This window comes from Silene latifolia, chromosome 1 (genome assembly GCF_048544455.1).
Source record: "Silene latifolia isolate original U9 population chromosome 1, ASM4854445v1, whole genome shotgun sequence".
Taxonomy (NCBI): domain Eukaryota; kingdom Viridiplantae; phylum Streptophyta; class Magnoliopsida; order Caryophyllales; family Caryophyllaceae; genus Silene; species Silene latifolia.
In genome coordinates, this window is record NC_133526.1 from 65,622,376 (window position 1) to 65,694,464 (window position 72,089).

At 39.3% G+C, this 72,089-nt stretch overlaps 1 protein-coding gene and 1 non-coding gene across 2 annotated transcripts; both read right to left on the bottom strand.

The window, feature by feature from the left end:
* Positions 1-13,991: 13,991 nt before the first annotated feature.
* Positions 13,992-38,067, bottom strand: LOC141648329 (uncharacterized). Its single transcript, XM_074456889.1, has 3 exons — positions 37,515-38,067; positions 34,465-35,444; positions 13,992-14,117 (listed from the first exon to the last, which is right to left on the bottom strand). The coding sequence occupies exons 2-3, from the start codon at positions 35,428-35,430 to the stop codon at positions 13,992-13,994; spliced, it is 1,092 nt and encodes a 363-aa protein (XP_074312990.1). The 5' UTR covers positions 35,431-35,444; positions 37,515-38,067.
* Positions 38,068-60,248: 22,181 nt separating this feature from the next.
* LOC141621649 (small nucleolar RNA R71) lies at positions 60,249-60,355 on the bottom strand. Its single transcript, XR_012532540.1, has one exon. It is a non-coding gene; the product is annotated as a small nucleolar RNA R71 (small nucleolar RNA).
* Between the last annotated feature and the right edge of the window lie 11,734 nt (positions 60,356-72,089).

Consider the following 72,089-nt stretch of genomic DNA (forward strand, 5'->3'; position numbering starts at 1 on the left):
TACAAAATCACACGAAAGGGAAGAAATACACGAAACAAGGGAAATAGTAGCATAAACTACTTAATTGAGCTCTGAAATGCGTGTGAAATGAGGTGCAAAACATCATATATTAGACACGCATCAATTTTCATAAAAATTTAAAAAATCCTGTTAAAAATTCGAAAAATTCAAAAATTTCACGTTTATTTTAGCATATAGGTCGAGTCGGAACGATAGATTTCAATGATGAAATTGCACTATAATTTGTCCTTTTGCTTAAGCCTTGCATAAATTAATATCTTCAGCTTTTTCTTCTGCATATCTACGAGTTAATGTTTAAATTTAGCAGAACAAATAGACTTGACCTGATGTTTTGGCAAACTACTTATAATTTCTAAGATTTAGAGCCGTATAAACTGGTGTCATTTGTGACCAGTTTCATGTAGGTTTGTGAGTAGTTACTCCATGCATAACATGTATCATCAATTTGCACATATATGAAATTCAAATTGCTTTTTGCCTACATACATTCGGGTTAGTGGTTGGTGTCACATGCAGTGAGGTGCTTACATTCCCCTTTCTTTCATTTTTACCCATTTAACTCCACATTAGCCAAATTTGCCTGTTGACCCTTAACTACATCCAAATTTAGCCTGCCTTGTTAAGCTAGTTAGTGTATGTTTTGCGGTATATAATTTATTGTGCCATGTTTGGCTTGTATCTGATAATTTGGAGTTGGTAATTTATGAAGAAAAGAAGGATGAGAAAAGAAAATTGAAAAAAAAAAGTTTAAAAGAAAAGAAACTTGAAAAAAGAAAAAAAAAAAAGAAACAAAGAAACCGTGGAAAAGAAAAGAAAAAGAAAGAAAAAAAAAAGGAAGTTTGGTTGATGAGACGGTTTCGCTCCTATACTTTATTTATATCTTATGAGGAGTATGATTTGGTTGAGTGAGTTGTTTGTGCCAAAATAAAGGCACTTGTGCTTAGTTTTGAGATGGATTAAGAATCGGATGTTGTCACTTGGTTTGATTAGGTTGCTAGCTTGACTATTACCCTCACATATCCAAAATGTTTTGCCTTTTCTTACCCACTGCCTCACTTTCCCATATTTTTGTAAGCCCTCAGCTGTGACGGACCTTGTTTGGTTGGAATGTATGTACGGTAGTTAGAATTGTATATGATATTAGTTGCATGCATGTTTATGTGGGTCGTAGTTTAGGTGAGCGACTATTTTTCTTCTTCTCTTACAATTCATATGCTTACCCTTTGCTTCATGAGAGAAGAGTGACCCGTGAGAGTCCATCATTAAAGGTCTTGCAAGGTCGACGGTTCAGCTTTATTATAAACATCCTATAACTCGTTTGCATCTGACTGTTTTGCTATGAGTGTTAGTTTGCTGCATTAAATTGGTTTAAGTGGACAATTTGCAGCTAGCTCTGAGTTTTCTTTTCTGTTCCATTAGTTTCGCATATAGTTTGCTTGGGGACAAGCAAAGGTTTGGTTTGGGGAAGTTTGATGCGTGCATATTATATAGACTTTTTGTACTTCATTTGCACGCATCTCCATGCATATTTAGTGGTGTTTAGCTACAAATGTCCGCCGAATTGTCTACTTTGGTTTCTCTTGTCTTATTTGCAGGTATGAACCGTATAGGAGCATAATCAAGCATAATACATGTCCCTATGCATGCATTTAGGATATGAGTTGAGTCGGAGTTTGGAGACTACTATTTTGAGATGCGTAAAGAAGTAAGATAGCTAGGCGAGCAAAGGAAGAACTTCAATTTACTAGTGCCTACTTTGGAGAGCCATATCTCGAGTTCTACAATAGATTTTCAGGTGATTCCAAATGGTGATGAAAGCTTGTCCTCTTAGCTTTCCAACGCCACAAGAAACGCCCTGTTTGCCCAAGTAACGAAGAAATGGTAGCCGTTTGAAGTTCAGTGTGCGAAGTAGGAATTATGCGCTAGAAACTACTCGATCGAGTAGATAGTGTTCGATCGAGTAGTTTAAAGTCCTCGATCGAATAGCTTTTTTTAGATAGTGTTTGATCGTGTAGGTTTTCTACTCGATCGAGGGGTTTTGCTATATTTTACTCGATCGAGAGGTTTTAAACCACTCGATCGAGTACTTTTCTTTTTGCCGCAAGGTTTTATTGTCGTTTAGGTTAATAATTTACTTTTCGATAAATAGGAAAGACGTCATTAGGTCTAAACTCTCTTCTCTTCTCTCCTTTTTGCTCCCTTTTCTCTGTTGGACGCTGCTTCTCCCTATTTTTCCGGATCTTAAGTTGTAATTCTCCCTTTACTCTCTTTACTCACTTTAATTCTCTTTAATTTGCAATGTTTGTTTCTTCTTCATCTCTTGTTCTTGCTTTGTTCATTATTATGCATAGCTAAATCTCGTGCTAGGATTTAGGGGATTCGATGATTTATTGTTAGTTGCTAATTAGGTTACAGATCTTTCTTTGTTATCATGTCTTTGTTGTTAATCACTGCAATTAACTGTAAATAGCTACTTGAATCGATGCACTTAGCTAGTTAACCTTGGTAAGCCTTGACCTAGACCGGAAGGTTGGAAGGGGTGAGACCTGCAGTGAACATTAGGATGCTTTAGTGAGGGCGGAAGCTTAGCTAATAGTATTTTAGGGTGAATTGAGACCGGAAGGAGATATTCACTGCCCCCTAGACTGATACACCCGACCGATCTGTGACCTTAGCTGCAATTAACCAATATTCATCGATGACTCGACAATCCTAGTTCTCTTCCTTTATTGTTAATCTCTCTTACTCTTTTCTCACTTTAATCTCCTTTAGTTTTAGTTCAAACAACTTAAACCCCCAACCGTGACTATAGACAGACAAGGATTAACGAGTAGATAGTGACCGCCTCCCTGTGGAGATCGACCCTACTTACCGCTGACTTCTGTTAGTAGTATCTAGGTATTTATTTTTGGTACCTGACGACGGTATCAACCGTGATTTATTAACTATTTGCGTCGACTCAAATAGGTAAGAACAGTTAAATGTAGCGATTAACAACATAGATAAATTTCGCATTAAACCTAACCACTTAATTCACAATTCCATTAAAATCATGGCTCCCCTATGTCTTAGCAAAGAGGAATTAGCTACGCATAATTATCGAACAAGCAACAACATTACAATAGCAATAAAGATTTAGCATGATGGCAATAGACAAAGAGAGATTAACAATAGCAATTGAAGATTAAAGGAGAGAAGATAGTAAAGATTAATAAAAGACTAAGATTAAGAAAAGAGTAATAATACCGATTACAAGTAGCCAACTCCAAGTTAGGGTTCTAAAAGAAGAGTATTGAGAATAGAGAAGAGAGTATCGAAGTGAAAAGAGGAGAAGGAAGAGCTGGTCGTCATCCTTCTAACCTAGCTTATATCTAATTACAAAGCCCAACTCGAAATTAGGCAAAAACACGCATAGAATGCAAAGTCTCTCGATCGAGTGAAATGAAACCACTCGATCGAGGACAAATCTTGTAATTCCTCTCGATCGAATGAAACTGGAGTTCGATCGAGTACTCCTTATATCAGCCATTTCGATCGAGTAACAGAACTACTCGATCGAGTGATTCGTGATGGATAAAGCATTCGATCGACCAATTAGTGTAGCCAAACTGGTCGATCGAGCTATATTAGCTCGTATAGACGCCTTGGCACCTTCCGAGATCAGTTCACGCATCTCTAAGTGATGGATTTCGGGCTCCGATTCCTTATTCTGCAAAAATGCATGCAGATGGGACAAGTTTAGGCTCGATTTTGCTCCTTTCTGGTCCGTACCTGCAATTTACACAAGACAAACCAAAGTAGACTATTCGGGGGCATTTGTAGCTAAACGCCACATAAATAGCATAGAAATACGTGTAAAAATGAGGTAAAAACTTTATATAAAATACACGCATCATGGGTCATTCTGAGATACAAATCAGAGTATGCAGAATGGTCTTAGCAGCATTCTGGTATGCTCTGTGGATTGAAAGGAATGCCTGTAGCTTTGATAGGCACTTAGCAAGGCCTGAGAAGCTTGTGCAAGAAATCAAGAGGATAATACATGCTCGAGTTAAATTGAAGATTGTAGGGGCAGTCAAGCGAAGTGACAAAGCATGGTTAACAAAGTTAGATATCTTAATGTAATGAGATTGGTAGAACCCTATATGATCATAAGGGATTTAATATGCATAAATGTACTTTGATCAAGTTTGTTTAATAAAAACGCTCACAGGTGACCAAAACAAAAAGAGAGAAAATTGTAAGTTTAACTTAATATGTCACTCCTTCGGCAAACCGGTGGTCGGAGTTATATAATTGTGAGTTTAAATAAAATTTAGTTGCTTAATGGTTTTTTTGTGTATGTCGAGGATCTATGAGAAGGAGGTACAAGAAGGAAAATTGAAGCCTCAAGGAAGTGATGACATTCTTGCTAGGGCAATCGGCAAAGCAGAGGATCCAGGTCCTGTGAGAGGGGTATCGGCGCATGTTAGTATCACTAAGTATTTTGGGAAAACTACTCGAAGGATGATGAGTGGTGATGATTCCAAGAAGGTCATCTATAAATAATGTATTTGAACCAACGTAATTTATAACTATATATGCTGACATTAATTTCTACTACACAACTACAGAAAATAGCCAGGGTGATGCTGAGAATGTTGGAAACTGGGGAAAAGCAATCAGAAAAAGAGTTGGATATGGTTAAAGAAGTCATAAAGGAAGTAGAGGAGGAGGAGGAGGAGGAGGAGGAGGAGGAGGAGGAAGAGGAGGAGGAGGAAAAAGAGGTAATAATATTTATGTCTTATATACAATGCGTTATATAATTTGGAAAATCAGTACGTGTTATATGGACAAGTGTTAATTTACATAAGGAAGCCGAGGATCGATATCAAGCAGTTGAAGTGGAAGAGGAGGCCAGGAAGGCCGTGACACAAGATGAGATTGAGGAAGTTGATGATCAGACGTTCTTCTCAACACCGAAAAAGGTAATAGCTGCTAGTTTATAATTATTCCTCTCAGTACACGTTTTTTACTTATGAAATTTATTAAAGGTAGTGAATGTATGTGTACTAATTGATTAAAGCTGTCGTGAAGGGCGATTGTAAGGTGGCTTGTCGTCTGTTCTATTTACAGGGGAAACATAAAATTGTTGTTGCTAAGGGATACGTGTTCGCTTACGACCGGCTTCAACAAGTTAAGGTTCATGGTATACCCCTTCGTGACAAATGCAGTAAAGTGGAAGTGTCCCAATAATATAAAGACGAGTATGGTGAAGTAAAAGTATCATTTCCTAATGAGCAGGTCACTTATTTGAAAGAAACCCTAAGTTCTTATGTGCAATGGCCTAACAACCTCATCATTGTTGTCACCCCGAGGTACCTATACCCAGACGTTAATTATAACTTGTTCATTAAATATATTAGGGTACGAATATTAACATATCGTAAGTAGTTTAATCTTTACATTTGCAGAAGTTAAGCAAAGTCATGGCGGCAGCTAAAGCAATTACTACTACGTCAACGGAAAAGTCACCGAAAGGACTACGTCTTCCCCAAAAACAAAACCACTGGACATACAATATAAGCCAGCTACGAAAGTTGTTGCAGTCAAGCCTGCTTATGATTCTTATTATGAATCGTGTGAATATAAGAAAAACATGAAAACTACGTCGCTGAAGGTTTTGCACAACCTGGCTGTAAAGAAGTCAGCTAGAGGGGATGTAGTCATGATTAACATTGAAGAGGAAATTATGGGCCTAACTGATATAGCCGTACTGAACCCGAAGCAACTGATGGAATTTGTCGACCTTGATAATTTAGATGTTGTTCACATTTTAATTTGAATGAAGTAAGTTTTATTAATAAAACTATTTAGTCATTTCCATTTACGAATAATGATGTATGTTTAATTATCAATTACAATAACATTCTTCGTTTCATGTGGCGTAATAGGTACCTGAATAATCAGTTCGCTGAGTGGAAGGTCCCAATTCACGCCTACGGATTCTTGAGTCCTGAGGCGTTCTCTGTGCACAGAATTTCATACGAAGAACAAATCAATAGTATCGCTCGTCAGTTGATGTCGACCAAAAAATTATGGCTAGCCCCCTACAATGAGAATATGTATGTATAGTACGTGATTATTGTAATTAATCACGGTTTTATAAATTTATTATTAACATGCTTACATGCGTGTAAATGAACTAACAGTTCAATGTCCCAAATTGAATAGGAAGCATTGGGTGCTACTGGCAATCTAAGTGGAAACAACAACAGTGTTTTGGATTGACTCTCGCGAAGGCAAATCCTCTGACAGCTGTGTAAGAATAATAACTGAGTAAGTTTACAACCTTCAATTAATTCATTTGTTATTGTATGACTTGAGCCATATATATGCAAATAATAATGGCATGTGTGTATATTTATGAATTAGTGTTTTTGAAGCAAAAAAAAAAAAAAAAAAGATTATGTCCACTTGCCAACACTGTTCCCAATTTTATCACGCCATTATTAAGTGTATTCTTAAGAATTACTCGTATCATTTAATTTATGTTTATACGAGAGGTTGATTATCTAATTCAGCTGATTTGTGTGTGATTTATATAATAGTCTCCTAAAGCACCAGACGACAAACAATGCGCCTTTTACGTTTGTCAGTCCATGTGGGAAGTTATCAACGGAAAACTTTCGACCATTCCGATACGGGTTAGTGTGATTTAAAAACTATTTCAGACGTAAATTGAGTTCAATTTTGTATACTTCCATGTATTATATGTATTTTGATAATGTATATTTTGGATTGTAGTTTCCACTAATACTCAACAAAGCCCCAGAATATTCGCCAGAGGACATCACCCAGTTGAGAAAGATGTGGCCAGTTATGTTTTTTCATTAGCGGAGTCTCAATAGTATGCTCATGCTTTGTGTACGTGTGTGTATATATAGAGCCATTGTGTATTGGCTTCTTTTGTTTTTTTGAGGAAGTTGTGTTTTGGCTTTTGATCATCCCGTTTGTACTATTTTCAAACTGGGTTTAATTGATCACGGGGTGTAATATTTTGATGCAAGATTGAATTTTTGTAGTGCACAGCTGCTGGAAAGCTATTTTTCAGCAGCAACTGAAAAAATAGCATTTCAGGAGCTGCTACCAACGCTTCTGAAAAAATAACATTTCAGCAACTTCTAGAACAAGCTAAAATAATTTTTAAAAAAAAAAATCAAAAATGATAACGGTTAAAAACAACTCGTTGCAAACAATTATTTGACAACAGTTTTATTTAGATAAATAACCGTTGACATCTTTTCCCTCCCATTCAAACTGCCAAAAATATAAGATAACGAACGATAACCGTTGTCGAGTTCAAAACTTTTACAACGGTTTATAAGCAGAACCATTGTCAAAGTTTCATCAATAAAAATAGATAACGGTTACATACCGTTGTCAACAGATAAATATAACAACGGTTTTACATGCAATAAAGCCGTTGTTAAATTTTGACATTCAATTAAATAAGATAATGAAATGAACTGTTATCATATATAATATTTAACAACGGTTTTGGAATGATAAGACGTTGTCAATAGTAAAATACGACAACGGATTTGAAACCGTTATTAAGATTTAATAACAGTTTCCTAAAAGATTTTATAAAGGTTCTTGATGTTATATAACTGTCGCGCCTTATTTGTACAACCGTGGTATATATTTACCATTATTGAAGGACTTATTTGGCGTAGTGCATGTTCTTTTAACACACCAAGTAAACTTTCCAATTGACATTCATCAAGTTTTTCATTGACAATCACGGGTTTGGTTTTAGACTCATCAAGGTAAGCATACTTTAAATTTGGGGGAAGGGGTTTTAAAGATGGGGTTTGTACCTCAATTTCTACCTTTGATGGTGCATTGGGAATACTTTCCACCTCTATTACGCTTTCCACCTCTATTAGATTTTCTACCCTCATTGCTTGTTCCACCTTGATGGGTTGTGATGATTCTTTGAGAATGCCATTTATCCTCATGGATTTATCATAGGTGAGCACTTTGTTGGCTAGAGCGGCTTCAAGGAGATCTACTTCCAATGCCTAATATTTACCGTTGGCCTCACTTGCTTCCAAGGCCTCCAATGCTTCTAAAGGGTCTTTGATGAGAGTAGAACCCACATGGTCCTCTACACAACAATCTATAAGGTCCATCTTGCAATGTAAACTAAGAGAAAAAGTTGAGAAGTACCTTGAGGAAATATTTTTCCCCAAGGCAAAGAAAGACACAACTAAAAATAATGATTGATAACAATTCAATCGAACACCGTCCCCGGCAACAACGCCATTTTGATGAACGTGTCGTTGTACGCTCTCAAACAATATTTATAGTCTCCAAAAACTACTCTTAGTAGAGCGGTAAGTAAAGGTCGGATCCCAAGGGACGGGTATTGGATTAAGCTATCAAAAGCAAGTAGTTATGCCTTAAAATCACAATTTGGTTTGGGTTGAGATTGTTACCTAAACTACTCAACAAAGGAAATGTAAACAAATGGAAAACAAAGCAAGATAAGTGAATGGCGCTATAAACAATTGATTAAAGGAACTATGTCAGGGGTTCATGGGGGAATCATGATGAGATCACATAAATAAGTTTCATAGATGCAAGCAATTTATTGTTATAGTGGAATCGAGTTAGTTTATATCTTACAATTCCTAGGAAGGTTTGAGTCTCGGAGCCTATTCGGTCAAGACTTTACAACACCTACAACGACTTAATTCTCCCTATTTAACTATATGCATGGTCTAACAAGCCTTGAGTTAGTTTATGTCTTACAAGTCTTGTTGAAAGGATAAGAGATTCATGCTAAGTTGTCAATCAAGCATTTCATCAAGCATAACATGTGCATAATTTGAAACTGCAACAAGCATGGATTCATATGGACTTATTAATTAAAGATCTACCCCATGATTAACTCCCTTAATCCCCCACTAACCCTATTTAGGGAACTACTCACTCATTATCATGGAAATCATGTTAACAATGGTGTCAATCATCTTAACAAGCATAAGCATGATTGAAGAGTAAAGCAATAAACAAGGATTACACAAAGAGTAAAGAAATTATACCAAACTTATGATGAACAAATGGAAAGGAGAGAATAATAGAAGAAAACTTGATTGATGATGAAGAGTTGTCAATTCTCCAATAAACCCAAATAATCTTCAATTACCCAACTAGATCTAAGAATTCTTGAGCAATAATTAAGGAAGGATTAAAATATAATTCAGCTAATTGATGTCTAATCTACTCTAATGACTTGATGCTAGTCTCCTATTACAAGAGAGTATTTATACTAAGTACAAGTATTAGGTTAACTAAGGGCTTAAATTACGATTAAGCCCCTTAAATGAGGTCCGACGCCTTGCAAGTCCTTGCACTGGACGCTCGACCTCCCCTTGATGGACGCCCACCCTGTATTGAAAAACGCACGTCCTGCTTTGGGAACGCTCGGGCAGATCTTGGGGACGCCCGTCCTTCTTCTGGGACGCCCGTCCTGAAGGGCAACTTTGTTCTTTCTTCCTTTAGTTGTCCCTGATGCGTGTCTAATATATGATGTTTTGCACCTCATTTCACACGCATTTCAGAGCTCAATTAAGTAGTTTATGCTACTATTTCCCTTGTTTCGTGTATTTCTTCCTTTTCGTGTGATTTTGTAAGAATGTGAAGAATATGGCGGAAAATGGACCAAATCTGCCCCGGAGTGTTTAGCATAGGATTTGACATGAAGTATTGACTCGAGGAATGAACTTGGTGTGCGTTTCAAGGCCTAAAGATAGCAAAAGCATGGGTGCGTACGAGTTTAACAAGCAAAGAAGCACTTCAAGATATTGCAGCCTGCTTCAGATGGCAATATCTCGAGTTCTAGAGCAGAGAATCGAGTGATTCCAATTGGAGGTGAAAGCTTATCCTCTTAGCTTTCGAACGCCGTGTAGAACTCCTGATTTGACCAAGTAACGAAGAAATGGCATCTGTTTTAAGATCGGGGCGCGCTGCAGGAATCGTCAGAATGCAATTCTGTACAACACTCTTGGTCGATCGACTGGTACAAGTGGTCGATCGACCACCCCACGAGCTGATGCGCAAGTTAAAAGATCGAGAATTCAAAAGCCCATTGTGATTAGGTTTAGGAATAAAGGTTACGCAGGATTATTCCTATATAACATAACCTTAGTTTTCAGAATAACCATCCAGTTTTTTATCAAGTTTTTAATATACAATTCGATAGTCATTAGTTTAGATTATTTTCCATCAATAAAGCTTTCTTTACATTCGGTTTCGATCTTTCCTCTTCAAATCTCCCTACGGTATTTTCTGTTCCTTCGTTTAATACTCGCTGTTTTAAGTCATTCGTAGTATAGAATTGTTAGGTTAGATTTCCGAAAGCCAATTATCGTTTTATGTTAATTGTTTATTTAATTAATCTAAGCATGAATTCGTTAGCTTTATTTGATAATATTATTGCTGTTTTTATCACAAGTATGAGTAGCTAAATCACCATTGCTAGGATGTAGGGGAGCTATAGCGTAGATGGCATAAATTATAGGCGATTTCGATTCACGGTATGGTCGATCGACCGGTACCCATGGTCGATCGACTGGTTACGCGTATGGTTTTGCTTTGTTTGTTTCGTTAAGTGCTTTATCTTTCAATGAGACCGAGAGGAGACTTGATAGATGCTTAAACTTGACCATCCCGTAGATCGAGAGATAGGAATGGACAATAATTAACGAATTAAAACAACTAAATTGCTAAGATCGAGAGATAACGTGATTTAGTTTGCATTAGGAATCATTAATCAAGAACGAGAGTTAGTATTAATAAGACTTAGGGAATAGTAGCATAGGCCGAGAGGTAGCTACTATTTAACACGGACCGAGAGGACTTGTTTTCCTCATCCTTTGCGACCGTATTTCGAAGTTACCTAGGATTATGTGCCATCGCAGCTATAGTGAACCGACCGTCTTAGCATTTCTTTTATCATAGTTTACATCTTTTGCAACTTTTATTTATTTATTTAATTTTTGTTATTAGTTTTAGAATTTATTCACATCAAAACCCCCACAACTGTTACCCGATAGACTGAAATATTAAGCAACTATTATCTCCCTACCTCCCTGCGGATCGACCCTTACTACCGCTTTCTAGTTGTAGTTCGGAATTTATAAATATTATTTTTGATACTCACTTCGACAGCTATCAGTCCCCTAACTCGTAGGGATCCTTCAAGGGTCGTGGGGGTCTTTCCTCATTGCCCATTTACTTGTTCTATCAACTTAGGCCTTTAGTATCGGTCTCCTCCTTGTTTCTTGGTCGTTAGATGCGATCAATTTAGCTCCGTTTTTGCTCCATACACACAAGGTTAGCGCTCCTTCCTTACCAAGGGCACAAAACCTCATAGAATATGCAAAATAGGAGGCTTAAGATAGAAACGACCCTAATACATGCTAGAAAGCATAGGAACGGAGCTAGTTAAGGGACTAAGTGTGCGTAAATTCGAGTCACATCAATGAGATAGAAGAAATTGCTCGAGAAAACTTTCACCTCAAAAATGAACTTAAAGCAATAGGCAGTGTCACGGTTACTTCTGAAGCATATGATGAAGTAAAAAGAGTAAAAAAATTAAACAAAGAATTGTCCAAAGAACTAGAGTGTCTTAAATCGACTCCCAATGATATTTCTGATCTTGAAAATGTCTACACTACTCTGATTATGAAGATGTCCATGATAACCAAGGAACGTGATGAACTTCTAAAAGAACAATCTATGATCAAAGGTGTGATTGATGACTTAGTTGATGAGGTAGAGGAACTTAAAGCAACCGTGTCTCAGACTGTTACTTCTGACAATACAAAGGAAAACTCAAATGAACTAGTCACTAACCTAACAAATGAGAATGAGTGTCTTAAAGTCAACATAGATGTTTACAAAAGGGAGATTAGAATGCTTCATGAAAAGTTTATCAAACTTCAAAATGAATCCCCCGAATGTAGTTCTTCTAAATCCAAGATTGTTCACCTAGATAGATGCATCTCAAGTCTTAAGCTTAATATTCAACAAAAATATTAGACTTTCATGGAGCTAAAATCCGAATATGTTATAATTAAAAGGAGTTAGAATGTTCTAAAGGGAAGAACAAGTATCTCACTTTTAAAGTCGACGAACTAAGCAAGGAAGTTGTTGAGGCTAAGAATGTATCGAAAAAATGGGAAGGAAGTCAAAACGTCTTAAATTTCTTCACAAATCAGTCTGAGAGATGTGATGGAGTTGCCGTCTCGGTTTTAAATGGACCAGTCAGACAGACTGTTACATGCAAAAGCCGGATCCAATTAAAACCGATTTTTGAAGAAGGAAATATTATGGTCTTCCCGAATACATCATTTGCAACTATTATGGTAAAACCGTCAAGTCATCAATGCTTGCAAAAAGAGACATAATGACATCAACAAGAATATTAAAGTCGTAAAACAAATGTGGATTAGAAAGGATATTTTGAGAAATGTAGATGGTAAGAAGGAGCCCAAATTATTTTGGGTTCCTAACCTCAAAGTCTAATCTTGTGGTATTGCTAGAAGAGAGGCAGCCATAATTGGTACTTGAATATGGGATGTTCTGGTAATATGATGGGAGATAGAAGCCAATTCTTCTCACTAGAAGCTTACGATGGTGGCAAGGTAACGTTTGGCGACGACAAGAAAGGTGAAATAATAGGCATGGGGAAGGTTTTTAAGTCATCGTTACTTTGTGTCGACAATGTGCGGCTTGTCAAAGGTTTGAATCATAATCTCCATAGCATCTCTCAACTATGTGATAAAGGTAATATTGTGGAGTTTAGCGCTAATTTGTGTCGAATAATTGAAGCCACAACTCATGAAATTATTCTCGAAGGAAGACGTGTATTTAACCGACTTAAACATGTTATCCGGTCATACATTATCATGCATGAGTGTAATGAAAAATGATCCCTGGTTGTGGCACAAAAGGTTTGGACATATTAGTGCTAAAACTCTTAATACTCTTAAAACACTTGACTTAGTTGAAGGCTTTCCTAACATGAAGTTTGATTTTGATAAATTATGTGATGAATGTGCAAGATTTAAACATGTTAGAAGCTATTTTAAACCCAAAAGAATTGTTAGTACTCTACGTCCATTACAACTTTTGCACATCGACTTATGTGGACCAATGAGAACTAGGAGTAGAGGTGGTAGTCATTATGTGTGTGTCATTGTTGATGATTATTCTTGGTTTGTTTCGGCACTTTTCTTAAGTTCCAAGGATGAGGTATTTGATGCGTTTTTAATTTGGTTAAAAAAGATTCAAAATAAACTTGATTTCAAACTTGTTTCCATTAGAATGGATCATGGAACCGAATTTGAAAACTCATCATTTAATGCTTATTTTTATGACAATGGTGTAGATCATTACTTTTCGGCTCCTAGAACTCCACAACAAAATGGAGTGGTTAAACGAATGAATAGGACCCTTGAAAGTATGGCTAGAATGATGTTGTTATGTAGTAAATTGCCTGGGAACTTTTGGGCCGAAGCGGTAAACACCGCTTTCTACATTCATAATCGAGTCATGATAAGGAGTATAATCAATAAAACACCCTATGAAATACTACGTGGAAGAAAGCCCAATATTTAATATTTTAGATTCTTTGGGAGCAAATGCTTTGTTCACAACAATGGTAAAGATAACTTGGGAAAATTCGATCCACGTGGCGATGAAGCGATTTTTATTGGCTATTCCGACCATAGCAAGGCCTATAAAGTTTACATTAAACGAATCATGCAAATTGAGGAATGTTTCCATGTCATATTTAATAAATTAAGTATTCTTGTACAGGTACAAAATCAGGATGAAGATGATGAAGATGACGAATTGGAGATTAGTCTTGTGTGAAATGATTTTGTGTTTGAGGATGAGGAACCTCCAAATAATTAGGCCATGCAACAGTCACAAGGATTGTTACCTACTGATATAAGCAACAACTCAGGGGGAACAAACAGTGATACTATTACTGCTGGTTCTTCCTCCCAATCAGTAACTGTAATACCTCGTAGTTTCTAAGGCGTTCAATCGACCGAGTAGATCAAGTGGACTGAGTATAACCAATACTAGACTTAGTGGAGTTGTTATAATATCCGCCTATAGAAGGGTCGTCTTGAAACCGTCATAAATTGAGATCTAGACATGATATTGATGTGATTCTAATTGGAGATGATATCTTATCCTCTTACGATTCCAACGATCGGTCACACTCCCAAAATGAGTAAGAAACGAGTGAGATATGACTGTTGTACGATAAAAGGTCATTGTTGAGAAATGCGCCGCACTCGGCCGAGTGAGGTTCACTCGACCGAGTGGACTCGGCACTCGATCAAGTGAGTGACACTTGACCGAGTGGACTCGCGGCGCTGAATCAGAACACGGGATAAGGAAATCTTATCCCTTATCCCTTATCTTCATCCATTCTATCTTCTTCCTTCTTACTCCAAATGCTCTCCCTTCTCTCTAAAACCTCCATAAATACTATTACATGGGATTCAAGCTTCTTTTCATGGAATTTTCATACTTTCCCTTGCTTCCTCAACATTTGTAAGTTAAGATCTACCCTTCTTTAATTAGTCTTAACCCTAATTTTTGGTGGTTTTCACTTGGGTTAATTATTTAGCAATTAGTACGTGTTTATGGGTAATTAGAGGGTAATAATAAGAGGTTTTGTATTGTATTATAGATTAGGATGTATTATGATAGTTATTATGTGATTATTGTAGGATGAGACTGTTTTATGAGATGGATTCTTGTTGTCTTGGATTAGCTTATGGAGTATGCTAAAAGGTAGGTTTATCCTACTCAGTTTCATTGTCGTATTTATTTATTAAATGAGTCTTTTGGTCATTTAATTGCATAGTGTGAGTCGTATTGCATGTTGGTTGTCATGACGACTCGACGAGTCGGGATTTGAGGAAATGGTATCCATGGCATGTTTGGCATGTCATGGTGTATATGGTCTGTCATGCGTTTCATATTGTGACGTTTGTGATTGTATATGTTTGAGGTTTTGTTGTTATTGATTATTTTGGAGACGTAAGTTGGTTGGGAGACCGTCTTGCGCTTAATTCGCTTTTTGGAGCTTCCCACTCCAAGAGGGATGTGCACATTAATGGCTTGAGTTACGGAGGGACTCGTGTGGTTGAGAGACGACGTCTGGCAGGGGATCCGGTTGGCTTCCGGACCCGGTACGTCTGGGCGTTTCCCGGTACCTGTTTGTGATTGTTCGTATGTCTGGGCGTGTCCCGGTACCAGTGTGAGTATCGGTATGTCTGGGCCTGTCCCGGTACCAGGGTGGTTGTCAGTATGTCTGGACATGTCCCGGTACCGTGGTGGTGGTTGTTGGTGGTGGTTCATTCATATCATAGTCATGTTTTATGTTCACACATTCGAGTCGTGTCACACTTTATTTATTTAATGAAACTGACGTTTGTGTGTCTATGCATTGTCATCTATCTCTTTTGGGGTGGCCTGTGTCGATCCATATGATATCCTTTGGTTATATGGGGAGCAGGTTAAGTCCAGGTTGTTTGGATAACACGTGGAAGACGGGACGAGCTTGATGATATCAGGAGACGAGTATAGTTGGCAAGAAGAACATAGATGCCACGAGTTGTATTTTATTTATTCATTTGCGTGCGTTTATGTAATTCATTAAACATTATATTAATAAAATATTCTTTAATTGAAGTTTTGAAACACTACCGCGAGAAACCGAGATGGTAACGCTTCAATTATTTTTGCCTGATAATTGGGGTGTTACAAAGTGGTATTAGAGCGACGATTTTGGAACCTAAACAAATGAACCAAAATGAATCTAGGAGTGTCTAATAAAATAAACCCGACTTGAGTGCAATAGGAGGTCGGTTTTGGGTGAGAAGGATCCCTCATTCCAAAACTAGATCCTATTGTTTCGGTTGGTCACTACGTGGTTGGTTATGAGTCGGGAAATGTGAAGTGACATGTTGTGTGATTACATGTGTGCTATGTTAAATTGTCAAGTCCTCACATGACGTAGTTTTGTATGTGTTGATACGAGTTAATAGACTTCTTGCATGATATAATTTTTCATATGGTGAATGATAACATGTGATAGTGGAAATGATGAAATTTAAATGTTTACTTTAGTAAGATATATGTGATATGAGTAGCGATTTATTTTTTTTTTTTGTGAAATGCTTTCCTTTGTATGATTGTAGCGTGTTTAAATATGATGAGTTTGAAACCGTAAATTGCATAGTTGATAGGATTCTTACATTATGTAGTTATTCATTTGGTACATGTTTGAATTTCATTAGTGCTATAGTTAGAAGGTGCTTAGTAATGTTTGTTAGTAGATTAGTCATTAGTATAAAATGGTATTTGTTAGTAGGGAATTTTAAACCATAGAGGGGCACCGAACCGAGTGCGAGCTAGTACCCGGCCGAGTACAAGTCACTCGACCGAGTGAACCATTTCACTTGACCGAGTGGACCATTTTCCAAAAACTTGAGAGTTTCTGGAATTGGGTCACTCGACCGAGTGGAGAAGGCACTCGACCAAGTCGGCTCAGCACTTGACCGAGTGCCATTTTCTGGGTCATGAATTTCGCTAAAACTGTGTTGTTGCCTTATTTTATCTCTTTATTCATTCATTTATAATCATTTTTCCTTGTAAACTTCATTGTTGATTGTTTATTGCTCGAATTCAAGTTCCTACACTATTTTAATCCCTTAAATTGGCTAATTTCACCGTGCAAGTGCCGCTTTCTTTCCTCTCATTCTTTCAACTTGATTTTTGTGTGTAAATCTACGTTAATTCCTTCACATTTTGTCAATTCATTACATGTTGTGTTAGATTCATGATATCAATCACCTCCTACTTCATTTATGATGTCAAGTATAAAATTTTATGTTGAATTTTGCCCAAAATTGTTTTATGAACTCGAATATATATATATATATATATATATATATATATATATATATATATTTTGGTGTCACTAATTTGATTTTGTATTTGTTGCTTGGTTAATTGTTTAACAATGACCAAGGTTTAGTTGTTATTGCTAACTTTTGTCGTATATTTGCAATTTCACTACTATAGATACAGGCTATAACAACGGTTAAAAACTATTGTTATATAAAAAAGCGGACGTTGTTAAAGCGTCCGTTGTAAAAGGTTTTAACAACGGTTGGTTTTCTTAAGGAACCCGTTGTTAAAACTATTAACAACGGTTTTAAGTATAAAAACCCGTTGTGGAAAGTGTGACTCAATTTTGGTGGGAAAGTTATAACAACGGTTAATTTACAAAGAACCGTCGTTATAACTAAAGACAACGGGTTGTTTCTACATAACCGTTGTTGTTTGTTTTTACAAAATAAAAAAAAATTAAATTAAATATCACTAGATGCATGCATAATTACGGGGCCCGTTATAATTCCGATGCATGCATTATTACTGCCATCCCTCCTGTACTGTGCATATGAATGGACAATATATGGAATGAGAAGGGTTTACATTAGATTTGAAGCAGGGAGATATGATGATTATGACACAACTTCCTAAACATGCATATATTATATTAATTAAAAAACAACTCAAAGGACACATTACTTAGTATAAACACATACATTATCTCAACCACCATTCCATTATCTCACTATCTTCAAACCCTAACTGCTAAAAAAATCTCCAACCCCTAATTAATCTTTCAAACTAACAACTCCAAAGTTCATCAACAAAATGAACGATTACATCCTTAAAACGCTTACTATGACCGAAAAAAATACTAGCTTCATCCGCCAGTTGCTCCACATCGAGGAAAGTTTTAGGAGCTATCTTATGGATGCTCAAGCCGCACTCAGGGACGCCAAAAGAAATGGCTTGACGAGAGCGGCGATTGTTGCGGCTATATGACGATATAGCAATCTCTGAACGAAACCTCCAAATAGCTAAGGAGGAGAGGAGGGATATCATAGAAGAGAATAAGACTCTCTATGAAAATATAAGAATTGCATTTTTAGAAATGTAATTCTTTTTTTTAATTTATGTATTTATATATATATATATATATATATATATATATATATATATATATATATATATATATATACTAATATATATATAACACAGATACTAATATTATATTCCTAGACAACGTCGGTACAAAATAACAATTATTAAGAAACAACTGCAACCCCGAAGCTAAATTAATTACATAGGTTCCTACTGAGACGGCAGCTAGTTTAGACTCGTTTCCCATTTGGAGATCAACATCCCCCTTGTTTAGCTTTCTTATGCTTTTTAGGCCCTACAAATGATTGCACAAGTGAGAACCACAACCAGTATCTAATACCCAAGTTGTATTTGAAGCATAATTTATGTCTATCATAAAGGATTTGGTTGAGAAATTACATGTTGGCTTCACAATGCCAACTTTAATGTCATCCAAGTATTTTGTGCAATTATGCCTCCAATGTCCCATGTTATTACTATAATTACAAGTATCTTTAAGAGGATTACCCTTCTTAGGCTTAGGCTTGGTAGAGCAACTCGCAATTGCTTTACCTTTGCCCTCCACCTGTACGGGCTTCTTACCTGCGTTCCTCTTAAACTGCTTCTTCCCCTTCACATTGATCACAAGTACATCCATCCTCGTACTCCCACTTAATCCCATGTCCTTCTCTGCTTACACAAGCAGTGAATGGAGCTCATTTAAACTTTTTCTCATGTTCGTCATATTATAATTTACCCTAAATTGGGTAAATCCTTTGACGTGAGAGAGAGAGTGGAGCACTCGGTCCACCACAAGTTCGTCGGGAATCTTACATCCCAACCACTCTAGAGTTTCCACGTACTCAATCATTTTAAGTACGTGTGAACTCACAGGTTGACCATCATTGAGGTTAGGCTCAAAGAAATGAACTGCGGTGTCATACTGAATTATCCTCGGGACTTGAGAAAACTTAGTAGAAAGCCTCCAGAATACTTCATGTGCATTGCGGAACTTGATACATTGCCTTTGTAAAGCGGGATCCATTGAAAAAATCAAAACATTTTTTATTGCAGCATATTCCTTTTGATAATCATTAAAAGCCTCCCTTACAACGGCAGTGGCCCTAGAACTAGGCGAAGGGGAAAAGGGATCGACAAGGTAGCGTAATTTGCCATCACCTGCGACAGCTAATCGAAGTTGTTCCTCCCAATCTTTAAAATTACTACCGTCGGCTTTTAATACATATTTGTCCATAAAAGAACGAAGCCATGAATATCTAGTTATAGTGACGGTTTGACTAGTAGAAGCCATCGTGATTACTACAAAGGAAATGAAAGGAAAGATTAATATTTATCGTCTAAATATTTTAACTTGTGAAACTATTTTAACAAGTTCCCACTTATATAATGATCTCCCACTGAATTATATAAATGATTCCAAGATCCAATTTTATATAAACACGAGCACGGTGGACTGATTAAACCCATATTTATATAAATTTGGTGAGTCAACAACTTTGACTGATTCTACAACTAGAACTCTTGGTCGACGGATTTTCTTAAAATCTATCTTTTAGGCCCAGAAATAATTATGGGCACGGTGGACCAATTAAACCCATAATTATCCTGTTGAGTCCAACCAATTTTCACGCGTAATAACTTTTATTACCCTACTTACCCAACGTAAAAAGAGTGTACCTCGGTGATCCGAACCTACCTCTAATGAATAAGGGATTCATAGGTGCTATTATTTGGTAAGGCTAATCTCAATTTTCAAACAAAGGTGAGAGATCTTATCAATTTATTTGTCTATAACTTTTAAGTGAACAAAATTGGTGAATGCTAGACAATTAAATCGATAACAACAAAAAAAAACATGTAGTGACGATTTGGCATGAATGCATAAATATAAACAAACAAGTCCTAATATGGACACCTAGTTAATCTAATTAACTTAAACTATTACACTTTGGAAACCAACTCCTTGGTCCCTTGAGTCTTCACACAATTGGCCTCCTTCTTTAGGAATTCGGAACGCCTTTCCGAAAACACTGTCTTCATGAAAACTCCGTCTTTAGATGCTTCTTTTAACTACTAATAATTAAATTACATAGCAATTTCCTATTATACAATTTGTAATAAAATTAAAATAAAAACTATTAATTGATTACAAATTGGGCGATGCGAAATCGCAATTAATTACAAAACAAGTCGATATTCCCTTACATTACGAGAAATACCAACTTCTACCTATGGCCATATTAGGAAAAATTACATAATTAAAATATAAAAAAAACATTCATCCATATGAATTATAAAGATGCATTATATAAAATGTCATGCCAAATCGTCTAACTTACCAACAACGATCATTTGAGCTTGCTTTGGCGGAATTTTTACCAATAAAAATCCATAATCAATTCTTAAAATAATTTTAAGATTTACTTATCATACTAATCTGGTATAATATCAAAATAATTATTCTCACTAATTATCTTGAATTTATATGGGATTAAAACAAAAATTATAACAAAAGACATAATAATTCACAATTATTATGGAAAAATTCCATTTAATTAAAATATTTATGGAAAAATAAATTTTAAGATTTTTTACATTCTGGTCTTTCACCAAAATGACATGCATGTGAAATTTTTGGTTTTAAAATGTATTTAAAATAATTTCACAATTTTTCTCGGTAAAACGACTATTTTATGATTTAATTCTAAATCAAATCATAAAAAATGAAACGACTTTGAAATAATTTTTTTTACATTTTGGAACAATTTTCAGGAGCTAAAAATTCAAAAAATTCGAGCCCAAAAATTAAATCAATATTTATTTTTAAAATAACCATTATTTACCAATTTTTATCAAATAAAAATCAATAAACTACCTAAATTAATCACATGAATTTAAAACTTCTATTTTTCTCATAAATAGAACATTCATGTGGTTATTTATAAATAAATATGCATAAAATTAACATGCAACATAATTTAATTAACTCTTAATTAATTTTAGTGCATTTTTACTCAATTTTATGCCATTTTAAGTCATAAAAAGTGAATAAATATAACAAAAATCAAATTTTCGGCCCATATCATTTTAAGACCAGATTATTTACATGAAAGACCATATTATGTGATAAAACTAATTTTAACAACATAATATCAAATTTTATTAATTTATCTCATAAATTACTAAAATCGTCTTAAGACTACATGCATGTATGTAACAATGCTCTGATACCACTTGTTCGTTATTTAGACCATATTAGGCTCATCTTATGATGTCAAAATTACTAACTAATTTTATGAGGTGGTCTAAATCTACATGCATGAAAAGATAAATAACATAAAGATGGTATAAAACCATCTTAAGAGAAATTTCCTTACATTGATGGTGGAAATTTATACGGGCACAACTCAAGAACTCCTTCCTTGATGTTTTTCTTGAGCTAATAGATAGTGGATGATCCTCCAAAACCCAAATTACCAACTTAGGTAATCTCCTTTGGTGGCACCCAAGATTATCCCAAAAGACTACTAAAATTACTAACTAGATAATAGTAGTAGTATCCTTGTATTATGTGAATTTGATGTACTAATTAATATTATTACTTTGATAATATTATTAGTTTATTTTTATATGTGTTTTTGATGTAAAAGATGAACAAAAAATAAGAAGAAAAAAGTGGTCTTAAAGTGGCTACTACAAGCTACAAAGACCAAATTTTTCTTCAAATTTTTCCCAACCTCATAAATGGTGGAATAACATGGGTATATATAGGCAAATTGGGGAGACAAAGGTGAGTGGAAAATGCCATATAAAGGACACATGTAAGTCCTTAAAAAACCAGTGCATATGGACCATTTTGGGTCTATTTCGGTTTTCGACATTTGCCCCACAAATGCTTATAAGTCTTATATTTAATATCTTATATAATTAAATATTAATATAATTATTTAACACTTAAATAATACAAATTAACTACTAATGACTACTTAACTATTAAGTAATCATAAAACCTTTTTATCAACATAAAATGTGTCAATATAACCCTATTTAGCTATTTTACAACCTCTTGTAAATTTCAAACAGCTAATAATCTCCACTTCATAACTTATACACATATCGTATAAAATTAATTAATTAATAAATTTATATTTATATTTATTAATTAATTATGACATAATTAAATAATAGATCCCCTCGTCCCGAGTTCGTAACCCGTCATCAAATAATACATTCACGCGACTAATTAAAAGAAAAATGATACAAGGAATTAATTATCTCGTATCTCATACAAACAATTAATTCATTCTTTTTGGGCTTCATCCTATAGGTGTGACCTAAAGGGATCAGCTGATCACCGCCGTCACACGACAGTAATGTCAAACTCTAGTCAGCCAATCATTACCGATTAACGATGACCAGCTGATAAATAGATAATATATATCCCTGATATTCCTTTTACGAGATTTAAAATGTAAACGCACTTATTGTGAAGGACACTACTCCAACAGGAAGATTGTAATACCTCGTAGTTTCTAAGATGTTCACTCGACCGAGTAGACCGAGTGGACTGAGTATAACCAATACTAGACTTAGTGGAGTTGTTATAAAGTCCGCCTATAGAAAGGTCGTTTTAAAACCGTCATAAATTGAGATCTAGACATGATATTTATGTGATTATAATTGGAGGTGATATCTTATCCTCTTATGATTCCAACGATAGGTCGCACGCCCAAAATGACCAAGAAACGAGTGTGATATGACTGTTTTACGAAAACTAGTCATTCCTGAGAAATGCGTCGCACTCGACCGAGTGAGGTTCACTCGACCGAGTGAACTCGGCACTCGATCGAGTGAGTGAAACTCGACCGAGTGGACTCGCCACTCAAGCGAGTGGCGCTGAATCAGAACATGGGATAAGGAAATCTTATCCCTTATCCTCATTCATTCTATCTCCTTCCTTCTTACTCCAAATGCTCTCCCTTCTCTCTACAACCTTCTTAAACACTCTTACATGGGATTCAAGCTTGCTTTCATGGATTTTTCATCCTTTTCCTTGCTTCCTCAACATTTGTAAGTTAAGATCCACCATTCTTTAATTAACCTTAACCCTAATTTTTGGGGGTTTTCACTTTGGTTAATTAATTATCAATTATTATGTGTTTATGGGTAATTAGAGGGTAATAATAAGGGGTTTTGTATTGTATAATAGATTAGGATGTATTATGATAGTTATTTTGTGATTATTATAGGATGAGACAGTTTTATGAGATGGATTCTTGTTGTCTTGGATTAGCTTATGGAGTATGCTAAAAGGTAGGTTTATCCTACTCAGTTTCATTGTCATATTTATTTATTAAATGAGTCTTTTGGTCATTTAATTGCATAGTGTGAGTCGTATTGCATGTTATTGGTCATGACGACTCGACGAGTCGGGATTTGAGGAAATGGTAACCATGGCATGTTTGGTATGTCATGGTGTATATGGTATGTCATGCATTTCATATTGTTACGTTTGTGATTGTATATGTTGGAGGTTTTATTGTTGTTGATTATTTTGGAAACGTAAGACGGTTGGGAGACCGTCTTGCGTTTAAGTCATTTCTTGGAACTTCCCACTCCAAGAGGGATGTGCACATTAATGGCTTGATTTACGGAGGGACTCGTGTGGTTGAGACACGACGTCTGGCAGGGGATCCGGTTGGCTTCCGGACACGGTACGTCTGGGCGTGTCCCAGTACCTGTTTGTGATTGTTGGTATGTCTGGGCGTCTCCCGGTACCAGTGTGGTTATCAGTATGTCTGGGCGTGTCCCTGTACCAGAGTGTTTGGTATGTCTGGGCGTGTTCCGGTACCGTGGTGGTGGTTGTTGGTGGTGGTTCATTCATATCATAGTCATGTTGTATGTTCACTCACTCGAGTCATCTCACACTTTATTTATTTAAAGAAACTGACGTTTGTGTGTCTGTACATTGTCAGCTATCTCTTTTAGGGTGACCTGTGTCGATCCAGATGATATCCTTTGGTCATATGGGGAGCAGGTTAAGTCCAGGTTGTTTGGATAACACGTGGAAGACGGAACGAGCTTGGTTACATCACGAGACGAGTCTAATTGGCTAGAAGAGTATAGATGCCACGAGTTGTATTTTATTTATTCATTTGGTTACGTTTATGTAATTCATTAAACATTACATTAATAAAATGTCCTTTGATTGAAGTTTTGAAACACTATCTCGGGAAACCGAGATGGTAACGCTTCAATTATCTTGGTCAGATAATTGGGGTGTTAGAGTAACTGTTCCAACCACTGTTTCATCCACTTCCAGAACACCAACAGTCCAAGTCACAACCAAAGTGGCTTGAGTGTAGTGGAGTGCAGAAGTGCCTCAAAGCGTTGCAATGGCAACGAATTGAGAGGTCCCGGGTTCGACTCCCTACACGGGAGTGCTGCGGTTACCTGTCATCCTAAAGGATGTCTTACATGGCACACGTGGTTTGCAGGGTATTGCATGTGCCCGGGGGGATTCAACCCCTCATCACCAAAAAAAAAAAAAAAAAAAAAAGAAAAAACAGTCCAAGTCATTGTTACTCCAGAAGAGTCCTCAAACTCTGATGTGTAGCCATTTTCTGACCAGCAAACAACAGTCACGGAGACTGTTACATCTTAAGGGAACAAAACACTATTGTTCTAAGAAAGTGGAAACATCAAAGCTCCCATCCACTCTCAAATCTAACAAGTGACTTGAACTCCGAAGTTACAACAAGAGCCTCCCTCAACAACTTTTCATCCCTTGATGAGTTTTCTGCCAAAGTGCTTTTCTCTCTCAAATTGAGCCGACCAATATAATGGTTGCATTGAACGATGCCGATTAGATTTTATCTATGCAAGATGAGCTCCATCAATTCAAGAGACACGAAGTATGGCACTTAGTCCCTAGACCATCTAATCGTACCGTCATTGGTACGAGATGGGTCCTTCGCAACAAGCTTGATGATTCCGGTGAAATAGTAAGGAATAAAGTTAGACTAGTGGTGCAAGGTTACCATCAACAAGAGGGAATTGATTATGATAAAACCTATGCACCGGTAGCTAGGCTTGGGGCCATACGATTATTGATAGCTTTTGCGGCTCACAAAGGCATTAAGCTTTTCCAAATGGATGTCAAAAACGGTTTTTTAAATGGATATTTAGAAGAGGATGTCTTTGTGGAGCAATTTCTTGGCTTTTTAGATAATGACTTTCCTAAACATGTTTTCAAATTAGACAAGGCTCTTTGTGGTTTAAAACAAGCACCTAGGTGTTGGTATGATAGATTGTCTAAATTTCTCATTGAAAATGGTTTTAGAAGAGGTTTCATAGATAAAACATTGTTTTCAAAGCAACAGTCCAGCGAACTGTTTAGTTGTCCAAGTATATGTCGATGACATTATATTTGGAGCAACAAATGAGATACTTTATGCTTATTTTTCAGAACTAATGAAATCGGAATTCGAAATGAATATGATGGGTGAGCTAGGATTTTTCCTTGGGCTCCAAATCAAGCAATCCAAATATTGAATCATGATCCATCAACAAAAGTACATTAAAGATATGCTTAAGAAATTTTGGATGACTAATGGCAACTCATACTCCGCACCTATGGAATCCAAGTCCAAATTGGACAAAGATGAGAAAGGTAATAAGAGCATTATTGAAAAGGTGTATCGAGGTATGATTGGATCGCTTCTCTATTTAACCGCAAGTCATCCCGACATTCTTTTTAGTGTTTTTTTATGTGCTAGATTCCAATCAAATCCAAAAGAATCTCACTTTAAAGCGGTTAAACGCATTCTTCGATATTTGATTGGAGCACAAGATCACTATTTATGGTATCCCTTACATTATCCCTTTGATCTTATAGGATCTTCCGACGCGAACTATGCGGGTTCTAGTGTTGATCGAAAGAGTACCTCTGGGATTGCAACGTTCTTGGGTCCATGTCTAATCTCATGGGGATAAAAGAAACAAAACACGGTTGCTCTTTCAACGGCCGAAGGTGAGTACGATAGTGCCGCATGATGCGTGTCATTTATATGATGTTTTACACCCTATTTTACACGCATTTCAGAGCTCATTTATGTAGTTTAAAGCTACTATTTACCCCATTTCGTCTACTTTCGTATTTTTAATTAATATTGCAGATTTATGCGGAAATGAGTAGATTTTGAGCCAAATCCGTCCCCAAGTATCTTGCACTTCATTTGACGTGAAGTATTCACTTAAGGAACGAGCTTGGTGCGCATTTCAAGGCCCAAAAGACAAATCCATGAGAAGTTAGAAGTCAAGTGTCAGCTACTTCGGTTGATCGACCAACCCACGGGTTCCAGTAGCTACTGTTCAGCATAGACCAGTCGATCGACCGGTCCCAGCAGTCGATCGACCAAGACGCTAACTCAGACGTGAATTAGAAGATCGAGAATTAGCAAGCCCATGATATATTAGGTTTAGAAATAATAGTTGCGTACTTTTCCTTTATAACGCAGCTTGAGTTTTGAGAATAGACATTCAGTTTTCAATCGAATTTTTATTCAAGTTTAGCATACAGTTCTTAGGGAATAATTAGGGTTCGGAATATTGTTTCACATTGGATTTTCGTTCGTGCTTTTAATCTTTCCGTTACAATTGCTCTGCAATTTCGGTATTCCCCTCTTCTTATTTCAGTTTATTGCGTTGATAGTATAGGAATTTGCTAGTAAGTTTCCCGAAGCCATAATTATCGTTTTATGATAATCTTTTATTTCGTTAATTCAAGCATGAAATCAGTAGTTTTAATCCTTAATATTATTGTTGTTTCCACTATAGTCATGAGTAGCTAAATTATTCGTGCTAGGATGTAGGGAATCTGTAGGATTAGGCGGCGTAGAATAGTAGACTGAAATCGCGTGTCAGTCGATCGACCGCCATACCTGGTCGATCGACTGACCACGTGAGGTTTTGCTTCGTTTTAATTGATTTAAATTCTATATTTGACGAATCGAGTGCACACGACTAGTTGAATGCGTAGGAAGCGAATGACCCATTAGATCGAAAGATAGGTACAGTTATTAGACCACCAATTAAAATGACTAAACTATGCTGAGATCGAAAGATAGGTAAAGTTTAGGTTTTTAGTCACTTTTCAGGACGAAAGTCAGTATTAGTGATATTAGGGACTTGTAGCGAGATCGAAAGATGCTACTTGTTAAGAGTGAACCGAGAGGACCTCTTGTTTTCCCGCCTCATGTGTGTGATTTAGACCTACTTAGTGTGCTGCCGCCGAAACTATAGTGAACCGACCATCCTAGTACCCCTTCTTTTATCTGTTTTATCCGTCTATTTAGTTTATTGCCTTCAGCTATAGACCAAATCAATCCAACCCCCACATTCGTTACCTTAGACTAGAATTAGATAATTATTAATTACATTCGCCTCCTTGTGGTTCGACCCTGTTACCACTAGCCTAGGTTAGTTTTAATAGGAAATATAAATATTATTTTTGGTACTCACAAAGACGGGTATCAAATTTTGGCGCCGTTGCCGGGGAGGCAATTGTTCTAATTTTTAGTTGTTTTATTTTAGTCTGTTTCTTAGTTTAAGGAACATTCGTTCCTTAAACAATTCTCATATTCTTTTTGTAGTTTCTTCTTATGCGCAGGTCACAGGGTGGGGAATTAGTACCTTTCAATCCTGAGATTGAGAAGACCTTGCGTGAGTTGAGACGATCATCCAGGATATTGCCGACAGAGGAAGAGCTGAGTACTCTGTCTAGTTACTACGAGAACGAGCTGTTCGAGGAAGATCCACCTACATCTCCTGCTTCTACTTCTTCAGCTGAGACAGTCACATCTCCGGAAATTCCAGTCATGGCTGAAGAAGCAACTATAGCAAGTCACTCTGAGCCGACATCTGCAAATTTATACAAGGGGTTCGAATTACCTGGAGCTGATAGGAAATTCGAACCGAAGCCTGCTTATATCAACTTGGTTGAGAGGAACCAATTCGGGGGAGCTGCAAATGAAGATGCAGCCAAGCATATGGAGATATTTATTGATTATTGCTGCTCTATACCCCCGCCGGCCGGTGTGACCCAGGACCAGATAAAGGAGACTATGTTTATATTCTCACTCCGAGATGCTGCAAGGGAGTGGTACAGAGATCTGGATCGAGCTGCCCATGGGATCACCGACTAGAATTCTTTGGCCCTAGCATTTTACAAGAAATACTTCTCTGTCTCGAAGACTAATGCCATTAGAGCTCAGATCACGAGTTTTATACAGGGCCCTGATGAGAACTTTCATTAAGGACACATGTAAGTCCTTAAAAAACCAGTGCATATGGACCATTTTGGGTCTATTTCGGTTTTCGACATTTGCCCCACAAATGCTTATAAGTCTTATATTTAATTATCTTATATAATTAAATATTAATACAATTATTTAACACTTAAATAATACAAATTAACTACTAATGACTACTTAACTATTAAGTAATCATAAGACCATTTTATCAACATAAAATGTGTCAATATAACCCTATTTAGCTATTTTACAACCTCTTGTAAATTTCAAACAGCTAATAATCTCCACTTCATAACTTATACACATATCGTATAAAATTAATTGATTAATAATTAATTAATTAATTAATTAATATTTATATTTATTAATTAAGTATGACATAATTAAATAATAGATCCCCTCGTCCCGAGTTCGTAACCCGTCATCAAATATTACATTCACGCGACTAATTAAAAGTCAAATAATACAAGGAATTAATTATCTCGTATCTCATACAAACAATTAATTCATTCTTTTTGGGCTTCATCCTATAGGTGTGACCTAAAGGGATCAGCTGATCACCGCCGTCACACGACAGTAATGTCAAACTCTAGTCAGCCAATCATTACCGATTAACGATGACCAGCTGATAAATAGATAATATAAATCCCTGATATTCCTTTTACGAGATTTAAAATGTAAACGCACTTATTGTGAAGGACACTACTCCAACATGAAGATTGTAATACCTCGTAGTTTCTAAGATGTTCACTCGACCGAGTAGACCGAGTGGACCGAGTATAACATATACTAGACTTAGTGGAGTTGTTATAAAGTCCGCCTATAGAAAGGTCATTTTAAAACCGTCATAAATTGAGATCTAGACATGATATTTATGTGATTCTAATTGGAGGTGATATCTTATCCTCTTATGATTCCCACGATAGGTCACACGCCCAAAATGACCAAGAAACGAGTGTGATATGTGAAAGATCATAGATCCATATTAGACTCTCTAATAAAATAAATTTATCTCATAAATTGATGTTAATGTGATCTATGTAACATGCATGCTAATATAAAAGCATAAAAACAAAGTATAAGGAAAAACAATTTCCTTACATTGAATATAAGGTAAAATGGGCACAAATTAGTTCTCCTTACTAATTTGTTCTTGAGCTAAAATAAGTGGATGATCCTCCTTGAATAACCTTCAACTAGAAAGTCTCCTCCAAGTAGCACCCAAGAACAACCCAAATAATATTAATAAGTAAGAACTAGTAACTTATTAATATGTGCCCTTGATAATAATACTAGTAATATTACTAACTATTCTTAGTAATAATAGTATACTAGAGAGGAATTATTGTAGAGAGAAGGAAGAGCTTTGTTCACATGCAAAGTATGATGAATTGTGTAAGAAGGATGGAGTGAACAAGTGAATAATATATAGAGTGTAGAAATGGGAAAGGAAGTGGCGGGTGGAAGGAGTCTTTAGTGGACAATTTTTGTTTTATATTTTTATCTTACATCACATGCAAAATGTAGTATAAAACATATATTATGGTAGTATACAAAATAAGGTAAAATGATTATGTAAGTAATCATCCATTACACTTATTTTACACGGTCCACATGACCATATACGGGTCCATGTTGGTTTTTATATTTGTCGCACAAGTCCTTGTAATTTTCATTTTAAACATCGTATCATGTTTAATTGCTTCCATAATAAATCCGTCCAATTCACTCTGTAAATATACGTGTACCACTACACATATTATTTACGTACTAATATTAATCACATTAATCAATTAGTACAATTTTAGTAAATTAACAGTTAATTAACTAAAACCCGTTTCCCAAAACTTATTATTTAATTATCGCATAATTAAATAATAACTGCCGCTCCTCGAGTTCGCAACTCGAAATCTCTCTAACAATAATCGACTAACCTCTTAATCTATAAATCAAGGGACTAAATGAATTGTATCTCATACAATTAATTAGTTATCAATTTGGGTTCGTTCCTTTAGGTGTGACCGAAAGGGGTATTGATCACCGCCGTCTCACGACAATAACGTCAAACTCTAGTCAGCCAACCGTTATCGATTTACGTTAATCAACTGACGAGGATCAAATAATTAAATATCTGATGATATTCTATTAATGAGATTTATTATGTTAACGCACTATTGTGGAGGACACTAACTCCAACAATCTCCCACTTGTCCGACACAAGGTGTGCGCTACCAATTCTCTTGTCCGTTTTAATCTCCCACTCAATGCAAGGTGTCTTTCAGGTCGCACTTGCACATGAACACATCGCGAGTGGTTTTCTCGATCGGGAGTGTGACTACTTGACCGGAAAAATCTCTCACAGATTACTTCCGAGCGTGGCCACGCATTTGTAGTCATTAACTCCTCGAGTGGCCTTGAGATATAGTAACCCAACGTGGGTGGACAATTCCTGTATGCCCTATCTATCCTATTGCACAATACAGCTCACCATGACCTAGTAAATGCCCTTTTGGCCTCCTTTCACGGCACGACCTAGGACAAAAACCAAAGTCACTCGGAAACTGCACCTGCTCAGATAATAGTCTTCAGTCAAAAGAATCGACTCATTAGAACATCTTAGAGATCCCCGCCACGACCAGGCGTCTATAATAGAACTTAGGGACTCTCTAAATGGTCACTGTCCGGCAAAGTGTCACACACTCCGCCTATGTAATCGACCAGTCATCATATATGACCTTATGGTGTTGAACAACCATCAATCGACTCACAATCTAGTCACTCCGAGACGTCACCTCATTAAGTGACTAGGGACAAAATACAATGTTCATCTTATTCACTTGAATAGTGTTCAACATTGTCTCCACAACTTATTCAGATAAACAAGGTATTAAAATTTAGTCACACTAAATAAAAATTCATAAAAGAATGAATACGAAAACAATGAATGTGATTATCATATATATAATAAAAGATACACTATCCAATTATTACATATCCATAATCTAAAGAAAATCTGGTACTCGTCTCAATCCCATAGAGACGACATGACCATCATGCTTGGCCTTTGATAAAGGCTTGGTTAAAGGATCAAAAATGTTGTCATCTCCGTCCCAACCTTACAAATGTCAATTTCCTTCCTTTCCACATAATCTCTAATTACATGGTATTTCCTTTCAATGTGTCTAGATTTGTTACTAGACTTAGGCTCTTTGGCTTGAAAAATAGCTCCACCGTTATCACAATATAGAGTGATAGGATCTTTGCCGGAATGGACTACTCCTAGCCCCTCCATGAATTGCCTAATCCAAACAAATTTTCCTTCGCGCCCTCGACGCCGCAAGGTACTCAGCCTCTGTTGTAGAATCCGCAGTAACGCTTTTCTTGAAGCTCTTCCAGTAAACAGCTCCTCCATTTAGCATAAACACATAGGCGGATTGGGATTTCATGTCATCCCGATCGGTTTGGAAACTTGCGCCCGTGTAACCTCTTACACACAACTCAGTTTCTCCTCCAAACACTAAGAACGAATCCTTAGTTCTTCTCAAGTACTTAAGGATGTTCTTTACGGCTATCCAGTGACTCTCACCAGGCTTGGCTTGATACCGACTTGTCATGCTCAAGGCATACGCAACGTCGGGACGAGTGCAAATCATAGCATACATGATAGACCCAACAGCGGAAGCATAAGGGACGGTCTTCATGTGTTCAATTTCCTTAGGGGTAGAGGGAGACCGTGACTTGCTCAAAGTAATCCCTTGGCCCATAGGTAGAAATCCTCTCTTGGAGTCTTTCATATTGAACCGGTCAAGAACTTTGTCAATATAAGCTTCTTGACTCAATGCTAGTATCCTCTTGGACCTATCCCTATAGATCCGGATACCTAAGATTCGTTGTGCCTCTCCCAAGTCCTTCATTTGGAAGTGTTTCCCTAGCCACTCCTTAACGGAAGTGAGCGATGGAATGTCATTCCCAATGAGCAATATGTCATCCACATATAGGACAAGGAATACAACCTTACTCCCACTAAACTTCATGTATAAACACGGTTCTTCCACACTTCTAGTGAATCCGTATTGTTTAATGACATGATCAAAGCGATGGTTCCAACTCCTAGATGCCTGCTTAAGACCATAGATGGACTTCTTGAGCTTACACACCTTCTTAGGGTTAGATGTATCCACAAAACCTTCGGGTTGTATCATGTACACCTCTTCTTCTAGAATCCCATTCAAAAAGGCGGTTTTGACATCCATTTGCCAAATCTCATAATCATGAAATGCGGCAACCGCTAAGATTATCCTAATGGACCTAAGCATAGCGACCGGAGCGAAGGTTTCGTCATAGTGTAAACCATGAACTTGGGTGAAACCTTTTGCCACCAATCTAGCTTTGTAAACATCCACATGTTTATCCACGCCGAGTTTAATTTTGTATATCCATTTACACTGAAGAGGTCGCACTCCCTCAGGTAAATCCACCAAGTCCCATACTTGGTTCTCGTACATGGAATCCATTTCGGACCGCATGGCTTCTAGCCAAAGCGAAGAGTCGGGACTAGACATGGCCGATTTGTAGGTAGTGGGTTCATTACTTTCAAGAAGTAACAAAACACCATCCTCTTCGATGTTACCAAGGTAGCGATCGGGTGGATTAGAAATCCTACTTGACTTTCTAGGAATAATTACCGTTTCAGAGGAAGAGGGAATGTTTTCCTCCACGTTCTCCTCTACCTCATTCTCGGTTTGTGGCTCTCGAACTTCTTCAAGTTCAAATTTTCTCCCACTGTCTCCTAGAAATAAATTCCTTTTCTAGGAAGACAAAGATCACGAGCCACAAACACTTTGTTCTCGTGTTTATTGTAGAAGTAATAGCCACGTGTTTCCCTTGGATATCCTACAAAAAGACATTTGTCGACCTAGGTGCAAGCTTATTGTCGGACTTGATCTTAACGTACGCTTCGCAACCCCAAATACGCATGAATGACAAATGAGGGACTCTCCCTGTCCATATCTCATATGGAGTCTTATCGGCCGCTTTAGTCGGGCTTCGATTTAGTGAAAATACTGCAGACAAGAGGGCAAAACCCCAAAATGAACTAGGAAGCTCTGTTAGACTCATCATTGACCGAACCATATCAAGTAAAGTTCGGTTTCTCCTTTTCGCCACACCATTTAATTGCGGTGTGCCAGGAGGAGTCCATTGTGATACTATACCACAATCTTTTAGGTGTGAATCAAATTCAATATTTAGATACTCACCACCACGGTCGGACCGTAGAGTCTTTATCTTTTTATCCAATTGGTTCTCTACTTCCTTTTGAAACTCTTTGAACTTGTCAAAGGCTTCACTTTTGTTCTTCATTAAGTAGACATACCCATATCTACTTAAGTCATCAATAAAAGTAATGAAGTAGTGAAAACCTCCTCTAGCGGTGATGGTTAATGGTCCACACACATCCGTGTGTATGAGAGCCAAAACCTCACTAGCTCGTGTCCCTTTTCCCGCAAAGGTGCACGAGTCATCTTGCCTAAAAGGCAAGACTCGCATGTACCATAAGATTCGAAACCAAATGGTTTGAGCACTTTTGATGAAGCAAGTCTCTTAATGCGTCTTTCGTTTATGTGGCCTAAACGACAATGCCAAAGGTAGGATTCGTTTGGATCACCCTTTTTGAGCTTTTTAGTTTCCATATGATAAACGTCATTAACATCATTTAAAACATAAATGCCTCCAATTGAAATGGCCTTGCCATAAACCACATCATTTAAAGAAAAAGTACAACACTTGTCCTTGATCATAAAACAAAAGCCTTCCGCGTCTAACGCGAAATGGAGATGATGTTCTTAGTTAAAGTTGGTACAAAATAACACTTATTTAAATACAACTCTAAACCACTAGCTAAAGTGAGCACATAGGTCCCTACGGCAACGGCGGCTACTCTAGCTCCATTGCCCATGCGGAGATCCACATCACCTTTTGCTAGTGCTTGCACGTCCCTTATACCCCGCAAATGGTTACAAAGGTGAGAGCCACATCCGGTATCAAGTACCCAAGTGGAAGTACAAGCATAATTAACGTCTATCACATAGAGAGAGGAAATCATACCAATAGGCGTCACACGCCCTTCCTTGAGATCCTCCAAGTATTTGGGACAACTCCTCCTATAATGCCCCTTCCCATTACAATGGAAACATTCGGCCTCGGAGAGCTTGACACTTTTTGCCTTGGGATTGTCATTCACAACGGCCTTCCCCTTTCCCTTGTCAATTTTCTTTGACGATTTCTTGAATTGGGACTTTTGTTTCCCTTTTCCTTTCTTGACTCCAAGAGACATGTTCTTTAACTTCATGGTTAAAACATCTCCCTTTTCACTCCCACTAGCCTCCATATCCCTCTCCGCTTGGGTGAGGAGTGCATGAATTTCATGGTAACTCTTATCCATACCATTCATGTTGTAGTGTACCCTAAAGTGGGCAAACTTGGTGGGAAGTGAGTGAAGGATACGATCCACCACAAGAGTTTTAGGAATCTTACACCCTAGACGCTCTAGGATGTCAACATATTCGACCATTTGAAGGACATGGGGACCAACCTTTTGGCCCCTCTCAAGCTTAGCTTCAAAGAAGCGTGCCGCCGCATCGTATTGACGGACTTTAGGTGTTTGTGAAAACATAGTGATCATACGAGTGAATATCTCGTAAGCATTTAAAGAAATGCATGATGGCTTGAGCTTTGGCGATATTGACCATATCAACACATTCTTGATATCATTCAACATCCTCACATAGTCATCATAGGCGGTCCGCACCGCCGATGAAGCTCTTGCACCGGGCTCGATAGGAGGAGCATCGGTTAAGTAAGTGAGCACATTGTCGGACAACGCGGCACTTTTGATGTTGGATTCCCATTCAAGAAAGTTACTACCGTCATCTTTTAAAATACATTTGTCCATTACGGACCTTAGCCATGAATCTTTGCCTAGTGAAGTAGTCGATGGAGTTGATGAAGTTGCCATTGCGAATTAAAATGCTACAACAAAAAGGGAAATTAACATTCATTGTTTTAAAATTACTTGTAAAAACATGTTTAGCAAGTTTTAGCATTTATATAATGACCTCCCACTAAATTATATAAATGATTCCAAGACCCAAATATTAAACAAAAATGAGCATCGCTTGGGCGAAACATCCCATAATTGCGTAAATTCGGTAAGTCACGTTGACTAATTCTACCTCTAGAACTCTTGGTCGACAAATTTCCTCAAATTTATCTACTAGCCCCGGAACACAAGACCGTCTTATATCCCGTTGAGTCCAACCAATTTTGGCGTGTGATAACCGCTTACCACCCTACTTACCCAAGGTAAAAAGAGAACACCCCGCTTGGGCGAGCGTAGCTCTAATGAACAAGAGATTCATAGGTGTTACTAATTGGTAAGGCTAATCTCAATTTTAGTTATGTGAGAGATCTTGTCAATTTAGTCATAAATTCCTTATAAGTGAATTAATTCAGCGAATGTAAATGACGTGAATTGACAACCGCGAAAAATAAAATGCATGTGAATGGCGATTTTGGCATGCGCGAAAATAAAACAAGCAAACATGTAAGCATATGAATAAATCCTAGTATGGCCTCCTAGTTAATAAACAACTAGTCAATTACATTTCGGAAACCAACTCCTTGGTCCCTTGCCTCTTCATTCCTTAAGTGGCTCTTCCTTGTGGGATTTGGAACACCTTCCAAAAATAGACTCCGTTTCGTTGTAATCCGTCTTTTGGAAACGCTGGTAAAATAACTATTACAAATGAATTACATAGCTATTCCTATTATACATTAATTAATAAAATGAATAAAACTATTAATTAATTACAAACCGACGATACGAGATCGTATTTAATTACAAACAAATCGATATTCCCATTCATTTCGGGTAATAACGATTAAAAATTAACTAGGCCATACTAGGTACAAAAGATAAATACTTTAAATAAATGACAATCATTCATTCAACTTAAATAAATATGCTTAAAATGCTGTAAATATGATGCCAAAATCGCCCTACCTATCATTCATTGGTATCCATCTCGGTTTTGTGGATTTAATCGATTTTTAACATGTAAAAATCAATAATTAACTCTTAAATCTCATTTAAGTCCAAACTAATAGTCCAAACTGTTTTGAACCTCAAAATTAGTCTTCACTAATTTTATGACAAATTATTAGTTTGGTTTGGTGATAATTTGCTAATTAAATCGGAAAAATCATAATATTTAAGTAAAAATCCAAAATAATTGAAAAATTACCCAAACAATTGAAACAAAAATTTTTAGTATTCTGGAACACTCCCAAGAACACCAAAAAGTCATAAAAATTGCCCAAAAATTTCGGATAAATTTTGTGAAGAAAAAGATCGATATTTATCGGTTTTTAACCACTAAAACCAATAAATCATCAAAACAAAGTGAAAACACACATGCAAAATCACTTTTGACATTTAAATAATATTTCTAAATGTACATAAATTTATCATGGGCAGAATCAAAAATTTCGAAATTATGATTAATTAATTGGACTTTTATCGACTTTTTACTCAAAAAATCAATAAACATGCAAAAATTTCGAACCAACCTTCAACCTTTTGCATACAATCAGTAGAAAACATGCATGAAATGCCATAAAAAGGCCATGCACCGAATCAACATTTAACTAATTTTAGTCAATTTTTCACTAAAATGCGACATTTTGACTCGGTTTTCTACCAAAAAACATTAAAATTAGCAAAATTACTTGAAAAATCACCAAAAAATTCCACAAACCTTTTGAGATCAGTAGGTATGCATGTCCCAAAAATTTCGTGCCAAAACCTCTTCTAACACAATTTTTGAGTTTTTACTAATTATCTCATAATTCATAAAAATGCTTAAAATCAACATGCAAATTACAAGCCTATGCTCGATACCACTTGAAAGATCATAGATCCATATTAGACTCTCTAATAAAATAAATTTATCTCATAAATTGATGTTAATGTGATCTATGTAACATGCATGCTAATATAAAAGCATAAAAACAAAGTATAAGGAAAAACAATTTCCTTACATTGAATATAAGGTAAAATGGGCACAAATTAGTTCTCCTTACTAATTTGTTCTTGAGCTAAAATAAGTGGATGATCCTCCTTGAATAACCTTCAACTAGAAAGTCTCCTCCAAGTAGCACCCAAGAACAACCCAAATAATATTAATAAGTAAGAACTAGTAACTTATTAATATGTGCCCTTGATAATAATACTAGTAATATTACTAACTATTCTTAGTAATAATAGTATACTAGAGAGGAATTATTGTAGAGAGAAGGAAGAGCTTTGTTCACATGCAAAGTATGATGAATTGTGTAAGAAGGATGGAGTGAACAAGTGAATAATATATAGAGTGTAGAAATGGGAAAGGAAGTGGCGGGTGGAAGGAGTCTTTAGTGGACAATTTTTGTTTTATATTTTTATCTTACATCACATGCAAAATGTAGTATAAAACATATATTATGGTAGTATACAAAATAAGGTAAAATGATTATGTAAGTAATCATCCATTACACTTATTTTACACGGTCCACATGACCATATACGGGTCCATGTTGGTTTTTATATTTGTCGCACAAGTCCGTGTAATTTTCATTTTAAACATCGTATCATGTTTAATTGCTTCCATAATAAATCCGTCAATTCACTCTGAAATATACGTGTACCACTACACATATTATTTACGTACTAATATTAATCACATTAATCAATTAGTACAATTTTAGTAAATTAACAGTTAATTAACTAAAACCCGTTTCCCAAAACTTATTATTTAATTATCGCATAATTAAATAATAACTGCCGCTCCTCGAGTTCGCAACTCGAAATCTCTCTAACAATAATCGACTAACCTCTTAATCTATAAATCAAGGGACTAAATGAATTGTATCTCATACAATTAATTAGTTATCAATTTGGGTTCGTTCCTTTAGGTGTGACCGAAAGGGGTCAGTTGATCACCGCCGTCTCACGACAATAACGTCAAACTCTAGTCAGCCAACCGTTATCGATTTACGTTAATCAACTGACGAGGATCAAATAATTAAATATCTGATGATATTCTATTAATGAGATTTATTATGTTAACGCACTATTGTGGAGGACACTAACTCCAACAATATGACTGTTTTACGAAAGCTAGTCATTGCTGAGAAATGCGTCGCACTCGACCGAGTGAGGTTCACTCGACCGAGTGCACTCGGCACTCGATCGAGTGAGTGAAACTCGACTGAGTGGACTCGCCACTCTAGCGAGTGGCGCTGAATCAGAACATGGGATAAGGAAATCTTATCCCTTATCCTCATTCATTTTATCTCCTTCCTTCTTACTCCAAATGCTCTCCCTTCTCTCTAAAACCTCCATAAACACTCTTACATGGGATTCAAGCTTGCTTTCATGGATTTTTCATCCTTTTCCTTGCTTCCTCAACATTTGTAAGTTAAGATCCACCCTTCTTTAATTAGCCTTAACCCTAATTTTTGGGGGTTTTCACTTTGGTTAATTAATTATCAATTATTATGTGTTTATGGGTAATTAGAGGGTAATAATAAGGGGTTTTTTATTGTATAATAGATTAGGATGTATTATGATAGTTATTATGTGATTATTATAGGATGAGACAGTTTTATGAGATGGATTCTTGTTGTCTTGGATTAGCTTATGGAGTATGCTAAAAGGTAGGTTTATCCTACTCAGTTTCATTGTCATATTTATTTATTAAATGAGTCTTTTGGTCATTTAATTGCATAGTGTGAGTCGTATTGCATGTTATTGGTCATGACGACTCGACGAGTCGGGATTTGAGGAAATGGTAACCATGACATGTTTGGTATGTCATGGTGTATATGGTCTATCATGTATTTCATATTCTTACGTTTGTGATTGTATATGTTGGAGGTTTTGTTGTTGTTGATTATTTTGGAGACGTAAGACGGTTGGGAGACCGTCTTGCGTTTAAGTCATTTCTTGGAGCTTCCCACTCCAAGAGGGATGTGCACATTAATGGCTTGATTTACGGAGGGACTCGTGTGGTTGAGACACGACGTCTGGCAGGGGATCCGGTTGGCTTCCGGACACGGTACGTCTGGGCGTGTCCCAGTACCTGTTTGTGATTGTTGGTATGTCTGGGCGTCTTCTGGTACCAGTGTGGTTATCGGTATGTCTGGGCGTGTCCCGGTACCAGAGTGGTTGGTATGTCTGGGCGTGTTCCGGTACCGTGGTGGTGGTTGTTGGTGGTGGTTCATTCATATCATAGTCATGTTGTATGTTCACTCACTCGAGTCATCTCACACTTTATTTATTTAAAGAAAGTGACGTTTGTGTGTCTGTGCATTGTCAGCTATCTCTTTTAGGGTGACCTGTGTCGATCCAGATGATATCCTTTGGTCATATGGGGAGCAGGTTAAGTCCAGGTTGTTTGGATAACACGTGGAAGACGGAACGAGCTTGGTTATATCACGAGACGAGTCTAGTTGGCTAGAAGAGTATAGATGCCACGAGTTGTATTTTATTTTGTCATTTGGTTACGTTTATGTAATTCATTAAACATTACATTAATAAAATGTTCTTTGATTGAAGTTTTGAAACACTATCTCGGGAAACCGAGATGGTAGCGCTTCAATTATCTTGGCCAGATAATTGGGGTGTTAGAGTAACTGTTCCAACCATTGTTTCATCCACTTCCAGAACACCAACAGTCCAAGTCACAACCAAAGTGGCTTGAGTGTAGTGGAGTGCGGAAGTGCCTCAAAGCGTTGCAATGACAACGAATTGAGAGGTCCCGGATTCGACTCCCTACACGGGAGTGCTGCGGTTACCTGTCATCCTAAAGGATGTCTTACATGGCACACGTGGTTTGCAGTGTATTGCATGTGCCCGGGGGGATTCAACCCCTCATCACCAAAAAAAAAAATAAAAAAAAAAACAGTCCAAGTCACTGTTACTCCAGAAGAGTCCTCAAACTCTGATGTGTAGCCATTTTCTGACCAGCAAACAACAGTCACGGAGACTGTTACATCTTTAGGGAACAAAACACTATTGTTCTAAGAAAGTGGAAACATCAAAGCTCCCATCCACTCTCAAATCTAACAAGTGACTTGAACTCCGAAGTTACAACAAGAGCCTCCCTCAACAACTTTTCATCCCTTGATGAGTTTTCTGCCAAAGTGCTTTTCTCTCTCAAATTGAGCCGACCAATATAATGGTTGCATTGAACGATGCCGATTGGATGTTATCTATGCAAGATGAGCTCCATCAATTCAAGAGAAACGAAGTATGGCACTTAGTCCCTAGACCATCTAATCGTACCGTCATTGGTACGAGATGGGTCCTTCGCAACAAGCTTGATGATTCTGGTGAAATAGTAAGGAATAAACTTAGACTAGTGGTGCAAGGTTACCATCAACAAGATGGAATTGATTATGATAAAACCTATACACCGGTAGCTAGGCTTGGGGCCATACGATTATTGATAGCTTTTGCGGCTCACAAAGGCATTAAGCTTTTCGAAATGGATGTCAAAAACGGTTTTTTAAATGGATATTTAGAAGAGGATGTCTTTGTGGAGCAATTTCTTGGCTTTTTAGATAATGACTTTCCTAAACATGTTTTCAAATTAGACAAGGCTCTTTGTGGTTTAAAACAAGCACCTAGGTGTTGGTATGATAGATTGTCTAAATTTCTCATTGAAAATGGTTTTAGAAGAGGTTCCATAGATAAAACATTGTTTTCAAAGCAACAGTCCAGCGAACTGTTTAGTTGTCCAAGTATATGTCGATGACATTATATTTGGAGCAACAAATGAGATACTTTATGCTTATTTTTCAGAACTAATGAAATCGGAATTCGAAATGAATATGATGGGTGAGCTAGGATTTTTCCTTGGGCTCCAAATCAAGCAATCCAAATATTGAATCATGATCCATCAACAAAAGTACATTAAAGATATGCTTAAGAAATTTGGGATGACTAATGGCAACTCATACTCCGCACCTATGGAATCCAAGTCCAAATTGGACAAAGATGAGAAAGGTAATAAGAGCATTATTGAAAAGGTCTATCGAGGTATGATTGGATCGCTTCTCTATTTAACCGCAAGTCATCCCGACATTCTTTTTAGTGTTTTTTTATGTGCTAGATTCCAATCAAATCCGAAAGAATCTCACTTTAAAGCGGTTAAACGTATTCTTCGATATTTGATTGGAGCACAAGATCACTATTTATGGTATCCCTTACATTATCCCTTTGATCTTATAGGATATTCCGACGCGAACTATGCGGGTTCTAGTGTTGATCGAAAGAGTACCTCCGGCATTGCAACGTTCTTGGGTCCATGTCTAATCTCATGGGGATCAAAGAAACAAAACACGGTTGCTCTTTCAACGGCCGAAGGTGAGTACGATAGTGCCGCATGATGCGTGTCATTTATGTGATGTTTTACACCCTATTTTACACGCATTTCAGAGCTCATTTATGTAGTTTAAAGCTACTATTTGCTCCATTTCGTCTACTTTCGTATTTTTAGGTAATATTGCTGATTTATGCGGAAGTGAGTAGATTTTGAGCCAAATCCGTCCCCAAGTATCTTGCACTGCATTTGACGTGAAGTATTCACTTAAGGAACGAGCTTGGTGCGCATTTCAAGGCCCAAAAGACAAATCCACGAGAAGTTAGAAGTCAAGTGTCAGCTACTTCGGTCGATCGACCAACCCACGGGTTCCAGTAGCTACTGTTCAGCATAGACCAGTCGATCGACCGGTCCCAGCAGTCGATCAACCAAGACGCTAACTCAGACGTGAATTAGAAGATCGAGAATTAGCAAGCCCATGATATATTAGGTTTAGAAATCATAGCTGCGTACTTTTCCTTTATAACGCAGCTTGAGTTTTGAGAATAGACATTCAGTTTTTAATCGAATTTTTCTTCAAGTTTAGCATACAGTTCTTAGGGAATAATTAGGGTTCGGAATATTGTTTCACATTGGATTTTCGTTCGTGCTTTTAATCTTTCCGTTACAATTTCTCTACAATTTCGGTATTCCCCTCTTCTTATTTCAGTTCATCTTTATTGCGTTGATAGTATAGGAATTTGCTAGTTAGTTTCCCGAAGCCATAATTATCGTTTTATGATAATCTTTTATTTCGTTAATTCAAGCATGAAATCAGTAGTTTTAATCCTTAATATTATTGTTGTTTCCACTATAGTCATGAGTAGCTAAATTATTCGTGCTAGGATGTAGGGAATCTGTTGGATTAGGCGGCGTAGAATAGTAGACTGAAATCGCGTGTCAGTCGATCGACCGCCATACCTGGTCGATCGACTGACCACGTGAGGTTTTGCTTCGTTTTAATTGATTTAAATTCTATATTTGACGAATCGAGTGCACACGGCTAGTTGAATGCTTAGGAAGCGAATGACCCATTAGATCGAAAGATAGGGACAGTTATTAGACCACCAATTAAAATGACTAAACTATGCTGAGATCGAAAGATAGGTAAAGTTTAGGTTTTTAGTCACTTTTCAGGACGAAAGTCAGTATTAGTGATATTAGGGACTTGTAGCGAGATCGAAAGATGCTACTTGTTAAGAGTGAACCGAGAGGACCTCTTGTTTTCCCGCCTCATATGTTTGATTTAGACCTACTTAGTATGCTGCCGCCGAAACTATAGTGAACCGACCATCCTAGTACCCCTTCTTTTATCTGTTTTATCCGTCTATTTAGTTTATTGCCTTCAGCTATAGACCAAATCAATCCAACCCCCACATTCGTTACCTTAGACTAGAATTAGACAATTATTAATTACATTCGCCTCCTTGTGGTTCGACCCTGTTACCACTAGCCTAGGTTAGTTTTAATAGGAAATATAAATATTATTTTTGGTACTCACAAAGACGGGTATCAAATTTTGGCGCCGTTGCCGGGGAGGCAATTGTTCTAATTTTTAGTTGTTTTATTTTAGTCTGTTTCTTAGTTTAAGGAACATTCGTTCCTTAAACTATTCTCATATTCTTTTTGTAGTTTCTTCTTATGCGCAGGTCACAGGGTGGTGAATTAGTACCTTTCAACCCTGAGATTGAGAAGACCTTGCGTGAGTTGAGACGATCATCCAGGATATTGACGACAGAGGAAGAGCTGAGTACTCTGTCTAGTTACTACGAGAACGAGCTGTTCGAGGAAGATCCACCTACATCTCCTGCTTCTACTTCTTCAGCTGAGACAGTCACATCTCCGGAAATTCCAGTCATGGCTGAAGAAGCAACTATAGCAAGTCACTCTGAGCCGACATCTGCAAATTTATACAAGGGGTTCGAATTACCTGGAGCTGATAGGAAATTCGAACCGAAGCCTGCTTATATCAACTTGGTTGAGAGGAACCAATTCGGGGGAGCTGCAAATGAAGATGCAGCCAAGCATATGGAGATATTTATTGATTATTGCTGCTCTATACCCCCGCCGGTCGGTGTGACCCAGGACCAGATAAAGGAGACTATGTTTATATTCTCACTCCGAGATGCTGCAAGGGAGTGGTACAGAGATCTGGATCGAGCTGCCCATGGGATCACCGACTGAAATTCTTTGGCCCTAGCATTTTACAAGAAATACTTCTCTGCCTCGAAGACTAATGCCATTAGAGCTCAGATCACGAGTTTTAAACAGGGCCCTGATGAGAACTTTCATAAAGGACACATGTAAGCCCTTAAAAAACCAGTGCATATGGACCATTTTGGGTCTATTTCGGTTTTCGACATTTGCCCCACAAATGCTTATAAGTCTTATATTTAATTATCTTATATAATTAAATATTAATATAATTATTTAACACTTAAATAATACAAATTAACTACTAATGACTACTTAACTATTAAGCAATCATAAGACCATTTTATCAACATAAAATGTGTCAATATAACCCTATTTAGCTATTTTACAACCTCTTGTAAATTTCAAACAGCTAATAATCTCCACTTCATAACTTATACACATATCGTATAAAATTAATTAATTAATAATTAATTAATTAATTAATATTTATATTTATTAATTAAGTATGACATAATTAAATAATAGATCCCCTCGTCCCGAGTTCGTAACCCGTCATCAAATAATACATTCACGCGACTAATTAAAAGTCAAATAATACAAGGAATTAATTATCTCGTATCTCATACAAACAATTAATTCATTCTTTTTGGGCTTCATCCTATAGGTGTGACCTAAAGGGATCAGCTGATCACCGCCGTCACAAAACAGTAATGTCAAACTCTAGTCAGCCAATCATTACCGATTAACGATGACCAACTGATAAATAGATAATATAAATCCCTGATATTCCTTTTACGAGATTTAAAATGTAAACGCACTTATTGTGAAGGTGTAACATTTCGTGTTTATGTAGTCTAGTTGTGTGTTTGACCGTGTTAGTTATACGAGATGTCTTTATATTTTCGTAGGACATGTTTGGTATGGGAGCGAACTTCGGGACGAAGTTCCTTTAAGGGGGGAAGACTGTAATACCCCGTATTTTATTATCGTTTGGGCGAATTTTATTATTTAATGGTAACGTAAAAGTAATTGATTAATTCATATCATATCGTATCGTAAGTTGAGTCGGGTTTATAGTTGAGCGACATTTTGGGCCAAGCTGTCATAGCCCATTTACCCACTTACTACCCACTTACCCATTTACCTTTTACCCTACCAAAAACCCTAAAATGAAAACCCTAATCTAACTTTAAAACCCAACCCCTTCATACCGTCATTTTCTATACCTCACCTTCATCACCCTCTTTCTTTCACGCCTCAAGCAACAACCGCAGCCATCGAACGCACGCCAGTGAGTGTGGAGGGAATAGGGTCTGCCGTGAGTCTAGGGGAGCCTTTACTGGTGGTCAAGGGTGGTTGTACTGGCCGGAAAAGCGCAGGTCGACGGCCGTCATAGGTATGGGTTCTCGTTTTCATTTCGTCCCTCTCTTTTTTTGCATTGGGTATTGCGTCTTTTAGGGTCTGTTGTGGTGGTCGTGGGGTTGTGGGATGCGTTGTTGGTGTGGAGTCGAGTCAGATGGTGGTGGTTATAGTGGTGGTCGTGGCTGGTGGTGGTTTCAGTGGTGGGGTTTAAGTGTCGGGTTGGTGGGGTGTTTTGGGTAGCATTTCAGACATAAGAAAAGGGGTGGCACCACCGTGGACTCGGGGAGGTCGAATCGGTGGTGCCACGTGTCGTCGAGTCGCCGTGCGACGGTGGTGGCAATGGTGGTGGTTGGTAGGGTGGCAGGGGAGTGTCGTGGTGGTTGTCGGGTTAGATAAGGGGGCTGTTCAGGGCGTTTGGTGGCGGCAGGAACGCAGGCAGGGGGTTTTGTGGTGGTGGCCAGGACCGCCGGCGTGGGTCGACCACGTTGGTGGTGGTGGGTGGTGACCAGGCCAGACCTGGTGTCAGGCCTGGTGGTCGGCGGTGAGGATTGGTGGTTGAGGGGCGGTTGTGACGGGTTGTAAAGGGAGTGTGCGTGTGTTGTGTCATGCGTTGTTTTTGAAATTGTTTTGTTACGGGTTTTATTTTAATGAGTCGGGAATGCGTATACTTCTAATATTTATATTATTAAGTTTTGATTATTAAGTTAATTTTAAGTAACGGTGACGGAATAATGAATTTAAACTTTTGAGTCGGGATTTTATTTTGGGAAAGTTACTATTTTTAGTAACTTGCTATTTTGGTAATCGCTACTTTGGGAAACTTCCCATTTGAGGAAAACCTTCTATTTTGAGTAACTTATATTTTTAGTAATTTCTAAATTGGGAAGGTTTCTACTTATAGTAGCTCTTGAGTATGGGAACGGGAATAGTTAATTGAATTAATTATATTATGTATATGTTTAGGTGGCGAGTTTCGGGTGGAGTACTTCTGATCTGCAGTTAGCCTTTATCGCTATTTGAGGTAGGGGAATACACTGGACTTGATATCGTGTTATGTGACTGGATTGACTGAATCGGTGATTTACATGTTATAATATGATTGTCTGATTTAATTCCGTTAAGTACTATTGTTGAACTGTTTTATTATATTATTACCGTGGAGTTGGTGGAGGTGGAGATGATGACGTTGTGATAAGGCCCAGGCGGGTTCTGCAGGACTTGCCCTGGTGTCCTCAAAAGGAGTGGCGATCGGCTACGGCCGATATTTATAGTCTACCGGGGATCGGTATGGCTGGGTTGTCCGGGTTGTGAGTTGTGATGGCGGTGTTGGTGATGGAGGAGTATGTGTTTTGTGTTACTGTTTATCGTATTACCTACTCAGCTTCGTGGCTGACCCCGTGTATTCGTGTACGCCTGTGATGATCCAATTATTGGGGAGCAGATTGACAGTATTCGAGAGACCGATGGGAGCCGGCGGGAAGAGAGCTTGGATGACCGACTTAGTGCCTAGCTCACCTTAGTCTTTTGAGTAGTTTTATCAGACTTATTATTTGGTCGTATTTGGAGACTTGTTTTTATTTCGATTGTAATGTCACTATAAACATTATAATAAAGTCTTTGTTTCTTTCCTTTGTTATCTACTGCCTCGGGCTTCCGAGATGGTAACACCATTATTTATCTGAGGAGTCCTAGTCCAGGCCCTTAAATAAATGGGGGTGTTACAAAGTGGTATCAGAGCGAACGATCCTCAGGCCTAAACCAATGAATCTAATGAATGTAGGAAGAGTCAAATAAAATGAACCCCGGGATAGAACTGTTAGGAGCACACTAAAGGTAAGGGATGAGTTAGGGGCCCCCTCACACCGAACCATTGGCCCTCTCGGTTTGACCCGGAACCCCGAGTGCATATGAGAGGAAGGGTAGAAAAGTTGCATGATACTGAGCATAACTCCATATATTATTGCCTAAGTATTAACTGATTGATATGATAATTGTTGCATAAAAGTTGATAGGAGGTTGTGGCATAATACTTGGCATGTTTTAAGGTTGATTTATACTTATACATCTATTAAGTTGTGTCAGAAGGCTATGCCTAGTGATATGCGGTTATGTGATCCCTAAGCCATGCTAGATAGACAAGTAAGATAAGAAGTAAAAGAATTGGCTAGAATTACCAAAGTGTTTTGTGTTGCAGCTAATCCCTAAAATTCTCTTGTAGTCATGCCTCCAAGAAGGAACACGGCAGAACATCACCCGGAAGAGTTAGATCAACTATCTTGGTGAGAATGAGGCCCTAAAGGCCAAACGATTGGATCCGGGAAAGATGAGTACCATTGTGGCAAGGCATAACCCCACAAAATTCACTGGAGAGGGGGAACCACAGTTGCTGGGGGAATGGTGTAGAGAGTTCACCAACTGTTTGAACTGTTAGCATGTCCTAAGAGCTGCAGTGGACCAAGCGCCCACTATCTTAGGGCCACGGCCGGTGATCGTGGACCAGAACAAGGTGGAGATACGGGAGGTTGCTAGGGATCCTGAGACGGGACATGTATCTTGGTTGGAATTCCAAGAGCTTCTGAAGAATGAGTTTATGCCCGAGTTCCAAAAAGCCAAACTTCGGGAGGAGTTTGACACCTTCAAGATGACAAAGATATGACAAAGAGACTTATCATCGGAAATTTCGACGCTTATCCTCATACATTGATGACTTTGGGCAGAATGAAGCTATGATGGCTATGAGGTTTGAGCGGGGACTCACTATGGACATCAAGAAGAGGCTCACAGCAGCTCCACCCACTACAGTCCAGGACATTTACTTGAGGGCTGGTGCTGCTGAAAGACTCTCGGATGCATCAAGGCGATAAGAAAGGCAAGGCCGAGAAAAGGAAGCGGAGACCACAAGTGATAATCTTTGGGGCAAAGAAGCGAGTTCGGGCGGATATGGTGGGTACTCCACTAACAAAGCCCCGTGGGGTACGAGAGCTCAGAGTGGAGGTGGCTTCAGGGGCACCGGTGGGGGAGGTAGTTCTGCGGGGCTTACTTGTTTTGGCTGTGGAAAGACAGACACAAGAGGTTTGAATGCCGATCATCCGGGGCGAATCGGTCCGCGGATACAGGGCACCTATGTCCGGTTCGGTGGCTCTCGTTCGGTGGGGTCAGGTATAACAGTTATCGCACACCTATGTCTGCTATGGGGGAGGTGCGAGGTCCGCTAGTAACACTACCAAGGAAGCTACAACAACTATCGAACCGTAATCGCAGAGCCAGCAGAGTGGGAGCACCAACTTTCAGAAGACTGCAAATGAAGGGAACAAACAATCTGGAGCAGCTTCTTCAAATCAGAGTGGGGCTAAGTCCAGTGGCAAGCTTTCCCCCATGGGCAAGGAGGCAGCTAAGAATGACTCTCACGTGGTGACTGGTACATTTCCTGTTAACTCTAAACCCACCTTTGTGTTGTTTGATTCCGGAGCTACACATTCTTTTATATCTCATGAACATGCCGTAGTCTTAAACCTTAAGTCATATGATAGAATTGTTGATTCAGTAGTGGTACCTTCGGGGGAGTCGGTATCTTGTGATAGAGTCTACACTGGGGTACCAATTCAGATCGGAGAGGTTGTGTTTCACTGTGACCTTATAGAGTTTCCCTTGGGGGGTTTTGAGGTGATTCTGGGGATGGACTGGTTAGGGAAGTACAAAGCTTTTATCGACTGCCATCAGAAGAAGATCTCTTTGAGGGGACCTAAGGGAGTTAGGGTGTCTTATAAGGGGTATGTGGTCAAGCCAAGAGTCAAATTCATATCTGTTAATACCACGAAGTCGAGTCTGAGGAAAGGGGACCAGTTAATCTTGTGTCAGATGTGGGATAGTGAGTCGGAGACCCCTAAGGTGTCTGAGATTCCAGTGGTGAGGGAGTTCGAGAATGTATTTCCGGAGGACATTCCAGGGTTACCACCGAAAAGAGAAGTGGACTTTTCCATTGATCTAAAGCCGGGAACAGGCCGATTTCTAAACCACCTTACCGTATGGGGCCGAAAGAGATGGAGGAATTGAAGAAGCGATTGGATGAGCTAGCCGAGAAAGGTTACATACGACCTAGTGTTTCACCTTGGGAGCACCAGTCTTTGTTTGTCAAGAAGAAAGATGGAAGCTTGAGACTTTGCGTGGATTACCGTGAGTTGAACAATGTGACCATCAAGAACCGTTACCCTTTGCCAAGGATCGATGATTTGTTCGATCAGTTGAGTGGAGCCGGAGTTTTCTCTAAGATCGATTTGAGGTCGAGGTTATCACCACCGAGAATTAAGAACGAGGATATACCTAAGACCGCTTTCCGAACAAGATATGGGCACTATGAGTTCGTGGTCATGCCATTCGGGTTGACTAATGCGCCAAAGATGTTTATGGACTTGATGAATCGGGTGTTCAGTCCTTACCTGGACAAGTTCGTGGTTGTATTCATCGATGATATTCTGGTATACTCCAAGAATGAGGAGGAACATGAGGAACATTTGAGGTTAGTCTTGAAAACCTTGGAGGAGAACCAGTTTATATGCCAAGCGAGCAAGTGTGAATTCTCGGGTCAAGAAAGTTGCTTTTCTGGGCCATGTGATTTCCAAGGAAGGGGTGTCGGTTGATCCTAGCAAGATTGAGGCGGTGACGAGATGGCAGAGTCCTAAGAATGTGGGTGAGATCCGAAGCTTCTTGGGGCTAGCAGGTTATTACCGAAGGTTTGTCAAGGACTTCTCAAAGATCGCAAAGCCATTGACGTCATTGATGCGGAAGGAGAACAAGTTTGTTTGGGATGAGAGTTGTGAGGAGGCGTTTCTAACCCTCAAAGAACGACTCACTACACTCCCTATCCTTGCACTACCAGATGGGAATGATAATTTCGAGGTGTATACCGATGCTTCCAAGAAGGGTCCGGGTGCGTATTGATGCAAAACGGGAAGGTAATCGCTTACGCTTCTCGACAATTGAAGACCTATGAGGAGAATTACCCTACTCATGATCTAGAGTTGGGGGCTGTGGTGTTTGCGCTCAAACTATGGCGACACTATCTTTATGGGGCTACCTTCAAAGTGTTTTCGACCACAAGAGCTTGAAGTACATTTACACACGAAGGATGAGCCGAACATGAGACAGAGGAGATGGATCGAATTGATTGGTGACTATGACATGGAGATACTTTATCATGAGGGGAAAGCGAATGTCGTAGCCGATGCCTTGAGCAGAAAATCCATCCATGCTTTGAGCGATGCTAGATCTAGAGTGAGGATGCACAATGAGTCTGGGGGGATGGGAATCCACGTGATCCGGCAAGGAGAGACCCTTGGGGACTTGACCGTTGAACCGAGTTATATGAGGAGATCGAGAGCTACGTAAAAAACCGATGCTAGAATTCGAAAGTGGCGCAAAGACACGAGAGAACAGCGGCGGCGGGTTGATTCCGGTTTGTTATCCACGCCGATGGTAGTCGAGGTTTGGAGGACGGTGGTGTGTTCCTGGATAATGATGAGCTGAAAAGGAAGATCCTTATCGAGGCACATGCCACGCCATACTCGGTTCATCCTGGGGAGATAAGTTGTACAAGGACCTCAAGAAGACCTTTTGGTGGCCGAATATGAAGAGGGAAGTTCTTGAGTTCGTAGCTCGATGCTTGACATGCCGTAGAGTGAAGGGTGAACATAAGAGGCCGCAAGGGAAGGTTCAACCACTAGAGGTGCCAGAGTGGAAGTGGGAAAGCATTTCCATGGACTTCATTGTCGGGTTGCCTCGAACTCAGAAAGGTAACAATATGATTTGGGTGATTGTGGATAGGCTAACCAAGTCAGCTCACTTTATCCCCATGAAGGATACTTGGAGTAAAGCTGAGTTGGCCAGGGCTTATGTTCAGTATGTGGTGAAGCTACATGGTGTACCCAAGGACATCATTTCCGATAGAGACTCCAGGTTTCTATCCAAATTCTGCAGAGTTACATCACTAATGGGTACTCGATTAAAGATGAGCACCGCTTTTCATCCCGCTACGATGGTCGACAGAGGACTATTCGGACGCTCGAGGACATGTTGAGAGCTTGTGTTTTGGAGTTCGGCGGGTCTTGGGAGGATAGACTGGGGTTGATTGAGTTTTCATACAACAACAGTTACCACGCTAGTATTGGGATGGCTCCATTTGAGGCTTTGTATGGCGGGAAGTGTAGGAGCCCTGTGTGTTGGGATGATAGAGCGATGCGGTAGTTTTGGGACCGAGATGATTCGGAGATGGTTGAACAGGTGCAGATCATTCGACAGAAGATGAGGGCTGCCCAGGACCGGCAGAAGAGCTACGCTGATGCTAGGAGAAGCGACATTTCTTTTCAGGTGGGGGAGAAAGTACTTCTTAGAGTGTCTCCGATGAAGGGAGTGATGAGATTCGGGAAGCGGGGAAAGTTGAGCCAGAAGTTTATTGGGCCATATGAGATCTTGGATAGAGTTGGAGAAGTGGCATATCGACTAGCTCTACCACCAGCTTTAGCCAGGGTACATAATGTCTTCCATGTTTCTCAGTTGCGGAGATATATGAGTGACCCTTCGCACATTTTGAGCCATGATGTGGTCGAGGTGGACGAGCAGTTGACTTACATCGAGACGCCTAAGGAGATCTTGGACAGGAAGGTTAGAAAGACCAGGCACGGAGAGACGGCTTTAGTAAAAGTGTTGTGGTCTAATCATAAAGCAGAGGAGGCTACCTGGGAAACCGAGGCCGCGATGAGAGAGAGTTATCCACATCTGTTCACTTGAGGTAAGTTACGGGACGTAACTTTCTTTTTAGGAGGGTAGAATGTAACATTTCGTGTTTATGTAGTCTAGTTGTGTGTTTGACCGTGTTAGTTATACGAGATGTCTTTATATTTTCGTAGGACATGTTTGGTATGGGAGCGAACTTCGGACGAAGTTCTTTTAAGGGGAAGACCGTAATACCCCGTATTTTATTATCGTTTGGGCGAATTTTATTATTTAATGGTAACGTAAAAGTAATTGATTAATTCATATCATATCGTATCGTAAGTTGAGTCGGGTTTATAGTTGAGCGACATTTTGGGCCAAGCTGTCATAGCCCATTTACCCACTTACTACCCACTTACCCATTTACCTTTTACCCTACCAAAAACCCTAAAATGAAAACCCTAATCTAACTTTAAAACCCAACCCCTTCATACCGTCATTTTCTATACCTCACCTTCATCACCCTCTTTCTTTCACGCCTCAAGCAACAACCGCAGCCATCGAACGCACGCCAGTGAGTGTGGAGGGAATAGGGTCTGCCGTGAGTCTAGGGGAGCCTTTGCTGGTGGTCAAGGGTGGTTGTACTGGCCGGAAAAGCGCAGGTCGACGGCCGTCATAGGTATGGGTTCTCGTTTTCATTTCTGTCCTACTGTTTTGCATTGGGTATTGCGTCTTTTAGGGTCTGTTGTGGTGGTCGTGGGGTTGTGGGATGCGTTGTTGGTGTGGAGTCGAGTCAGATGGTGGTGGTTATAGTGGTGGTCGTGGCTGGTGGTGGTTTCAGTGGTGGGGTTTAGGTGTCGGGTTGGTGGGGTGTTTTGGGTAGCATTTCAGACATAAGAAAAGGGGTGGCACCACCGTGGACTCGGGGGAGGTCGAATCGGTGGTGCCACGTGTGTCAGGGTCGCCGTGCGACGGTGGTGGCAATGGTGGTGGTTGGTAGGGTGGCAGGGGAGTGTCGTGGTGGTTGTCGGGTTAGATAAGGGGGCTGTTCAGGGCGTTTGGTGGCGGCAGGAACGCAGGCAGGGGGTTTTGTGGTGGTGGCCAGGACCGCCGGCGTGGGTCGACCACGTTGGTGGTGGTGGGTGGTGACCAGGCCAGACCTGGTGTCAGGCCTGGTGGTCGGCGGTGAGGATTGGTGGTTGAGGGGCGGTTGTGACGGGTTGTAAAGGGAGTGTGCGTGTGTTGTGTCATGCGTTGTTTTTGAAATTGTTTTGTTACGGGTTTTATTTTAATGAGTCGGGAATGCGTATACTTCTTATATTTATATTATTAAGTTTTGATTATTAAGTTAATTTTAAGTAACGGTGACGGAATAATGAATTTAAACTTTTGAGTCGGGATTTTATTTTGGGAAAGTTACTATTTTTAGTAACTTGCTATTTTGGTAATCGCTACTTTGGGAAACTTCCCATTTGAGGAAAACCTTCTATTTTGAGTAACTTATATTTTTAGTAATTTCTAAATTGGGAAGGTTTCTACTTATAGTAGCTCTTGAGTATGGGAACGGGAATAGTTAATTGAATTAATTATATTATGTATATGTTTAGGTGGCGAGTTTCGGGTGGAGTACTTCTGATCTGCAGTTAGCCTTTATCGCTATTTGAGGTAGGGGAATACACTGGACTTGATATCGTGTTATGTGATTGGATTGATCAATCGGTGATTTACATGTTATAATATGATTGTCTGATTTAATTCCGTTAAGTACTATTGTTGAACTGTTTTATTATATTATTACCGTGGAGTTGGTGGAGGTGGAGATGATGACGTTGTGATAAGGCCCGGGCGGGTTCTCGCAGACTTGCCCTGGTGTCCTCAACAAGCGAGTGGCGGATCGGCTACGGTCGATATTTATAGTCTACCGGGGATCGGTATGGCTGGGTTGTCCGGGTTGTGAGTTGTGATGGCGGTGTTGGTGATGGAGGAGTATGTGTTTTGTGTTACTGTTTATCGTATTACCTACTCAGCTTCGTGGCTGACCCCGTGTATTCGTGTACGCCTGTGATGATCCAATTATTGGGAGCGATTGACAGTATTCGAGAGATCGATGGGAGCCGGCCGGGAAGAGAGCTTGGATGACCGACTTAGTGCCTAGCTCACCTTAGTCTTTTGAGTAGTTTTATCAGACTTATTATTTGGTCGTATTTGGAGACTTGTTTTTATTTCAGTTGTAATGTCACTATAAACATTATAATAAAGTACTGCGTTTCTTTCCTTTGTTATCTACTGCCTCGGGCTTCCGAGATGGTAACACCATTATTTATCTGAGGAGTCCTAGTCCAGGCCCTTAAATAAATGGGGGTGTTACAGAAGGACACTACTCCAACAGGAAGATTGTAATACCTCGTAGTTTCTAAGATGTTCACTCGACCGAGTAGACCGAGTGGACCGAGTATAACCAATACTAGACTTAGTGGAGTTGTTATAAAGTCCGCCTATAGAAAGGTCGTTTTAAAACCGTCATAAATTGAGATCTAGACATGATATTTATGTGATTCTAATTGGAGGTGATATCTTATCCTCTTATGATTCCAACGATAGGTCACACGCCCAAAATGACCAAGAAACGAGTGTGATATGACTGTTTTACGAAAACTAGTCATTGCTGAGAAATGCGTCGCACTCGACCGAGTGAGGTTCACTCGACCGAGTGAACTCGGCACTCGATCGAGTGAGTGAAACTCGACAGAGTGGACTCGCCACTCGAGCGAGTGGCGCTGAATCAGAACATGGGATAAGGAAATCTTATCCCTTATCCTCATTCATTCTATCTCCTTCCTTCTTACTCCAAATGCTCTCCCTTCTCTCTAAAACCTCCATAAACACTCTTACATGGGATTCAAGCTTGCTTTCATGGATTTTTCATCCTTTTCCTTGTTTCCTCAACATTTGTAAGTTAAGATCCACCCTTCTTTAATTAGCCTTAACCCTAATTTTTGGGGGTTTTCACTTTGGTTAATTAATTATCAATTATTATGTGTTTATGGGTAATTAGAGGGTAAAAATAAGGGGTTTTTTATTCTATAATAGATTAGGATGTATTATGATAGTTATTATGTGATTATTATAGGATGAGGCAGTTTTATGAGATGGATTCTTGTTGTCTTGGATTAGCTTAGGGAGTATGCTAAAAGGTAGGTTTATCCTACTCAGTTTCATTATCATATTTATTTATTAAATGAGTCTTTTGGTCATTTAATTGCATAGTGTGAGTCGTATTGCATGTTATAGGTCATGACGACTCGACGAGTCGGGATTTGAGGAAATGGTAACCATGGCATGTTTGGTATGTCATTGTGTATATGGTCTATCATGTATTTCATATTGTTACGTTTGTGATTGTATATGTTGGAGGTTTTGTTGTTGTTGATTATTTTGGAGACGTAAGACGGTTGGGAGGCCGTCTTGCGTTTAAGTCATTTCTTGGAGCTTCCCACTCCAAGAGGGATGTGCACATTAATGGCTTGATTTACGGAGGGACTCGTGTGGTTGAGACACGACGTCTGGCAGGGGATCCGGTTGGCTTCCGGACACGGTACGTCTGGGCGTGTCCCAGTACCTGTTTGTGATTGTTGGTATGTCTGGGCGTCTCCCGGTACCAGTGTGGTTATCGGTATGTCTGGGCGTGTCCCGGTACCAAAGTGGTTGGTATGTCTGGGCGTGTTCCGGTACCGTGGTGGTGGTTGTTGGTGGTGGTTCATTCATATCATAGTCATGTTGTATGTTCACTCACTCGAGTCATCTCACACTTTATTTATTTAAAGAAACTGACGTTTGTGTGTCTGTGCATTGTCAGCTATCTCTTTTAGGGTGACCTGTGTCGATCCAGATGATATCCTTTGGTCATATGGGGAGCAGGTTAAGTCCAGGTTGTTTGGATAACACGTGGAAGACGGAACGAGCTTGGTTATATCACGAGACGAGTCTAGTTGGCTAGAAGAGTATATATGCCATGAGTTGTATTTTATTTATTCATTTGGTTACGTTTATGTAATTCATTAAACATTACATTAATAAAATGTTCTTTGATTGAAGTTTTGAAACATTATCTTGGGAAACCGAGATGGTAGCGCTTCAATTATCTTGGCCAGATAATTGGGGTGTTAGAGTAACTGTTCCAACCACTGTTTCATCCACTTCCAGAACACCAACAGTCCAAGTCACAACCAAAGTGGCTTGAGTGTAGTGGAGTGCGGAAGTGCCTCAAAGCGTTGCAATGGCAACGAATTGAGAGGTCCCGGCTTCGACTCCCTACACGGGAGTACTGCGGTTGCCTGTCATCCTAAAGGATGTCTTACATGGCACACGTGGTTTGCAGGGTATTGCATGTGCCCGAGGGGATTCAACCCCTCGTCACCAAAAAAAAAAAAAAAAAAAAAAAAAACAGTCCAAGTCACTATTACTCCAGAAGAGTCCTCAAACTCTGATGTGTAGCCATTTTCTGACCAGCAAACAACAGTCACGGAGACTGTTACATCTTAAGGGAACAAAACACTATTGTTCTAAGAAAGTGGAAACATCAAAGCTCCCATCCACTATAAAATCTAACAAGTGACTTGAACTCCGAAGTTACAACAAGAGCCTCCCTCAACAACTTTTCATCCCTTGATGAGTTTTCTGCCAAAGTGCTTTTCTCTCTCAAATTGAGCCGACCAATATAATGGTTGCATTGAACGATGCCGATTGGATGTTATCTATGCAAGATGAGCTCCATCAATTCAAGAGAAACGAAGTATGGCACTTAGTCCCTAGACCATCTAATCGTACCGTTATTGGTACGAGATGGGTCCTTCGCAACAAGCTTGATGATTCCGGTGAAATAGTAAGGAATAAAGTTAGACTAGTGGTGCAAGGTTACCATCAACAAGAGGGAATTGATTATGATAAAACCTATGCACCGGTAGCTAGGCTTGGGGCCATACGATTATTGATAGCTTTTGCGGCTCACAAAGGCATTAAGCTTTTCCAAATGGATGTCAAAACCGGTTTTATAAATGGATATTTAGAAGAGGATGTCTTAGTGGAGCAATTTCTGTGCTTTTTAGATAATGACTTTCCTAAACATGTTTTCAAATTAGACAAAGCTCTTTGTGGTTTAAAACAAGCACCTAGGTGTTGGTATGATAGATTGTCTAAATTTCTCATTGAAAATGGTTTTAGAAGAGGTTCCATAGACAAAACATTGTTTTCAAAGCAACAGTCTAGCGAACTGTTTGGTTGTCCAAGTATATGTCGATGACATTATATTTGGAGCAACAAATGAGATACTTTATGCTTATTTTTCAGAACTAATGAAATCGGAATTCGAAATGAATATGATGGGTGAGCTAGGATTTTTCCTTGGGCTCCAAATCAAGCAATCCAAATATTGAATCATGATCCATCAACATAAGTACATTAAAGATATGCTTAAGAAATTTGGGATGACTAATGGCAACTCATACTCCGCACCTATGGAATCCAAGTCCAAATTGGACAAAGATGAGAAAGGTAATAAGAGCATTAGTGAAAAGGTGTATCGAGGTATGATTGGATCGCTTCTCTATTTAACCGCAAGTCATCCCGACATTCTTTTTAGTGTTTTTTTATGTGCTAGATTCCAATCAAATCCGAAAGAATCTCACTTTAAAGCGGTTAAACGTATTCTTCGATATTTGATTGGAGCACAAGATCACTATTTATGGTATCCCTTACACTATTCCTTTTATCTTATAGGATATTCCGACGCGAACTATGCGGGTTCTAGTGTTGATCAAAAGAGTACCTCCGGGATTGCAACGTTCTTGGGTCCATGTCTAATCTCATGGGGATCAAAGAAACAGAACACGGTTGCTCTTTCAACGGCCGAAGGTGAGTACGTTAGTGCCGCATGATGCGTGTCATTTATATGATGTTTTACACCCTATTTTACACACATTTCAGAGCTCATTTATGTAGTTTAAAGCTACTATTTGCCCCATTTCGTCTACTTTCGTATTTTTATGTAATATTGCAGATTTATGCGGAAATGAGTAGATTTTGAGCCAAATCCGTCCCCAAGTATCTTGCACTGCATTTGACGTGAAGTATTCACTTAAGGAACGAGCTTGGTGCGAATTTCAAGGCCCAAAAGACAAATCCACGAGAAGTTAGAAGTCAAGTGTCAGCTACTTTTGTCGATCGACCAACCCACGGGTTCCAGTAGCTACTGTTCAGCATAGACCAGTCGATCGACCGGTCCCAGCAGTCGATCGACCAAGACACTAACTCAGACGTGAATTAGAAGATCGAGAATTAGCAAGCCCATGATATATTAGGTTTAGAAATAATAGCTGCGTACTTTTCCTTTATAACGCAACTTGAGTTTTGAGAATAGACATTCAGTTTTCAATCGAATTTTTATTCAAGTTTAGCATACAGTTCTTAGGGAATAATTAGGGTTCGGAATATTGTTTCACATTGGATTTTCGTTCGTGCTTTTAATCTTTCCGTTACAATTTCTCTGCAATTTCGGTATTCCCCTCTTCTTATTTCAGTTCATCTTTATTGCGTTGATAGTATAGGAATTTGCTAGTTAGTTTCCCGAAGCCATAATTATCGTTTTATGATAATCTTTTATTTCTTTAATTCAAGCATGAAATCAATAGTTTTAATCCTTAATATTATTGTTGTTTCCACTATAGTCATGAGTAGCTAAATTATTCGTGCTAGAATGTAGGGAATCTGTAGGATTAGGCGGCGTAGAATAGTAGACTGAAATCGCGTGTCAGTCGATCGACCGCCATACCTGGTCGATCGACTGACCACCTGAGGTTTTGCTTCGTTTTAATTGATTTAAATTCTATATTTGACAAATCGAGTGCACACGACTAGTTGAATGCTTAGGAAGCGAATGACCCATTAGATCGAAAGATAGGGACAGTTATTAGACCTCCATTTAAAATGACTAAACTATGCTGAGATCGAAAGATAGGTAAAGTTTAGGTTTTTAGTCACTTTTTAGAACGAAAGTCAGTATTAGTGATATTAGGGACTTGTAACGAGATCGAAAGATGCTACTTGTTAAAAGTGGACCGAGAGGACCTCTTGTTTTCCCGCCTCATGTGTTTGGTTTAGGCCTACTTAGTATGCTGCCGCTGAAACTATAGTGAACCGACCATCCTAGTACCCCTTCTTTTATCTGTTTTATCCGTCTATTTAGTTTATTGCCTTCAGCTATAGACCAAATCAATCCAACCCCCACATTCGTTACCTTAGACTAGAATTAGACAATTATTAATTACATTCGCCTCCTTGTGGTTCGACCCTGTTACCACTAGCCTAGGTTAGTTTTAATAGGAAATATAAATATTATTTTTGGTACTCACAACGATGGGTATCAAATTTTGGCGTCGTTGCCGGGGAGGCAATTGTTCTAATTTTTAGTTGTTTTATTTTAGTCTGTTTCTTAGTTTAAGGAACATTCGTTCCTTAAACTATTCTCATATTCTTTTTGTAGTTTCTTCTTATACGCAGGTCACAGGGTGGTGAATTAGTACCTTTCAATCCTGAGATTGAGAAGACCTTGCGTGAGTTGAGACGATCATCTAGGATATTGCCGACAGAGGAAGAGCTGAGTACTCTGTCTAGTTACTACGAGAACGAGCTGTTCGAGGAAGATCCACCTACATCTCCTGCTTCTACTTCTTCAGCTGAGACAGTCACATCTCCGGAAATTCCAGTCATAGCTGAAGAAGCAACTATAGCAAGTCACTCTGAGCCGACAGCTGCAAATTTATACAAGGGGTTCGAATTACCTGGAGCTGATAGGAAATTCGAACCGAAGCCTGCTTATATCAACTTGGTTGAGAGGAACCAATTCGGGGGAGCTGCAGATGAAGATGCAGCCAAGCATATGGAGATATTTATTGATTATTGCTGCTCTATACCCCCGCCGGCCGTTGTGACCCAGGACTAGATAAAGGAGACTATGTTTATATTCTCACTCCGAGATGCTGCACGGGAGTGGTACAGAGATCTGGATCGAGCTGCCCATGGGATCACCGACTGTAATTCTTTGGCCCTAGCATTTTACAAGAAATACTTCTCTGCCTCGAAGACTAATGCCATTAGAGCTCAGATCACGAGTTTTAAACAGGGCCCTGATGAGAACTTTCATGAGGCATGGGTCCGTTTCAAGAAGTTGGTGCGAACCATACCGCAACATGGGTTTGAGAAGTGGAGCCTATGCAATCAGTTCTATAATGGGCTGTATGACGATCAGAGGGCTATCTTGGATGCTGCAGCTAGTGGCCGATTTGCGGAAAATATAGGAGAGACTAAAGGGTGGAATATTATTGATGATCTGGCCACCCATAAAGCTGAGTATGGGAATTCTAGAGGGAATCAAAGGAGGAGTGCTGAATCTCCTTCTGTGGCTGCAATAAAAGCTCTCACGGCAAGATTTGACAAGTACGAGTTGGGAGGAGCTTCAAAAGGTAGAATCTACCATGTAAATGCTGTGTCAGACGGTCCTTTCGTCTGCAAAAGATGTGGAGCTGAGGGAAATGTTTCAGAAAATTTTCCTAGTCCCTTTGAGTCTTGTGCTGCCTTTCAACATTATAGGCAAACGAATACCTATTATGAGCCGAATGTTCATCCAAATCTGAGGTGGAGTAGCCAAAATGTCTTAAATCCTACTCAACCTCCACAGCAGCAGCAGCAGCAAACTTATGTGCCCCCTCATAAGCAACAACAGTTTCAAAAACCTCCCTATGTGCCGCAGCAGCAACAATCCCAAAATTCCGACTTTGCTGAGTTGAAGAATATGTTGCAAAAGGAGTCCCAAGCTAGAGAGGCCGGAATGAAACTGTTAGAGAGCCAAATTGCTCAATTGGCTAGTAAGAGTACAACTCGAGCTCCTGGACACTTACCGACTCAGACGGACCAAAAAGAGACCCTTAATGCCATCACTTTGAGGAGTGGGTCTACCCTTGAGGGGCCGGTCATGGTCGAAGACGATGCTGCAAAAGATGAGGTGGAACCGAGTAAAAAGAAAGTTGGAACGAAAAGTGGAAAGAAAAAGACAAACAGCAGGTATGTCAGTCGATCGACTGACATACCCGGTTGATCGACTGAAGTGCGACAAACAGTAGCTTCTGGTCTTGTTCAAGTCAGTCGATCGACTGACCTCACCGGTCGATCGACTGAGATTGCTGCTGATAGTGAACTTTTTCGTCCTCCAATGCCCGATAACTTGAGGGATCATTTGTTTCGGGGTACGACTGGTCCGAAAATATTGAGGCCAGACACGACTGTTGATGGGTCTATTCCAGTTCCGAAATACGACCCTTTGTCGATTAATGGTTCACACCTGAGACGGTCTGAAGAGGGTTCGAGCTTCAACAAGGAGAAGGTAGTGGACTTTCAGCCTAAGTCCACCGATGCTGACATGAGAGACTTAGAGGAGAGGGCTAAGTTGCTGCTCACAGCCCCCTATCCGGAGAGATTAGTGCCGACGAAGGAACATGTATCTTTCAATAAATTTGAAAATGTTGTTCGTAGTCTAAACGTACAAGTACCTTTCCTAGAATTAGTTAATCAAGTGCCTGCTTATATGAAGTTTATGAAGCAATTACTTTCTAAAAAGAGGTCACTTGAAACTGTACATACTGTCGCACTCACTGAGGAGACATGCTCTTATTTGTCTCATACTGCACCCCTTAAGCTAGAAGACCCGGGAAGCTTTTCAGTCCCATGTAATATTGGCACCTTTCCTATTGAGAAAGCCTTATGTGACCTAGGAGCCAGTATTAGCGTTATGCCCTTGAGTCTTGCTAGGAAGCTGAAGTTGAATAGGTTTGCAGTCACAAATATGACAGTACAGATGGCTGATCGCTCTGCGGTCCAGCCAATAGGAGTCTTAGAGGACATCCCCGTGCAAATAGGGAAGTTTTTCTTCCCTGTTGACTTCGTGGTGCTTGATATGCCCGATGCCCACATACCTATCATACTAGGTAGACCATTCCTGCACACTGCTAGTGCAGTTATTGATGTTGGTTCGGGTACTTTGACCTTTAAGGTAGGCAAGCACTCCATTGTCTTTGCCCATACAGCTAGGAAGAAATACCCCATGTGGCCTGTCACTTGCAATACGGTTTCTGAAAAGAAATCCTATTTTATACTTCCTGATATGCCTGTCTCTATTCCTACTCCTGTTGTAACACCTCCGACCCAGATTGGGAGCAAAGTGGAGGAAGATTATTCTGTTTTAGACATTGCAGGAGTTGGTTTGGGGAAGGGAGAGATGCCTGTTGCTCCAGCTGTGAAGGAGCAAGTCCTTTCGTGAGGCGGTCTAGGATGCCTTAGCTATGGCACGGATGAGGAGCTTGAAGATGATCCAGTCAAAGTGAAAAAGTCCGACTTGGACCTTGATGAGCTAGAAGAGGTCATTGATTGGGGAGATGATGAAGCTGTTGATCCATTGAGTTCTGCGGATGCTGAAGTTGAGAAGAGTGCCGCTAAGAAGATGAGCACTATTGAGGCTACCTCTTGTAGCTAGAAGCCAGTCAAGTGGGCCATCTCATGGCCGTTCTTGATCAAATATTAGTTGATTGAGACTTCTTCAAAACATTTACTTTTTATTGCGTTTGAACCTTTTTAGTGCTTTTGTGTGCGCGAGACTTCGCATTTAATTATTTTGCTTAGGAATTTTAAACACTTTAGTCGGTTACTTTAAGTTTTGCGCAATTTTGGGCGCGTATTATTGTGCATTTGCAGGTTTTTAGACCTTGTTAGCTCATGCTCTCGAGCTAATTGAGAAATCAGAAAGTTACAGCAGTATTTCCAGTCGATCGACTGACCCTTATGGTCGATCGACTGGGCTGCACAGTTCCAGGAGCTTCTGTTCCTATTCACCTGGTCGATCGACTGGGTGAGATGGTCGATCGACCGTTGCATGCTACTGTACCTATTAACGACCTCTCCCCTGCTGTGTTTGGTCGTTTTGCAAAATTGAGGGAGTCTTTCTTTCTCTTTATTTTTCGACATAATTCTGTTTTTTTCAATTTCTTCATCTTATGCACATTGTACCGCTTCAAAAATTGTTTTCTCGGACTTATACGTGGTTCTTTTGTCTTTTCAGGTACTTTTTGGTAGCACTGCTAGCTACTGAAACCTCCTAGCTCTCGCTGGTTTGGGGAGGTTTCCTTTTGCTGCGCTTAAAGTCTTGTGAGTTCCAAGTCCTTACTTCATGTCTTGTTTACTTAATTTGCTCGCAAATTCCCGTTTCTCTTTTCTTCATTACACGATTTTGCACAATGGGGACATTGTGCGATTTGGTTTGGGGAAGGGTTTTGCGTTGCACTTCATTTGTTTGCATTCACGTTTATATTTTGTCTTGCATTGTTGTTTACTTTCTCATATATACAAAAATTTCAAAACAAAAAAATTTAAAAATTTCATCAAAATTCAAAAATTGCACGTTTATTTTAGCATGTAGGTTGAGTCGGAACGCTAGTATTTCAATGATGACATTGCATTTGCATCTGTTTTTGCCTAAGCCGTGCTAATTGACATGTTATTAGTAGAATCATATATGCATAGTCTACGAGTTTTCGTTAAATTATTTGCTGAACTTGAGACTTGACTTAGATATTTGGCGAACTACTTATATTTCTGAGTTTTAGAGCCTATAACTGGTGTCATTCATGACCAGTTTATCTAGGAATGTGGGTAGTACTCCTTATGAGACATGTTTCATTAATATGCATAAATATGAACTTAATCTGCTTAATACCTGTATGCATTCGGTTTGTGGTTCGTTGACACATGTGGAAGAGGTCTCCTTTTCTCATTTTACCCATAAGCTCCAAACTGCCAAAAATAGTCTTTTTGTCCTGTTAACTACATCCTACATTTAGCCTGCCTTTGTCAAGCTAGTAGTTTATGTTCTGGGATTGTCACTTCGTTTTTGGTAGCATATGCTCTGTTGAGATGATGTTGGGAAAATGAAAAAGGAAAGAAAGAAACAAAAGAAAAAAAGAAGAGAGAAAATAATATTTCGAAAAACAAAAAGAGAGTGTTGTACTGTTTCATCCGGTCGATCGACTTCTCTACTTGGTCGATCGACCGAAAGCCGAGAAAGAAAAAGAAATCATTTTGGCATGATTCAAGTCTTTATTAGGTGGCGATTTTTGCTCCCATGTTTCATTTATATCTTATGGGGAGTTGATTTATTACGGAGAATGTGAGTTTGGTGCTTGCTATAGCACTGCTTCGATTGAATTTGAGCAAGAAGTTGGATGTTGCCATATGGTTCCGTTTTGGTACTAGCTTGATCACCTGTACCTTCACTTTTCCATAAATGTTTTGCCTCTTCTTACCCGTACCTCACTTATCCATATATACCTCGGCATGTGTCATGGTCATTAGTTCGGTTGGAATGCATATGTACGGTCATAGAGATTACTTTCATATTATATTGCAGGCATGTTCTTATAGGTCGTAGTTAGGTGAGAGTCTTTACAAAATGAATTCTTTCTATCCTCTTATATATTCACCTGTGCTTATGTGTGATATGAGCGACCCGCGAGAGTCCAATTTGATAAGTCTCTATAGTCGACGGTTCAGCAGTTTTTTAACGACTTCATAATTCGTTTGCATGATTCGCATTGCTAATTAATTGTTAGTTGTTGCATTAAAATGGTTTAGGCTTTACATGTTGCAATTCGCTCTGAGATTGATTTAAATTCTATATTTGACGAATCGAGTGCACACGACTAGTTGAATGCTTAGGAAGCGAATGACCCATTAGATCGAAAGATAGGGACAGTTATTAGACCACCAATTAAAATGACTAAACTATGCTGAGATCGAAAGATAGGTAAAGTTTAGGTTTTTAGTCACTTTTCAGGACGAAAGTCAGTATTAGTGATATTAGGGACTTGTAGCGAGATCGAAAGATGCTACTTGTTAAGAGTGGACCGAGAGGACCTCTTGTTTTCCCGCCTCATGTGTTTGATTTAGACCTACTTAGTATGCTGCCGCCGAAACTATAGTGAACCGACCATCCTAGTACCCCTTCTTTTATCTGTTTTATCTGTCTATTTAGTTTATTGCCTTCAGCTATAGACCAAATCAATCCAACCCTCACATTCGGGACCTTAGACTAGAATTAGACAATTATTAATTACATTCGCCTCCTTGTGGTTCGACCCTGTTACCACTAGCCTAGGTTAGTTTTAATAGGAAATATAAATATTATTTTTGGTACTCACAACGACGGGTATCACCGCACATTGTTGCTCACAACTTCTTTGGGTAAAGCAACAATTTCTCGATTTTGGTATTATTTACGATTCCGTTCCCATATTATGTGATAATACGAGTGCGATAAATATATCAAAAAATCCTATTCAACGTTCTAAGACTAAACACATTGAAATTCGTCACCATTTTATTCGTGATCACGTAGAAAAAGGGCATGTTGAACTTATTTTTTTTGCAAACCCGAAGATCAAATTGCCGACATATTTACTAAACCACTTGCAAGAGAACAATTTATAAAACTTAGGTTACAAATTGGTTTAATTAATTGCATGTAATTTTTATGTGAATTCAACTAAACTCTCAAATGATTTACTAAAACGGATTTGCTATCTTTTATTCTAATCTACTCATTCCGTGTTATGTTCGTAATCGATAAACCGTCTTTGTGCTAAATAATCACTCAACCGCATGACTCAACTCCTGTTTAATTAAGTCCCCTAACCCATTTAATTGGAATACCTAACCCAAAAGCCCAAACCCTAAAACACTTCATCTCCCCTCAACAGCCGTTTTATCCTAATCTCACCAACTGTCTCCCTCTTACCCTATATACCCACTTATCTCATTTTTACCATGGTAAAAACCTAACTCAACACCAAACTACCCACAAAATCAACCGACATGTTCCAACACTCGTCTTCTCCTGATACCACATCCAACCCCACTTCCAAAACATCTGTTCCCTCTGAAAAATGTAGAGGATCTCATGCTTTTTCGGTCACCGACGAAGCCTCCAATGAACCACAAACCGTGACGGATCCACCATCGTCCAAAAGCGTCCTTGAAGATGTTATTCCTCTAGTAATCGCTCGAAAGAGAACTAGATCGGGTGTTAAAAAGGGGAATAATCCTCTAATGCAACTACCACACTCGTCTTCATCAATGACGACGATACCGAAGAGGAGAATCCCGATGATAAGCAGCCACCCGATGAAGAACAAATGTTAGAGAATGTGAAATCTAAAAGTCCTAAGAAAACCACATCGAAAATAAAGGGAAAATCCACTGGTTCTCTTTCTGATATTGTGGAGGAAGAAGATGAAAAGGTTGATGATGTGGGGTCAAAAGAAAAAGGGGCTAAACCTTCGCCTGATTCCGGGGACGATAATGAGGCTGAATCTATGGAAAAGGAAACCAAACCGGATGTAGTTGTGTAGATACCCAGTATCTCTTGAGTCTCCAACAAACACCCGATGATTATCGGACTACAACATGCTTAGAAATCCCAGCGTTTGATCGACAGTTTTGTACAACTATATATAGGAAAACTTAAAACGATTTCGAAAATAAAACATTTCAAAACTTTTCAAAAGTACCTGGAGTGTTTAATGCACGACGACGGGGTCGCAATGACACTAACTAGAGTCAAAACCGACACCGGACCAAAAACCGACTGAAAAACTCAAATCCCGACTCCAACAACGAGTCAAACACAAAAAACAAAACTTTTTAAGACTTCCATGTTAAGTATTTCCAGGAATGCTTCATGGGCAAGTACCAATCATGTCATCCAAAACATAGGATAGAACAAATCATGATTACAATTGCGTGATAGCAACAAGACACCTCGAAGACCCGCGAATTGGTTCGCGCCTTTTATAGCAGCCCATGCGCCCACGTCGCTCAAAACGCACACAACCACCCATTTGTCTATAAATACCCACCTTCACAAACCATAAAACCTGACGCGAGTGACTGCCCCACTCATTTCTCCCTTAAAATTCTAGACTCGACTTCTCAAGTCACAAACCGACACGTGTTTTCGACCTACCGATCGAAAACACAAGCCTTACACATTGTTTGGTACAGTCATCTTTCATTAAATCACTTGACCAACCATCTCGACCAACTACACCATCACTAAACTTAAAAATACTCTTTTTACATTGCTAAAACGGTTTTCAAACCCAGTTTTCCGACCAAACAAGTTGATACACTTTCGTCGATTTCTCGTCTCAAGCCTTGCATGTAAGTATGAGAATGTAAAAATCCTCTTCTATCATGTTTTTCATTTTGTTTTATGACTATAACATGCTAAAACATGCATAACATGGTCTAAATATGGGATAAATGAGCCAAAACCGGATTTTGGCCGGAGGCAGGGGCTGCTTGTATAGCAGCATGGCTCGCGCCTAAAGCCCCTCTCAGGCCTTAATCTAGGCGTGTTTGGTCTCATTTCCCCTTTAATTCATTTCTTATTTGTAATCGGTTTTTACCGTTTCAAATATTTCAAATCATTTTCATAACAAACTTTTGACCATAAAACATTTTTCACCCTTGGTTCTTAATACCATGACGGTTTAATCCGTGTTTCGGTGATAATATTTGGTTAATTACATTTTAAAAAGGTATTTTAAAACCTTTTTATTTCATTTCTTTACATTTTCGAAACAAATGCCTTAGTCATAAATACAAAATCATCTTTGGTTCTACATACCATGTCGGATTTTAACCCGAGTACGATGATAAGCATTGACTAATCACAAACAAATGAACTTAAAACAATAAGTTCATAATCATCTTCAAAACTATTCATGTCAAGCTTGCAAAACCGAACCCGACATCGAATATGGTCAAAATAATGATAATTATTCAAGTCCCGTTCTTCACATCAACACAAAAGCGGTCTAAACGACTTTTTCAAATCAAGACGGGTTCAAACACCCTCTTTTGAAGCCATTTTACAAACCTCTTTAATGGTCAGAAGACGTCCCTTCAATCGTCTGTTGACCCGCGCCTAAACCGGCCACTCATTTTACAATTTTCAAACCAGGACAGGTATGTTTGCATCGCCTGATGGCTCGCGCCTATACAGGCTGCCTGATGCAGACCCTGTTTCCTTCCAGCATTTGTTTAGGACGATTCCGACTTCGGTTAACCCGAATATAGGATGGATCAGATGACGAATCTGCCCATTTTACATTGTATTTGCAAAACACCTTACTAAGACAAATGGATCACGTTATGCACCATAAACACAATTTGGTAAATGGATGTTTAATTCCCGTCTTGCATGCAAATCAACATTAAATCCAACTCGACATCAAATACTTGATACTAGGATTAAACAAACCGACATAGAAAGCTCACATGTTAGGTTCAAACTTATGGATGCGCATTCATGCAATTACCCGTTTTATCAACTTTTGCATTTAACCAACCAAGATCGATCAGTAGAGGCCGCTACCGCGGGCGGGATTGGGTGTCCTATTAAAGGGCTTCCCAATACGTACCTTCACCTCTTACTCAGAAACTTTGGATAGTGGAAGACCTTATCCAGGGCGTACGAGAGTCATTCTAGAGATAGGATGCTAAAGAGGGACGACTCCTTATCTTTAGTACCTATATCAAACACCGTTTTTTGGCTTGGTTAACCTAGGTATAAAGTGGATTAGAACGGGTTCCAAGCATCCCACAAATGCCTGCTGGCGACTCCGAACATCTCTTGCATCGTTTCGAGACCCTTGCCGAGTACGAAACCGACCGATCTAAAACGATCCGGTCGAAAGCATTTTTACGCCGCCGAGCGTGGCTTTCAAAAGACCGCTGCATGTCCACATATTGGCTTGGCGTGCAGGTGGCCCGTGACTACAGAGCCGGTAGGTGGCCCTCGACCGCGGACCGGTATGTGGCCCATGACCACAGATTGGCGACTCCGCTGGGGAAAACTAGGACACTTGTGTCTTTGCGATCCCTAGATGGTGAGACTCGAACGAGGTCTTGGTTGAAATGCATTAATTGATATTGCGGTCATAGGCGGGTTCCTTGTCCGGGCCCACAACCTAACCCTTTTCGACCAATTGGCTCGTCTCGTCGGCGTGAGTTTTCTCATCCCCGCGTTTTGAATCCCGATTGAGTCAAGCATACCGTTGACGTTACACATTTCTGTTTCGTCAAAGGGGTTTCATCACCTTTGAGCACGAGGCTAGGGCACCCTCCTTACACAATTTTTTTGATTGGTATCCCTCTCGAAAATCGGGGTTTGATCGTTTGGTATGTAACCCACCCTTTTAAGCCAAAACCCGTGTCAGCATTATGCATAATATAATGAAACTGCGAGTGCTTATGTGTTATTTGATCATAAGTCCTTCCGTGTTATTTAAACTTTCAAACTCCTTTTTGCGCCGTTATAATGACCATTTCAAAGCTCAGTCTTTTACCAACCGTTGTGTTTAAAAAAATACGCCTATCTAGGCCGTCGTAATGACGATTTCAAACACGCCTTTTTAGGACGTCATAATAACGAATTTCAAAATTGGTTTTCTACAACCATTTGAAAAAAACCTTTTTATGCCGTTAGAATGGCCTCGTCAAGACACGGATCTTAACCCGTCTCGCGCCGACACAATGGCTCTTTCAAAACCCGAGAAAGGCACACACCCCTTTCTCAAAACATTTTCAGATCCCGAGGACCACACACCGTCCCCGTGACTATGTCAAACATTTCAAAACTCGATTTTCAAAACATACAATTTTGAATTTCAAAAAACCGTCTTTGGAAACAGTATATTGTTTTCCAAGCCAACTCAAACCGTCTTTTGAAAACAAACTTAAGACAACTCTTTAATTGACCGACTTTCGAAGGTCCCTATTCTTCGAGAGCCGTCCATAAAGCGACAAACGAATCTTTTTGAAAATCTCTATTTTCGAAAACTTCAGTCCACCATTCCAATTCTGCCTCGTGTCTATCGAGTCAAAGCAAGCGTACTTATGGGTCTTTACTTATGAGTCCTCTCTCCTCAAGATTCGTTCAATGGCGTCACGCCATTACGTTGTACGCAGGTCAAAGTCCGGTCAACACCTTCACGTTATAAATCGAGTCAGCACCGAGGCACCACAAACGGTCACCTCGTCTTGTTGAGTCTGATCTTTTTTCCGTCCTTTGTGTTGTTTGTGTTTAGTCATTAAACCATGTCGGATTGAGATGTAATGTGAGCCGTTTTTCTGCCTCAGAACCATGGCCCCGTCTTTAGCTTGATCCAACAACAACAATGACAACAGAGATGTTACAACTGCTCAGCTAGCCAGCCTGCTCACCGCTCTTAAGGTCACCCTAGATCGTGTCGAGACCCGTATCGAGACCCTGGAAAACAAGGAAACCGGAGAACACAACACTCCGCCTTTGACTGAAACTGAGAAAAGGCTCAAGCTTTTGGAAGAACAACTCCTAGCCCGTGGTAACAACATCCACCATGGGAACAATCGAAGATTCAAACCCGGTAGGGATCAATTACTCTACAACTTTACCTTGACTGATGTACCCAAGTTCAAGGGAGTGGAGGACTCACTCAATCACATTCGGGCTTTCAGAGATTACATGTCTATCTAGGTGGTCAAACAAGAACTCTTCACCCGGATCTTTCCAACATCCCTGGAACCGATTTCCCGCCAGTGGTACTATTCCCTCGACCCAAAGAACCTTACCACCTGGGACGAAGTCGCCGTTGAATTTGATAAACAGTATGTCGACAACGTCGAAATCCAAGTCAACACCCGCACTCTTGAGCTCCTGACTCAGAACGATAAGGAAGGGTTCACAGAATTCATAACCCGTTAGTGGTAGGCACTCAACTGGTCAGTAAGCCGAGTGAATCAACTCTGGTGGAGAAATTTGTCAACAACCTCCGCACGATTTATGCTAACCTGCTGAGATATCAAAACATCAAAAGGTTCCAGGACCTACAAATAAATAAGATCGATGAGGTCAATCTCCTCGAACCAACCACAAAGAAAACTGAGCGTCCTCAAAGGGTATTCACAAACTTGGGATCAACCTATGCCAGTGCCCTAAGAAGACTCATGGACCAAGGAAAACTACAACCGATTGGGCCCACTCCGGACCCATCAGAGGCTAAGAAAACCCGTTTTTGGAACCCCAATGCTTATTGCTAGTATCATTAGGGAAAGGGTCATGACACGAAAGCCTTCTTTAAGCTAAAACACATCATTCAAGACATGATCGAGAAAGGAGATCTACCTTTGCCTCCTCCCACAAAACCAAACAACAAAACAAACCCCTTGGGAATCCATGCCATCTCTGATGACGAGCCAACCTTGGATTGCTCGCACCTCATCTTGCCAATTGATGACGAGGTGAATGCCTTGGAGAAGGATACCTCGGACGAGATATTTGTATTCAACGCCACGACCATGCTCGCCATGTTCCAACAAGTTGAGGAGGCCATAGCCAGTCTCTCAGAAAGGATTACGCGACTTGAGGACGCCTACCACTTTTTGATTTTCAACCCACCAACACCAACATCGCGCCCGAGAGAGGGTCCTCCAAGCATCCAAAACTACCCTCACCAGAAAGGATTTCTCCAGCGACCATTCTGGCATGCACCCCACAATAATCAACCCCACAAAAATTACCCTCCGAAAAACTTCCCCTACAAAAACTATCCACCGAGGAATACCCCTCCAAGGTACCTTCGAGATCCCGAAATCAAAAGTATATGGAGAGACGACGCAGAAGATGTCTAAATGGTTCCGGGAAAGGGAAAATAAGCAAAAGAGATCGGTCATCTTACCCGGTCCGGACGCTCCTACCAAAACCCGAACAATACTACAGCCGTTCTAACAACGAACGACCAAGTCATCCCGGACGTGGATACTCAACCCAACATTCCCGAAAACT

What these genes read in the sequence shown, in the direction of transcription:
- LOC141648329 (XM_074456889.1), bottom strand. Translation starts at nt 35,430, where the DNA reads ATGGCAACTTCATCAACTCCATCGACTACTTCACTAGGCAAAGATTCA. An exon ending in ATGCTTGTACTTCCACTTGG is followed by an intron (nt 14,118 to 34,464) that starts GTACTTGATACC and finishes TGAACGCCTTAG; the next exon opens with AAACTACGAGGTATTACAGT.